The sequence below is a fragment of the Corvus cornix genome, chromosome 27 (assembly GCF_000738735.6).
Source record: "Corvus cornix cornix isolate S_Up_H32 chromosome 27, ASM73873v5, whole genome shotgun sequence".
NCBI classification, from domain to species: Eukaryota; Metazoa; Chordata; class Aves; order Passeriformes; family Corvidae; genus Corvus; species Corvus cornix.
Window position 1 is genome coordinate 3,627,660 of NC_046355.1, and position 70,470 is coordinate 3,698,129.

At 51.7% G+C, this 70,470-nt stretch overlaps 1 protein-coding gene across 1 annotated transcript; it reads left to right on the forward strand.

Moving 5' to 3' along the window:
- Positions 1–12,644: 12,644 nt before the first annotated feature.
- LOC104698492 (corticotropin-releasing factor receptor 1) lies at positions 12,645–43,137 on the forward strand. Its single transcript, XM_010413874.2, has 13 exons — positions 12,645–12,960; positions 21,089–21,173; positions 30,142–30,261; positions 31,420–31,505; positions 32,488–32,594; positions 32,940–33,060; positions 33,535–33,688; positions 33,926–33,986; positions 35,352–35,424; positions 36,491–36,576; positions 38,345–38,480; positions 38,673–38,714; positions 39,368–43,137. The coding sequence occupies exons 1-13, from the start codon at positions 12,919–12,921 to the stop codon at positions 39,506–39,508; spliced, it is 1,254 nt and encodes a 417-aa protein (XP_010412176.1). The 5' UTR covers positions 12,645–12,918; the 3' UTR covers positions 39,509–43,137.
- Positions 43,138–70,470: the final 27,333 nt, after the last annotated feature.

The window sequence follows — 70,470 nt, forward strand, 5'->3', positions numbered from 1 at the left end:
TTGGAGGAATCAGAAGGCAGAACATTCCTTTATTTGACTGGTTTCAGCTTGGAAACATGCATAAAATTGTGCTGATTCTACTGAGGCTGTAGAATCGTTGCCAAGTCTCTGTCTAGAACACATAAAATAGGTATTTACCCACTCTACGAGAGGCATCTGCAAGGCTTTGGATGTCCAACGTCATCTGGGAGAGTCAAGGAAAGAAAGAAGTGTTGGCATCTGCCCACACCCATGGCAGATGACCAGGGAGCTGAGAGCAGGAGGAGGGTACAGCATGAGCAAGGGCAGGTAGAGGGGAGAACTGAGGGGGACAACAATTTGTTTATCTCTGTCTCCCAAACGACCCTCGCATCCTTTCAGAGGGACAGCATTGGAAAGGAAGCATGTGGGAGCTGCCTGGACACGCAGGTTTGGGCATCAGGAGTTGCTTGGCTGAAAATTGCTGTCAGCGGGCAGGGCAAGAGCGATGGCACTTGTGAGCCTCCTCCTGGGACCGCCTCCTGCCCTCCGGCAGCGAGTGCTCTTGGCCACTCAGTTAGGGCCAGAAATGCCCTTTCTAATGCAGCAAAGGTCCCGCAGGCAGCTCCCGTGGAGCAGAGCGGTTGTCACAGCTGGTCCCAGCTTCAGGGCTCTGCTCTGTGGTGGACCTGGCGCTCCGCTCTGCCTGTTCCTCCAGCACCGCTCAGATTCTCATCTGATCCTTTGGATTCGCTCTTTGCCTCTGGCAATTCCCTCTACAGTGGGGCTGTGCCGGCAGCCCGGCTGAGGCAAACGGGTCTCCACTCTCTCTGCCAGGGAGAAGTCCCTCCATCCCAGCCCACCCTGGGGAACAGCCCTGTGAGTGGGAGCTCAGCCCCATCACCATCAGGGCAGTGTTTGGCATCCAGTGGTGTGGCTGGTTTGCAGTGAGACACCCAAAGCTGCTGTGTGCAGTCCCTGGAAAAGTCAGCTGTGGATTTTGGTGGAGCATTAGGCACCTGTCCCATCCTCACCTGCTCTGCAATGCAGGGGTGCAGGAGGGGACACACTCAGCTGTGTCCAGCTCTGCTTTGAGGAGGTGGCTCAGACTCTGCATTTCAGATACTCCCTGTCCTGAGCAGAACTGCCTTGAGCCACTGAACTAAAGTCATTGACCCTGAACTTGAGGAAGAACTTTGCTGTGCGGGTGACCAGAGGCTGGAACAAGTCACCCAGGGAGGGTGTGGAGTCTCCCTCACCAGAGACATTCTAGAACCCTCTGTGCCAATCCTGTACCACATGCTCTGGGATGAATTTGCTTGAGCTGGACCAGATGACGCACTGTGGTCTCTTCCAACCTGATCCATTCTGGGATTCTGTTATTCCTTGGGCCCCCTGGTGCGTTGCCCATGTCTTCATTTCATCCAAATCCAGCCAGTATGGGTGGGTGAAGGATGCCCCCTCCTTGGTCTGTTGGTCCAAATGACCTGCTGGTTGCATCTTCCCTGTGAACACCCTTTGGTTGTGCAGACCCCCACAATCAGAAAACCTCCACAAATCACCGTGGAACAAAAGCTGCTGGTTCCCAGTTCACATGGGAGAGCCTCTTTTCTCCTGCTGGTACCTACTCCAGAATCCCCCAGGGAAAAGTTGATATTGACACAGCAGAAATGGGGAAATAAGTTCCTACACACTGAGATGCACAGAGAGAGAATTACTTCTTTAGGACCACCTTTTTTGCTGGTAGGATCTGACTGAGATTTATTGGCCTCCAGGTAATACTGGAGAGTCCAGTGATGTGCTGTAGCTCCTCAGCATCCCCCACACCAGGGTTTGATCCCTGACTGGTTTTCTTCATCTCCAATGCTCATGAAGCATCAAAGCTGGAAACCCAACACTTCCACCCACCCCCAAATTCAGAGCCAATGATAATCCAAAGTATTTGTTGACACAGCCAGGCTATCTCCTGCTACGGACCAGTGCCAGTGCCACTGGCTGGCTTTTTGCCCCCTCTCTGAGGTGTCCTGGTTCACAGCTGAGCACAGGAACCTCCCTCCAGCTTTCACTCATTCACGCTCTCTCTGTGCCGCTGCTTTTAAGTGGGGACTTAACACATTGCAGCAGGAACCTTGTCACAACATATTAGCAGAGTATCTCTGGATAATTCTCTTCCATCAGCTCGACTAGATCTCGTTTTCCAGGAAGGTTTTAGGAAATTTTTATATGTGTTATCCAGCAAATAACTCTGACTTTCACTGCAGAGTTTTTTCACAGCCCAGCCAGTCCTTCACTCTCTGGTTTTGGTCCATTCCTTGAGCTGATTTTTTTCCCTGTATCTGATAACTTTCTTCCCTCCTCTATCTTCAGCTCACTGAGGGTTTGATTTATCTGATCTAACACACATGTCTTGTTTGGGGTGGGAAGAAGAAGCTTAAGGTGACCAGTCCTAGTGACGAGACCTCCATAGTGAAAAATTACAACCTTTTCCCACCAAGCAATATAAAAGTTAAAACAAAATCAACTGAAAGGAAAAGGTGAAATACGTAGTTTCACTTTACAAAATATATCAGTGCCTTTAGAAACCTCTCCCACGCTCAGTATCAAGATGCCTTTAGGCCTTTTCCACCGTGAACCCATTCCATTTCCCACCAAATGGTGTTTTCCAGCCTCCAAATCATTTTGTGTTAAATATTCCCAGTTCCAGGCTGGTTAAACAGCAGCAGATATCCATAAATCAGTCTGTCTCACCCCTACAGCCTGGTGATTACATGGAAGATGGATGGGCTGGGTAATACCCACAGAGCAGCCATTAGGCTGGCTGGGGCTGCTCCAGGTCCTTTGGCTGGAATAACGAGGTTAATCACACAAACTCCTTTCCCCACGATTACTTTGGTGGCTTAGGCTCCCCCCTCACCTTCATCACAGCAACACAAGCACAGCAGAGACTCCCCTGGGCCAGAGATCTCCCCTGGGGGAGAGCCAGGCTCTGGACTTGTCCTGCTGTTGGGAAACGGGATGATTTCAGCTTTCAGATGTGGATTTAGGGATGGAAACTGGTTGAGCCACTGCTCAGAATCCCACAAGCAAACCCTGGTCTGCATCAGAAGAGTTTCCCTTCCCGATCCCTGATGGGAGCTGCAGCCCTAGAAAGCTCATGGCAGAGTAAAACTAAGGCACGGTCGAGTGCTTAAGGAGATTGCCATGAAATAAAAGCAACTTGAAGGGACCAGAGCAGCACCCAGATCTGATGGGACCACAGGGAAGAAGGGCTGATCATAACCAAGGTGCTCAGGACCCCTTCTCCCACCACTGAAGCCAAGTGCTCCTGGTCCCTGGCTAACAGAGTGTCACGGTTTAACCTCTGAGCATGGGGGCTGGACAAGACGACCTTTGAAGGTCTCTTCCAACCCAAAACCATTCTGTGATTGTGTGATTAGATTGCAGAGCCCTGGAAATAACTCTGGAATTTGTCCTCTCCCCCATGCGAGGAGGGATGGAGGTGCTTCAGAGAAGCAGCTCCCTGACCTACATCCCTTCACTGGAGAGCAGCATGTTCTCTGGACCTGCAGCGCCTGGAGCACACAGGGGGCTTGGCTGGGGAGGCAGTTCAGTGCCCTGCGAAGGGCAGGAGGCAGCAGGACCCAGCGCTGGCTCAGCATGTTGGTGGCATGACATAAATCATCGCTTCTCCTGCCGTACTGCTCCACGTGCAGGGAGTGCGGGACACACATTCCCTGAGCTTGTAACACCGGATAATAAATGTCCGGTCCGTACCTGGAGGCAGTGACAGATTGGAGACTCATTTTGTCCTGACCTCCTTGCACGTGGAGGAGCTGAGGATTCAGCCCTGGTGGAAGCCATTCTGACATAATTCATCCAAGGACAAGGACACAGCCCTCCTCTTTCAAGAAATTTTACTTTGCTAAGGCATATTTCAGATCCTTTACCCGGCACCTAAGGACACCAGGACCTTAGAGCATTGCTCTAAAGCTGGACCAAGCTCCCATTTAAACCCCAGCTGCCCAGAGTGGCTTTTATGCTCATCCTTGCATCCTCCGGGTCCGGAGGAGCAAAATGCACTTGTGGAGGACACCCTGACCTGACCTTGTCCATGGGAGGAAAAGAGACCTCTGGGCAAAGCCACAATTCACTCAAATCTGAACCTGCACAAGGTAATGAGCAGGTGGTGCTATCAGAGCTGGCACTATCTGGGCTTGGATTAGCTGCCAGAAAGATAAACCAGCACTAGTAACCCCAGGAACAGAGGAGAAACATAGAAGGTGTTCCTGGAGACCACAGCGAGTGTCCCGAGAGCCGCTGCACTCCCAGTCTGAGCTGCCTCCCCAGCCACTCCCCTGCCTGGGCCACACAGCTAATTTTAGGTTAAAGGCCTGTTATCGGCTGACAAGCCTCTGGAATGCTCCAGGCACTCTGTAAGAACTGAGTTGCTCCCAGTGGTTTCCTGGAGGGAAATATTTGGGAGGTTTTGAGAACGGCAGAAGTGACAGCTTCCCGCGAAGCAGCCACAGCTCCTGCAGTCTGCCCTGGGAAATGCCAAGGAAAATATCTCCTGGACCAGAACTTCTCAAAGGGCATTTCTGTGCCTCACTCAACCTGTTTTGGCACCTTCAGCTTCAGGGGAGCCTCTCGCCTGATGCTGAATGAGTCACCCCCACTGGCTAGAAGGCCCCAGTTTTTAAAAAGCCTAAATTTCCATGTGGTTTATTAAAAAATAATAATAATTTTTAAAAATCCACTTTGGGGTCTTTACACTCCTAAATTGGGTGTCTTTGGGTCACTTTGGGCTTTTATTTCCTGCCTTTCCTGTGAGAATGGACAGTGGCCATTCCTGCAGGGTCAGGAGCTGGAGTGTGAACACAGACCAGTCTTTTGGGAGTCAGGGTAAACCCGAGCAGCACAAACACCTCCATGCCTAGAAAGCAAATAAAGCCAGTTCCTTCCCATGTGAGGGGAATTCACGGACACAGTGACACCTCTCGTAGCAGCAGCAAAGCTTCCAAAGGCAGCAGCTCACTCAGCCTTAGATGGACAAATTCTGCTCGGTGCCTTTGCTGAGCACACCCTCCAGCCAGAGGCAGCTCTGGGCAGACCAGAGCACTAATGTGCCAAGCTGGAGCCAAACCTTGTCAAATTAGTTAATTTAGATGCTTATTCTCGAGTTAATGGGAATGTGGAGATTTTAGCTGTGTTGAGTCATCCTGTGCAGCAACGAAATCCAAGTAGGAAAAGACCCATGAGGCCATGGAGTCTTGTAGATGTGGATGTAGTTGTGTCTGTAAAGCTCCTGAGCTGGGCTGACAGACTGAGCCTGGAAGAGCTGAGTGTGGCTTTCATCTGCTCTCAGGTAAAAGTGCTGCCAATGCCCCTTCCTCTGGCACAGGAACAGAGGTGACTCCAGCTGCTTCCCATTCCCTTCCTGTACAGAAGATGTACCCCTGCCATTGTCCATGTGGCTGCTCTCGGAGCTGTTTCTCTGCATAACTGGCAAAACACAAGCAGCAAGATTGCTTGTGGGACTGAATTAGATGCTGAGGCTGAAGCTGCATATCCCAGCCCTGCACCAGGGGTCCAAAACCCTGGAGCCTGTCAGCTGTGCAGCAGGCAGGAAAAATCAGGGAAGAAGGATGGGAGGGAAGAATGAGCTGCAGCAGACATCTGTCAGTGCAGCCGTGAGGGCTCTGCTGTCACATGGAATTGCAGTGCTGGGAGGTTCAGGGATGGTGCTCCATCTCCAGCTCAGCACAGCAGATGCCAAGTGGGATATGGTGAGGACTGTCCTTGCCCAGTGCATATCCCAAGCATGGCAGGGACTGGTGACCTCACACAGTCTGGAGCTGGCCCTGGATAACTGAGAAATCAGACCTTCCTGCAGCCCTGCATCAGCATGCATGGAGTCTGACCAGGCTGCATTTTCCCTGGTGAAAATCATTCCTGCCAGCAGGAATTCCCTGGTAGCCTGAGGTCAAACAGAAGCCTGGATTAGGAAGATGCCTCTGGCTTCCCATCCCAGAGAACTTGGGACCTGCACAGGGGAATTGGAGGAGTCAGGCAGCAAGGAGGAGAGATTGGCAAGAGGGAGGTGCTGCTGTTCAGGGAGATGGGAAAGGAAGAAAAGCAGGATTTTTTCTCCTCTCCTCTCCTCTCCTCTCCTCTCCTCTCCTCTCCTCTCCTCTCCTCTCCTCTCCTCTCCTCTCCTCTCCTCTCCTCTCCTCTCCTCTCCTCTCCTCTCCTCTCCTCTCCTCTCCTCTCCTCTCCTCTCCTCCCCTCCCCTCCCCTCCCCTCTCCCTTCTTCCTCTTATTTTCTCATTTTTTCTTCTTCATCCCAAAAGGCACCTGCCCTGCTCTGAGGGCAGCTGTGCCCTGTTCTTGGCTGCTCCACAGCAGCCACCTGTGCAGTGCCACAGCAATGCTCCCTGTGCCTGCAGGGACCACGGGCTGCCACACACAACTTTCCCATTCACACATGGTGGTACCACAACACATCCAAGGACACATGAGGAAAGGGAAAATAGACCCCTGTGCAAACCGGATCCCTTTTGGCAGAGCAGCTTTGTAATTTCCTCTTTCTCCTGTAATAAACTGCATCCCTTTGGCTGACCCTTACTCAGGGGTTAATTATTCCTAAAGAAGGAAGAATCCTGACTGAGCAATGATGGAGTAAAATATGCATGAGGAATACAGTTAGCACACTGCCAAGACATTAAACTCTCCGGGATGAAGCATTATATATATATAAATAATCTCTGGGTTTCTGATAGACTGAGGGACTTTATAGAACAAGAGGGCAAACCCAAAGACATCCCAAATAAATGACTGGCCTTTGTCCCCAGCTGAAGCACTGAGGACCTACAGGATCGTAGTAAACATGTGCCTGGAGAAAAATATTGGAAAGAGGATTTTTACCTATGTGGTCAAATTATTTTATGACTGCAACTAGTAAACAAGATACTCACACCACTTCCCACGTCACCTGCACACTGGTAACAGCCAGAGAAACAGATGCTGGAAAGTTTTTGGCCTCATCAAATATCAGGAGATTATCTGTGAGATTATTGTACAGAAACACTGTGACCCAAACACATGAAGAAAATGGGCTGAGAGGTCACAAACTGAACAAGACTTTGCCAGACTCTTTTTGGCTGCGTGTGCAAACCCTTTTGTACCAGCACCATCCAGAGCAGCAGTCAGTGTTTTCCAAGGGCCATCTCAGGAAGGCAGAGCAGTATCTCTCCTCAGACAGTGGCTGAGTGCAGTTTGAGGCTGCATCACCCTGAAAGCAGACAGAGGCAGGGCCTTGCAGGAGCTCTGCGGGGAGACTTCCCCTCTGGACTTCTGTCCCCACCAGGCTGCCAGTCTCCGTCATGCCGAGCTCCCGGTGCCAGCCGCCACCACCTCCAACACACCCACCGTCTGCCCTCCCTCCATTCCCAGCACAACGGCTCAAGCTGGCTGCTTCCTTGGCACCAGCCCACCCTCTAATTAAGGCAAGGAAGAAGAAGAGAAGGAAGGGGAAACCTTCAAAGAAACCCCACCAACAGCTCTCACAGAAAAGCTTCAGACCCACCCGAGCAACTGCCTGATCCAAGTCCTCTTCATCCCCTTCCCTGCATGGTCCTGCTTGGCCTCCCAAACCCTGAGGACACCAGGTCACTTCGTCTCTTCCCTTTGTGCCAGCACAGAGATGTCTTTTATAGAATTCTATATTACCTTTGGAATTTTATTTCAATTTTATTTTTCTGCTTTTTGTTGTCTATGTCGAGGCCCTGTGCGTCATCTCTTGTCAGTTTTATTTGATTGCCTTTTGGAGATGAGGAGATTAATATTTCATCAAATGTACAGGGAATAAATAACCAGGTTTGAAAGGCATCCAGAACCTTTCCTGCCTTGATGGGCATTTGCAGACTTGAAGAGTGGGGAGGTATTTTTACCACAAGCCATTTCTGATGACATCACAATCCCTGCCACAATCTTTGTAGGACATTTCCACCGCCCATGACATTTCCATGTCCATGATGCTGTGTGGTCATACCCAAAGGTGTGAATGCAACACTCTGGATATGCCCATTCCTCTGGCAGATCCCCAGGGACAGAAGGAGGGCCCAGCCTGGAGCAAAGGAGGCTCAGGGGGGGACCTTGTGGCTCTGCACAAGTCCCTGACAGGAGGGGGCAGCCGGGGGGGTCGGGCTCTGCTCCCAGGGAACAGGGACAGGAGGAGAGGGAACGGCCTCAGGCTGGGCCAGGGGAGGCTCAGGGTGGGCATCAGGAGGAATTTCTTCATGGAAAGAGCTATTAAGCACTGCAAGGGGCTGCCCAGGGAGGTTTGGAGTCCCCATCCCTGGAGGTGCCCAAGGAACACCAGGACATGCCACTCAGTGCTCTGGGCTTGGTGACAAGGTGGGGATTGGGCACAGGCGGGACTCGATGGTCTGGGAAGTCTTTTCCAATCTCATGATTCCATGATCCATGCAAGAGCCTCTGTACATCCACGTACATCCATGGAACTCATGCACATCCATGCAACAACACCACATCCAATGCAGCAGAGTCGTGATGGGTCCCTGTGCTGCCAAACAGCCACAGAGAGGCTCAAAGCTGACAGGGTTGTGCATCTCCCTGTCACAGAGTGTGTGAAGACAGAGCCACTTTCGGCTGATGGATTGATGGGCTCAGTTTCCAGAATAAAACCGTGGAGTTTTTCCCAGCCACAAACCACTGTGATCTTGATGGGAAATGCCAACTGCTGATTGGGAAATTTCAGTCGACTTAGCTTTGAATGAGAAAAATAATAATTATGACTTTTATTATGATCAGTTTAGCATTCTGCCTTGAGGTTTAATTAGCTGTAAAACAAAAGCTTTTGTGTTTCTGTTCTATTCAAAATTGACACATCCTCCCAAAAGCAATTTGAAAAACATGGCAAGCACTTTTGAGAAACTTGGGAAGCAAATGAGAAATTCAGTTAGATCCCAGATCTTTGTGGGTTTCCTTGAGTTTGCTTGTTTTAGTTTGCAGTTGCCATGTTTTTGTTAATGTGGGATCTCCTATCCATGCACACAGTGATTATTCATGTAAAAGAAGGAATCAATCACTTGCTGCATGGAGCAATGAGTCAGGGTAAACCCAGCCCCATGTGTGAGTTTTCCTTCTCTCTGGTTTGTCCTTCTTGCTGGTTTGTCTTCCTGCATGGACAATTTCTGCATCTCCAGCAGAGTTTGATGGGATGAACAGGGGTCTGAAGTGTCCAGAGGCCACCCAAGCATTTCTCAAGGCCTTCAAGACCAAGAAAATCTTCTGCCAGCCCAGTTCTAAGGTAATACTCACTAAAGGAGGTTGGTAACAATCTTTGTTTTCCTTCCCCGCAATGTTTCCAGCAGGGCTGTGGCTTTAGCTTTCCTGCTCTTCCTCTCAGAGCAGCTGTGAGACTTGCAGAGGTGAAGCAGGTGGTACAAAGTGGTCAAATACAACAGGGATACCCACATTTGAGGCATGGTTATATTGTGTGGTGACCGGGAACGAGGGAAACCTGGTGCCAGCAGCCCCTTTCTTCAGGCAGAGTTTGAGAGCGTGTTCCCTTCACTGCAGGTCTAGGAGGAGGGAAAAGGACACAGGACAGAAAACCTGGGAACTAATTTTAAAAGCAGGGCAAAAAACAAGTCTCCTGGGAGAAACTTAATGTGTTGGGTTGGATTTTTTTTCAGTCTGCAGTTGCTAACACAGCCCCAGGTGCTGACAGCCTGTCCTCCCCTGAGCAGTGCCCCGAGCATTCCCAGCTCCACTTGACCTCCTGGGAAAGAAACAGTCCCAACACACAGGTGGGGAAACCGAGGCACACTGCTGATCTCAGCTGGGATTTCAGCTGAGAAGCCAAACTCCACCCTTCCACCAACCTGACCTATATGTCCAGGACACCAAGGATTATTTTTTCCTACAGATGACCCAGCTGGAAGCAGAGCCCTGCTACTGGTGTGCCATGTGGGAAGCAGGGACACATTCCCCTGCACCCTTTCAGTGCACAGACCAGTCCCAGTCTCATCCCTACAGTGCAGGAGGGACACATGGAGTTTTCCCAGACCAGGGGAGGGTTGGCTGCAGGGACAGGGGAGGAGCAGGGCAGTGGTGTAGGTCCCACAAACAGCCCCATAGTGCAGCTGTCGTGGAGCTGCTCAGACACAGGAGTGTCAAACCACGTGCAGTTACATAAAATAATTATAATATACCAAAGGCAGATAAGTCAGACTAAACCTCTCCTCTCCCTCCTTCCTGGAGATCCGATATTTCTCTTCATTCTCCCCATCCCTAATACCCATCTCCCACATTTGTGTCTGCGCCGCACCGAGGAGTTTGAGATTAACCATGACGAATGGACTGATTTCCCTGTCTCAGGGACTGTTTTATTTTTCCTTTGCCACATCTGACAAGTTGCATTTTACTATAAATCCCCTCAATTAGGTCTTTCAAACAGCACTGCAGCCTTTTCCCTGATATATGGGGAAGAAATTATCTTCATGTCCCTGGCAACCAATTCCTTAACTAAAAATAGTGTTCGCTTCTGCCTTCCCTGCATCACCTCACACTTTGGGCACCTGAGCAGAGCATGGCCATCCCACATGCCCCACTTGGTGGCCATGAGCAGGCTGTGATGGTGAAAGACAATCCTTGGTCTTGGTGTGGGAATGGGATCTCCAGCACTTCCCGTTGCAAGGTCCCTTCTGTCCCCAGGGTGCACAAAGCCCTGAGCAGCCCCCAAAACCGGAGTGTGTTTTGTGACCAGGAGCTATGCCCTAGACCTGCAATGGTGGAAGGTGTCCCTGCCCATGGCAGGGGGTTGGAACTACACGATCTTCCAGCTCAAACCATTCCATGATCCTACGATGCACTCAGCTGAATCCAGGCTGCTCAAAGTGATTGGGAGCTTCCTCAAGCCATTCTTAAAAAATTTTGCATTTTCCATGGGCTTATTGAAGTGCAAGGTAACACAGGGGTGGCTCAGGAGTCTGTCTCATCCCATCCTTGTCAAGGGTGGAATGTTAGGAGACCTAAGAAACAAAAGGTTTCCTGAATTTACCAGAGCTTTATATATTTTCAGACTTCTTTGTCAAAGCAATGACACAATTGATTAAACCCAGGTAATTCCACAAGATTTATGTCTGTGTTTATTCCCCTTAATTACTGGGCCAGCAGCATTTACCCTTTGGGGGCTGGGATGGGTCACTGGGTACCCCCACATGCTCTGGCCAGTCCTTGTGCCTTGGTCCCACAGATCAGGGAGGACCTTGATTCCCTCCTGCCCTGTCCGGTACTCCAGAGACAAAGAGCAGCTCAGTGAAGATGGATGGAGGCTGTGGCCGGGAATTCATCAAGGGACACTGCCCTCCTATTGATCTGTCTGCAACTCACTGTGGTCTGAGCCATTCCCAGAGGCAGAGGCTGCAGTAGGGAGCGTGATCCAGCGCCCCGTGAGACACACAGACACACCAGCATCAGACAAGGGAAATATCACACCCCTGGGTAGTGGCCCCATGGCAATGTTTTCCAGCATCCCCCTCCCAGCAGCACACCTCATTGATCCTTATCTCCTCGAGGAAAGGAGGAAGCACAGCGTGCTGCCCGGCTGTCTGCTCCAGCTCACCTCGGGCTGATGGAGCCTGGCTCACTCCCAGGATAGGCGCAGCACCCACAGCTCAGTGGGTACAGAAGGCACGCCCTGAAACTGCCCTGGCTTGGGGGAGCAGGTTTAACCCAGCCAGAAATTCATCCAGCTCAGGGATGGACCCAGTCCTGACCATGGCATCCCCAAGAGGCAGGGGTGTGGGGATCCCTCCCCAGGAGACCAGGGGACGGCAGGAGCTGAGACACAGAGGTATGACAGGAGACCCTTTACAGCCTGAGGATTATGCTGGGGGAGAAGGGAAATGTCGTTATCCAAGACCTCAGGAGCATCGTCCCGGCTCTTCCACACCACTGTCCCCCACCCTCTCCAGGACACTTGTCCTCCCCCTTCTCTATCAGCTCAAGCACCCCCCTGCTCCTGCCCCATCACCTCTGCCCCTCCCACCACCCATCAAGCACGGTCCCAGCAGCTCCTCCACCTCCTCCGGGACCGCCCTTTTGATCCAAGCCGCGCTGCACAGCCCCGCTGCGTGAGAGACCTGCATCCACCTGCCCCACATCCCCCTCCTTCTCTCAGGAGCATCTCCCTCACAAGGCAGGGCTGAAACGCCTTCCCCCCATCCCTGTGGACGAGAAAAGGGGCTCTGCCCTCCCTTCGTGTTCACTATCCATTTTGCACAGTGGCTGCAAAGGCTGGTGGGGGAAGCCTCGCCTTGTCCCAGTTCCTCTGCCAGAGCCCTGAAGTGAAATGCCCAAATGCGTAACACCCACTCACCCCCTCATCCCCGGCAAACTGCAGCCCCAAACCCTCTGCAGACACAAGGCAAACCCCCAGGCCCCGCGGGAGAGACCCCGCAGCGGCTGCACCATGGGAGTGCGAGGGGTGGAGAGGAGAAACCCCACTCCAAGGAGAGCCGGGAGGGCGGTCCCTGGGCCGGTGGGAAGTTTCTGCTGGTGATGCTGAGGGAGGGAAGGAGAAAGGGGAAAAAAAATCAGATAGAGTTGGAAGGCTCCAGGGAGGTGGAGGAAGGAAAAGGGGAGGAGGAAGAGGAGGAGGGAGAGAAGGGGGAGTGGGAGGCTGGTGAGGAAGGATGTAGCCCGTCGCCAGGCCAGCTGGAAGGTGGGCAGCCGGAGGACCGGCTCCAGGGAGGTTATAAAAGGCAGGACCGGGACGCAGAAGGACGCGCATTCTCCGCGCAGCCCCGCGGGGACCCGCCACGCTCCTCCGCTGGAAGCCGAGGAATTTCTCCCCGACGGCAGAAGCAGCCCAGCAGGAGCGGGGACGCTGCCAGCCATGCCCCGGGGAGCTGGGCGCAGGGGCAGCTGAGGATGGTGCCCAGCCTACGTCCTGCCCTCCTCCTCCTCCTGCAGGTAAGATGCTTTAAGTCCTCTTCTCCCACAAGGGCCCTTCTGCCTCCTCCCCATCACCCCTGAGCCCTGCGCCGCCCGCCTTCTCCGCAGTGACTTTTCAATTTCTTTGAAGGGAAAAGTAAAAAGAGAAACCGCAATACAAAGGGCCCTCGGGAGAATTCCTCCAGTCAAGGCACTGGGCTTGGCAAGAGCTCGTCATGCTCAAAAACTGTTGGGGAGGGGGGCTGAAGTGAGTGAAAGGATCATTAAAGTGGGAGAGAATTGCAGCCAGGTCCTCCTGAGCTCAGCCCAGGATTCCCAGCCTTGTACCTCCCAGTGAAACCAGCTGCCACCAGTTTCCCAGGCTGCTGGGAGAGGGTGGCCACTCCGGGGGTGTGATGGATGTGGACAACACGAATGCAGAGCCCAACTGTACCCCCATAATTAATTTTCTAAGGGATCTTCTCCTTTTCCCCTCTGCACCTGCAAAGCACAAGACTTTTCCTCTCTAATTTGCTCGCTGTGGAACTGTAGCCACTGCTAATTTTGCAGCTCTGCAAAACATGCAAATGCTTTGTCAGAAGCAATATTCCTCCTCCTTGAGGGCTCATCAAGGAGGGAACAGTTCACAGCCCAAAGCGCGTTTAAATCCCAAACCCTGGACAAACGAGACGAAGAGGTTTCCAGTGAAATCTTGAATTTTATTTGAACAAGTCTATAATGGCAGCTAAACAAAATGATCAGGTTTTTGATAAAACCTCTGTGTCAGGAGTGGTAGAAGAGCAAATCTGCCTGGCTGGCTGCAGAATGGTGTCTCAGTGGCCCAGCTGGGACAGCAGAGTTATAACAGCCCTCCCCACTGGCACCACTGTGGCTCGTACCCCGCGGGCTGTGCTCCCCACTGTTCACCCCACTGTGCACCTCACTGTGCCCATCAGCTGCACCTCTGTGCCAGGAAAGTTCTCACCTAAGTGATGAGAAGAGCTGATGTGCAGCAGGAGATCTCCCTGCCAAGTTGATGTTGCCTCTAAAAGCTCCTCTTTTGAGCAGCTGCTCTCTCCTATGGCTGCAGCCCACGAAGCCTGATTGATAGGATTTATAGGAGCTCTTTTGTTGTTATATTCCCTGGTTCAGATTTTGTTTGGCTCTGATATAAGAAACAAAGGTGAGACAGGGCAGGATCTTTTCCCCCAGCCCAGGTCCTTCTTGGCCAGTGTGTGGGGACAGCACAGACCCAGTGCAGTAAGGTCAGGTTCTGGTGGGGACAGCCATGTGAGTGTGACAGCTCCTGAGCACTGTGAGCAAAAAGTGGTCCAAAAGAAGCTGACTGAGACACAGCTCCCATCCTCTGTCAAAGCTCCTTAGGCTCAGGGTTTCCCTCGCCATCCCCAGATGCTCCCCAAGGATGTTCTCCTCGTGAAGCTGGAGCAACAAGTCCTCAAAAATCTTCCAGAGTTTGAGACAAAACCACCCCTGTGCTGGGGCTGGGACTGGGAGGGGCTCACAAAAACCAGTCCAGGCAAAGAGAAGCCTCTCCCAGATGGCTCCAAAAGGAAACAGCCAATCTACAACACTCCCCCCCTTTGCAGTCAAGCTGTCTATTTTTCCATATAAATACATATATTCAAAACTCAGACCCTTTTCCAGAACAATCCCAACCCTCTCCTGGGGACAGCATGGGCTAAAGGGCCATGAAACCCAGCTGTAAGTAAGTGCATCCCTGCATCCAGGTGGACCTGCAGCAGCATCCAGCCTGTGAGTGCAGAGACCTGCAGCAGCCCAGCTCTAGCACAGAGCTCAGCAGGGACAAACCTCCCCTGCAGATACTGGGCTGGCACAGTTTAGGTGTTCCCCATGCACCTGGCCAGCATCTCCACTTTAGCATCGGTTTGCCCGTGTTGCTTTACTGGATAGACATCCCTCAGGGGGTCAGATAGACAGACTAGGAGACAGGCAGCCAAACTTGCTGCCAAGTGCTCCCTGGCATGCTGCAAGTCATTTAAACAAACTAAAAAACTGATTAAAATAAACCAGCTTACCTGCAGCTATGTCAGGAACCAGTGATATTTCTGGGGCTGATAAAACTGCAAAAGCGTTTTATGAAAAATCAGAGATTGATGCCAGGTGTGGGATAATTTCCCCTCTCACTTGACCACCTCCAGCAGCAATAAGCCCAAAACCCAGCCCTTGCCCCTTCCATGCTCCAATCCTTGCATAAGATGCAGAGCTGCAGTCGCAGGACATGCTGACCCTGGGGATCTCTTCCAGTCCTCACTTTCCTTAAAAGCTGGAGTTGATTCAGTGGGTGTGAAATCATCCCCGGGTTTTGCATCTTCAGCGAAGAAGTGAATGGAAAAGGCACAGCCTGTTCCCAGAATAGCTGCTCCATCACCATAGGATGAATATGTAGGAATACAATGAGAGTATCCTGCACTACCCTGCCCTGAAATCCATCTCTGCTCACCCAAAATCCTGCACAAGGCTGGCCCAGAAGTTCGTTGCAAGTGACAAGCTCAAGCTGCGATTGAGTCTGCAGTTTGGAGAGGCATCCATGGCTTTGTCTGTGAGAACAATTTTTGAACCCAAAGAAAGCACAAATCAACCCCCAAATCATGGGGTTCCCTCACCAAGCAGAGCCCAGGAGCCACTGTCCGACACCCCAGAGCTGTCACTCAGGAGAGGGTGGCTCTTTCTGAAGATGGAATAACGCACCCGGGGCCAATCTGTTGTTTTTCCTTTTTTCCCTAACTGTGTTCGGAGCTGGTCAAAAAGACCCTCCTTCTCTGCAGGGTGTCCTGCTTTATCCACAGCCACCCACCCAGGAGCAGTCGCCTCCATTCCGATGGCCAAGGGCAAAGGGGGTTGGCATTTTGCATGTCACAGTCCCTCTTCCACCCTGAAATCTGCACTATCCACCCTGGAAAGGCGGTGGCAGATGCGGCTTTGGTGTGGCCAAGCTTTCCTGAGTTGTGAATGCAAATAAACTGGAAAAAAATGATGGGGGAGTTAAACTGTGCATGTTCATCCCAGGGCGCAACCCTAAAAAGGTGATGGGTGAAGGAGGGGGTTTGGAGCAGTCAAGATGTGGGTTTTGGGACAGAGCTGGAGGGAAAAATGTCCAATCCCAAAATGAAAATATCTGTCAATGCACAGGAGTTCCACATGTACAATCTGCAGGAGAGTTTAATACAATTGCCTTAGAAAAACAGCCCTCCCCCAGGCTTGCATCCATCACTCCAATCTTCCTCAGCAGCCTTTGCCTGTCACAGATCCCATAGGAGCTGCCTGTATTGTGTCCCCTTCCCCAGCTTGTTTGTGCCTTTAGCTTCCAATACCCAAATGCCACTAGTAATTCACTAGCCCCCAAAAATCCATGTCTCTCTTCACAGATAAATGAAGTCAGAATTATTTATGGCAAGGGAGGGAGACCAGAGCTTAATCCAGGAAAACCTTTAACTTCTCATAAATCAGGTTTTACAGGGCATTCATTTAGCCCTGATTGATATTCTTTTGTTAGGATCTGCATCCAGCACACTCAGAGAGATACTCCAAACAGAATAAACACTCTCACCAAAGCTCCTGTCTACACACCACAGGGACTGGCCCTCTAATATGGATAAATTAATAAACTTGCAGATTTTAATGCCAGATGGAGATGTTCTCACTGCCTGCTCTCCCCCTGAGTAACATCAGCCACAGAAAATGCCCCCGTGGCTCTTGCTTTGAGCCTTGTTCCGTTGCCTGAGCTTTGCCTTGATGCCTTGATGCTGACAGGGCTTGGGATGGGGCTTCGGAAAAGCAATGAAGGAGCAACGGGGGCTTGGTAGGGCAGCAGAGGGGCTTGGAGGAACCCTGAGATCATGGGCAGCAAAGCAGGTTCCTGCCACGTCTGAGACAGGGGCATAAAGAGGGTCCTTCATGGACCAGATACTGCCTGGAGATTTCATTTGTGGGTTGAACTGAGGATGAAACTGTTCCAAGTGAAAGCCCTCAAGGTGAAGCAGGTAAGAAGCTGCCCAGCTGCAGAAAACTGCCTGGAAGTCAGAGGAGACAAAGGCAAAGAGATGCCCTGCAGGGAAGGCAGGGGACACGGTGGGTTGGAGGCACCTCCGAGCACATTTGAGGGGCAGCCCTTTCAGTCAGGCTGTTGCAGGCCGCCTCCAGCCACCAGCTGCGGTCCTGGCAGGACGTGCTGCTCCCTTCCCGCTCCACTGTTGCTGCTCTGCCATCCGAGGTTGGCATCCAGCTCTTTTAACACTCATTGTATTTAACACCCAAAGTCTGGCACCTTTTGCTGCAGGCTCAGAGCCAAGAACAGGCTCCATCCCAGCCTAATGCCCCGGGGAACCTCAGCAAAGGTCCAGGGCAGCAGCTGCTCAGCCCTTCCCTGCCCGTGTGTTCCAGGAGGTCTTTCCTCTTCCACGCCAAGTGTTGTAGTGGGCAGCAAGCCCAGCCAAGCCAGGGAGCAGCACTGGTGGGTCAGAGAGGTCCCTACAGCAAGGACAACTCCAGGGCGGCCGGTGTTGTCCCCCCTCCCAGGAAGGTCACCATGGCCATCACTGTCCACTGCTCCCACTGCCCTCCCCAGCTCTGTGCAAAGCCCCTGTCTCCCACGGCTTCGTCCCAGGCTTCAATCCCACTAATCACTCCGCTCTCCAATTACAGCCCCTTGGCACTGGACCTCCGAGATTGCTAATTAGGCTATGAGCCATCTATCTCATGCTCAGAGCTGTCAGCCCTTCCTGCCGTGCAGATCCCCTCTTGTTTGAGGCAATACGATAGCAGGGCGGGGGGGACAGGCCTGTCTCTGGGTAGCACAGTGCAGGGGGTGATGTTGCAGCTGGATGTGAATGTATTAATTAGTATCCATGGATCACTTTGTAGAGCGAAAGCACCGCAAGGGGACATTAATTCCTAATTGTTATTAATTGAATTTTTCTGCCAGGTCAGTGGCGGGTCACAAAGACTGATGCCATGTGTGTGTGACTGCGCTGCTCACCCCCACAGCAGCAGCCAGACCCCAGTGCTGATGAGCTGGCGCTGGCGCAGTCACTGTGCTGCATCTCCTGGCTGAGAGCACCTACCACCCTGTCCCCTCACAGGCACAGGTACAGCTCCAAAAAACCTCTGTGTTTTTCTTGGAGCCCTGGTGGCACCAGGATGTGGTTGGTGTGTCCAGATCACAGAGATCTGCCCCACACGGTGCCCCACAACCTGAGTGACCTGAGGCAGGTGGTCCTCAATGCCTCAGTTTCCCTTCTGGGACAGCCCTGGCATGGTGGGTGGTGGGACACTGACCACAGCAGATGTTTGCTGTGTGTGGGATGCAGGAAACATGGGAGCAGTGTCAGGTTTTGGTGTCTGAGCTGTGCAGTGAGGACTGGGGCTGGGGTGGGGGGCTGGTCCTGCTACAGAAAATGTGGGGATGAAAGAAAGGAGCCAGTGCTCTGTGAGGTCCAAGGTTAAACCAGAACCATCCCTGTGTATAAAACAGGGCCTGGAAGGGAGCTGGGCAGATGCTGAGGCAGCAGCAGGGGAGACACTGGTGGCTCCTGATGGAGAAGAAGCTGCTGCGAGTGCAGGCCCTCATGAGGCCTGTGCAGCTCCCAGCAGAACCATCCTCCGTCCCTGTGGGAGCAGCTCCCCGGGCTGACTGGGAGCACTGTGTGAAGTGGCTGCTTCCAGAGGAGCAGATTGCCTTCCTTCCCGGGCAGCTGCGTGCTCAGCTGAGGCTCCCCAGGATTTTGGCAGGCTGAGGGAGGTCACAGAGGTATTCTTGCCTGCAGAGCAGGATCTGCCATGGCCTGTGTGAAGGCAGGGCCGGGAGGGCAGAGGGACACGGCCCCTCTCTGGCCCGAGCACGACCCACTGCCGTGTCAGGGCTCTTGAGGTGAGCTTGGCTCCAGCCAGGCCAGGCCAGGCCCTGCTGGGCACCATGTGGCATCTTACGGCAGCGATGCTCTGGCACACAAAGCTCTTCAAGGACAGAGCTTTGACCTGTTCTCTCTGCAAAGCATGGGGAGGGGTTGCAGTAACCCACAAAGAGCAAAGCAGATGAGACAGTGACCAGCAAGTGCCAGATCAGAATGTTTTTGACTGGGACAAATCCCCCTGCAGCTGCCCCCTCCCCCTGTTTATTCCCCTTAAAAGGCTGACAGGAGCGGGACAAAACCTCTGCCTCTGTCAAGAGCTTTGGCCACATTGCAGTGTGAGACAAGACTCAGAGCCTGGTAAAGAAGCTCTTAGTATTAGTTCTGTTCTGGGGATCCTTTTTTTCCTTTCTTTCTTCCTCCTGTAGCTGTTTCAGCTCATTTACAAAGCCTGCAAAGAGCCAGTGACTGCTCCATCCACACCCCTCTCTGGCCGTGGCTTGGTCCATGTGCTGCTCAGCGCCAAGACCTCTCCCTGTGTCTGGAAGGAGAATGGGCACTGCCAGGCTGGAGCAGGCTGGGATTAGGAGAAACACATCCAATTAACACTTGAAAGCCTGTTCAGGTGGATGAACCATCCCAGCCCCTTTTGGGCAGAACCCTTCTGTCCCAGCTGCCCATGCCAAGAGCCACCAGGTCCGGTGGGCACCAGCTGCAGGCATAAACACGGAGGGGAGCAGACCCCCTACACCTTGATTCCTCCCTGTCTGGAGGCTGGGGGATCTCAGCTTTCTGAAAGGAGACTCAGGAGGTGCTGGGCTCCTGCAGGACCAGCACCCAGGAGCTCCGAGCAGCACCCGCGCCGGGGCAGGGTTGAGCTGCCGGATCCCCTGTGCCATCTGGAGCAGTCACAACAAGGGAGCTATTCTCAGCTCCATTTATATGTCTGCCTGACATCTCTCTTGCTGTCAAAACCAGCTTCTCAAGGCAGTAAACAGTTGTTTGGAAAAGAGCAAGTGGGTGCTGAGCTTGTCTCTGTGTGTGAATAAATTCTGCTCATGCCTTGGTAAGGCATGGGGATGGCTGGGTGTGCCAGAAAAAGCAGACAGTGTTTCTACGGCTCAAGGGCAAGAGGAGGAACATCTTCTGCCTGCTCAGAGCAGTTTGGGAGGTAAATGGCACTCAGGAGGGGGGTTCAGGCACTAGGAATCAGCCTGGCTGATGGGGAAGGCAGAGTTTGTTTCCCCAAGGAGCTGGGAGCTTGCCTGCAAGCAGGGGAGGTGCAGCCATTCCTGCCTTCAGGCTCAGGGCCTCTTCCCAAGGGGTCTGTATGTGATGTATTTTGGGGCACAGCTCTGCCATTTAATCAGTGACTTGTCTCCAGGGAGTTTGCTCAGTCGTTGAAGGTGAAAGAAGTGGAGTTGAGCCTTATACACCATTAGTGCTGGTGCCTGGAGCAGAGGGGATAAGCCTGTGTCACCCTTCTCTGAGCTGGAGGAGAGAGTGGGCAGCTGCTTGTGCAGAAATCTGTGTTCTGCAAAATATCAGGTCCCCTCCTTCCCTCACCTGGCACCCTGGTGTGCCCTGGGACCAACAGCACTATCCCTCTGCCATCCTTGCAATGCCTTCATCCTGGCAATTGCCTTTCTCACTTTTAGTTTCCCCAAACTCCTGCAAAGGCACAATAATTCAATAATCATTTTTCCAAAATAGCTCCTCGTGCAGAGTTTTAGCAGAGCTGGGTAGATCCTGATCAGTGCTTTCTGACTCAGTGGGAATGTTGCTGTTTGCTGACAATTCTCCTGAAAAAATGGCTTGAGCCAGATCTGGTTGTCTGTGGATCAGATCTCCTTAAGGACGTGTATGAACATCTTCCCACTGACAGCTTACAAGGCTGTGATTTCAATAAGGGATTGAAAATCAGAGCATGGTGTCAGGCTCATCATTTCCCCTGTCTGCTCTCAGGATTCAAAGATGCAAAACCCAAAAGTGTTGATTAAAATGCTAAATAGCAGAGGTTCCACAATTCAGCAAGGGCTCCAGGAGGGTTTGCTGAGGGGGGTGTTTGAGGCAGGAGAGGATCAGTGGGTGAGCAGTTCCTCAGCACAGTTTCCCTGGGAAACCATCCTGAAAATGGGTACGTGTCCATTGTGCAGCTTTGGGGGTAGTACCCACCAAGACATGGACAAGCTCAGCTCTGACCCAAGGAGGCATCTGGGGAGGGGGAAGCAGCATATTGCACATATAACCCTGCCCCTGCCTGCTCTCTCCCCATCCAGGCGTTTCTCCTCTGGGATAGCCCGGTGGCAGCCTCCATCCAGGAGCAGTACTGCGAGAGCCTGCCGCCCGTCACCAACCACACTGGTGAGTGTCCCCCATCCCCAGCCCACTCGAGCCACCCCCTGGGGTGGAAGAGGGTGTCAGGGGTGTCTCTGGGCTCATCTGCTGCTGCATGGATCATTTTTGGGGAGGTGGGATGTGCAGAGGCTGCATCACAGGCCTCTGCTGGTGCTGCTGCAGCCTCTTTGCAGGGTGACAGTGGAGGCAGGTAGAAAGTGCAGATCTCAGAAGAGATGAAAACAAAGAAAATAAATGTCTGTTGGGTAGAAGGGAGATGGACAAAGAGACATCAGGGCTGGCTGCCTATTCTCTGCCATGCCCAGGGACACCAGGACCTTGGCCCCTATGTCCACCCCTCTACCATCCCCCTGCCCAGGGATGATGACTGGGGGTTTTGACTTTTTGTGGAGACCACATCACCAGTGCAGTGTGGCCACCATGGCTCAGGGCTCAGCCAGCCTCTGTCCCCCAGCACTCCTACACAGGTGCCATTGAGCACTTTGGGAGGCCACCAGTCACAAAGAGCTTCTGGGGACATGGCTGTGGCCAGGGCTGGCTCAGCCCTGCTGGGTGGGAGCAGCAGGGTCACGGACAGCCCATGCCTACTCAGCATTGTACATGGGTTCGATCCAATCAGGTCAGGGCTTGTGCCAAAAATGGCTTTTAGCCTATATTCAGAATGTGACTTGGATGTCACCTCAGCAGTGACAGGTCTGGTTCAGTGACAAGTTTTGGGGGAGGAGAAGTGTGAGAGGGAGTGGAGCTCACAGGGACAAGGAGAAAAGTCCTCCCCAGCTCTGGGATGCTGCAGTGTTGATTTTCCATGACTGAATGAGAATCAGAGAGGGCACCAAGGAACTCTCTGTCAGGGTGATGGATGGCCATGGGACTGGGCACTGAGGAATGGCCGCGGGACCGGGCACTAAGGGATGGCCATGAGCACCCAGAGCTGAGGGATGGCTGCCCACCACCCATTAACAGCAGCATTAACAGCTCTTTCTTAACAAATCCCGTCTTGGAACCAGCTGATCCAGTGTCTGGCCAAACCCAGGCTACCATTGCCCTGCAAGAAGCATCCCAAGCCCAAGAGGTGAAGGCAGAAAGCCGGGGGACAGCAAAGCTGCCTGTGGAATGGCAATGCCTCGATGTCTGGTCGGACAAGAAACTTGGTCCTCACTCATGTGCTTTGCTCGCTGAAGGTTTCATCACTCTGCTCAGTGAGGGCCTGTCCTTGGCCGTGTTAAGCTGTGATAAATCCTGACCCAGGGCAGCATGCAGGTCCCAGACAATCCTCCTGCCCAGCTCATGGCCTTTTCCACCCACTGCTGGAACCTCCCAAGCCCCCGGGAGAGGTCAGAAAGGGGGGAGAATTTGTGCTGTGGTTTGCTGATGGATTGCCCTGGAATCACCACCATCCTCAAGCACCGAGCACTGCTTTCTGCAAGGATTGGGCTCTGCTCGGTGGGGATTTATCAGCCTGAATCCAAGCAGGATTTAGTGCACCTCACTGTCGATCTCCCCGGCAGAGGGGAGAACATGAGGCTTCAGATTTGCAAATTGTCCATTGTCTCTAGACATCCAACCTGCAATTCCTGAGCAACTCATTAATTTGGGTGGGGCTGGCACACGTGAGAGCCACTTCCAGCTGGAGGAGGGGGCTTAGAACAAAAGGTAGAGGTGAAACTAATTGTCTTATGTCTGCTTGGGAAACAGAACTCAGCGCCAGCCCTGGTCCTTGGAGTCCATTTAGGCCCTGCCTGATGGAGTCAGTGATTCCTGCGGAGGGATATTTACTAAACTGGAAACTTTGATTTGAGGCTATTTAACATGAAGAGCTGTTAGGATGATGCTAATTAGAATTGCAGCAGGGCCCTGAGACTTAATTTGTTAATGCCTTCTCAACCCTTGGGAAATGACACATGCTGATAACACATGCTGATAACACGAGCCCAGCAGTCCCCCAGCGCGTGGCTCGGCAGGGGATCTGCTGGATGCATGGACAGGCACTGCCTTGTGCCTGTGTGCAGCCTCCCTCCTCCGAAGCACAGCCCAGCATGGGCTCTCCTGCTCTCCCTGGTCAGCAGTCCCTTAATCTCTCCGTTTTAAGGAGGATGTGTGGCTGGACAGTGATGTCACCAGCGTGCCAGCGCTCTCTGGGCATGTGCACTGAGCTGGAAAGGTCTCTGCCGTGGCAGTGGGGTGGAGGCACACTGGGGTGATGCTTTCCAGGCTCAGGGGTGCAGGTGGTGCAAACTCTCATCCCAGGACATGGAGCAGCTGAGCCTCACAGAGCTCTCCTGTCTTGCCCTCTTATCACCGTGGATTTACCCATCTTCCTTCAAGTCCGCAGTGCAGGGTGATATCCCCAGGAATTCAGGCTCTTTGCACAGGTGTGATGCTCCAACTTAATAGTTTAGGTATCCATCAAAACTTCCTCTCAGTGAGCCCCTGATTTTGGGCGGGACTGGGACACAGGGGCACAGCTGGATGCTCCATCAGAAAGCTCCTCCCACAGTAGCAGTGAAGAGGGAATATCAGGCTGGACTTGAGGTCAACATGGTGCCTTCAGGAAGCCGGGTCAGCTGCACCCCCAAGCATCTGCAACCAAGCAAGTCTCAGATCAGGCTTGAAATTGAATGCAATGAGGATCAGCATCCCTTGTCTGGGGTGGATAGGTGCTGTCCCAAGGGCTCCCAGCCCATGGATTGACTCAGACCATGGATTTCTCTGGCTGATGATTTCAAGTCCCCAGGATCTGTGTGCAGCTGCTTCTCGCCCTGCCACAAAGTCCATCAGGGAGGGACAAGGTCGTTTCATCCACCAGGGCAAAGCATTCCCTGCAGCTGCAGGACTACTTCCCCGGGGAAGGAAGGGGAAATCTGAGCAGATGGGAAAGGCTCTTCCTAATTAATAACGAGGCTTTTCCAAAGCAGCTCAGCAGAAAGCACTCTAACGGAGCAAGCTTGGAGCACTCTCAAGGGGTTGTTCTGCCATTTGTAGCTCTCAAGCCTGGATCAGCCCAAGGAGTTGCCAACCAATTGCTCACATCCCCCTCTGGTCTTGGCTGCACGATCCACTCCTTTAAGCTTGTTATCACAATGAATTCTTATTCTCAATCTCATGTGCGTGCTCAGGAGAGAGGAGAGCACAGAAAATTCCTTGTCAGGAAAGAAATGTTTCATGCCAATGCCAGTTCACCTAAAGCAAAGAAAAGTGGCACCAAAGCAAAGCAGAAAAAAAGAAATGTCTGGGGGTTTTTAACTGAAGGTTTTTTCAAGGGGGAAAGGGGGCTTAGCTTTGCATCAAATAAGGCAAATCTAATTGTTCCAGGTACAGCAAAATCCTGGGGCTGAGGAGCAGTGAGTGATGAGAACATATCCTTCACAGGCACTATCAGACAAGTTTGGTAACACCTTTCACAGCGGGTGACAATTTGACCAAGAGCCTTTCCACCCACTCCAGCTCAGCTCCCAAAGCGCTGACGCTGCTCCAGCAGCCCCCGTGCCACTGCTCTTTCATTCACTCACTGACTCCCCTGGGGTGAGCCTGGAATTTAAATTCATAAAGGTCAAATTAACATCAGCCACTCTTTTCAGTCTCATTGGCATCTCTCCCACCGAGGCAGAAATATTAATAAAGGAGCTGAGCAGGGGTTAGAGATGCAGCAATGAGTCTTGGCAGGGACTTGAGGGAGATACACGGTGTTGGGAAGGTTTGGGAAACAAAACTCTCATCTATATGGAAAATCCTAATGGTTAAAATATATACTGGTGTCGATAAAGCCATTCTGCTCCATCATCTGGGAAACAGGGATGTCAGTAGCACCTCACTGATATTCATAGATTTTATTGTAGTGGAGGAGGGAAGATGATGAGGGTTTCCAGTAGGAAACTACGTCCTGGCACATCCCAGTGTGAGCAGCAGCTACAGCAGTTAAACTGTACTTTGGACTGGAAGCAGTGAAGTCGCTGCCAGAGGCTCTGTTCAACTGTAGCCAAACTAGAAGGCTCTGCTGGGAAAACTCTGCCAGGGAGGGGTTGTGATGCTTCACTCACCCACCACCAAATCCCAGCCAACCCCAGGGAATAAACCACTTCCTGCCACCCTTGGTTATAACACAACTCCAAACACTCCGTGGTTCATGTCAGGAGAACAAGGTAAGTCCCAAACACAACCCTCTACATTATATATACATATACATATATACATATATATACATATATACATATACATATATACATATATACATATAAGCTGTAAAGCTGCACCTGGACCATCTTAAGTGACAACATTGAGCAGATGCATCAGATACGAACAGCACAAGCCAGGTTTGGTGCCTTTTATTTACAGCAACAAGCCAAAAATTCATTACAAAGACTCATAGCTATCATAATGCTTAATTAGCCTGGCTAATTATTTTACACCAAGGATCGTGGAGCTTGAATGCTTGGGAAGATTTCTAGGGATTTTTTAAGGACTGGAGTCTTACGAAGGTAAATAGAAGCCCCCCATGCCGCCAAAAGCAGTGCTGGAGGTAGGGTGTGAGCAAGGATCTACTTTGAGGTAGCCGCATCTGCTCCCAGCCATCCTGAGCACCCACCCCTGCCCAGAGGGAAGGCAAACAGCTCCACCACCCCAATTTCTACCCCACTTTAATATAAATTGTCCCCCAGTGCCATTTCCCTCAATGCTTCAAGGTGCTACTCAAGCATTTAACATCCGAGTGACTCCACAGCTGGACCCAGCCACCCCTCCCTGGCACATCAGCACCTGGAAGTACAAGCATCCCCCAAAGGCCCTTGTTTTGGGGCAGTAAGGTGTGAAATGGCTGCTTGTGCTTCACCACTGTGGTGGAGCTGCCTGGGAGGGACAAAGAGCTTTTTGTGCTTTGGCTGCAGTTGATGCATCAGGCATCACAGTGAGTTGTATTTTGATTAGATGTGGAGATGAAGCTCTGATTGCCAAATGCAAATGTTGCAGCAGAGACACAGGGGACGCTCTCAGGGAGCCAGAGGCTCGAGGCAGCAGCAGTAATGCGGTCACAGAGGACATCAGGGCTGGATAGAGATAACTGTGGTTGAATGAGAGCTCAGGACAGGTAGTTATGTTACGAGTTAATGAGTTAGATATGAGTTAACAACTTTCTGCTGTTAGCCTCTTGAGACACCTTAGATAAATAACCCCATCACTCCCAGCCACAGGAATGAGCCTGTAATTCAGATTTCCATCATCTTTCCTGGCCCCTTTGCATTGCAGAAGGGGAGACAGGCTTCACCCTTCCCCCGGTCAGAGTTGTGTCTGTGCACAGCAGCAAACTGGGACATTGTGCTGGTGCACAGTTCTGCTCAGTGTACTGCAGGATGTGCTTACCAGCACAGTTAATCAGCACAGCCTTTGCTTTACTCCTCTTCAGAGCATCCCAGCAATGGCTTGATGGTATGATAATACTTCAGACCTCCTGGCACCAGCTCAAGAGCACTGTGGCCACGCATCTGGTACTGCTGGACCAGAAGAAACATGCTCCATCCTCTTTAAATTTGCTCAAAATCTTTTGGCAGATTAGCTGGGAGTGGAGAGCTCTACCCTGCTGGGTTTCGCACAGTTCTGTGGCTTTAGCACAGAGCCATCTGGGAGGCCTCTGCGAGTGGTGAAAGCAGGCTGGAGAAGGATGTTTTATAGAAGCAGATGGGAGATTGCTACAGTTACCCTGAGACAGTTATTGTGATAGAGTTGTCTCAGTGTAAGTCCCTGGACAGACAGTTTTTTCTTCAGAGGAAAGTAAATGCTTTATATTGCTTCAGAGCAGCACAACCCAAAGGCAATAGGGTGAGAAGGGATTGGACTGACTTCCCCTGTGCCACATTCGCTGTCTCAAAGTAGGGCCTGCTCCTTCCTCCTCCAAACACCATGTTTCTGTGTGGGAAGAAGCCACACTAGGGGGATTGAGTGCAGGTAGGAAGTTCATTGACCTTTCTTGCTATAAGTCTGTAAAGACCAAACCTGTGCAGCAGTGGAGCTGAGAAGCTGGAGCACACGTGTGCAGAACCTGGAGAATAATCCCCCTGCAAACACGGATGGGCCGCCGAGCAGGGAAGCATTTAATACTGATACATATCATTTCCATGCCAAACACTGCTCTAAATGCCAGCTGCCACTGGGGAGGAGCTGCAGCAGAGGGTTGTGCTGGGCAAAGGGGATGTTGCAGCCCTCATGACACTCTTTGTCTTTACTGCTTTACTTATCCCTTCCCCATCAGGAGGGGTTTTTTTCTGTTTTCTGTGTGCTGGAGAGAGTAGAAAGAGCAGCATCTGCTTTCTGCAGCTTTTCTTCATCAAGCCTTTCTCAGTGTGAGCCTAGGAAAAATATTACAGCCCCCCACTAGATTAAAACCTGGTGGGACAGAGCTCCAAATGCTGCCAGTGGCGGCACAGGGGTGAAGCACAGGCAGAGGTCCAGGAGCATCCGACAGCCTGGCTGAGCCTTTCCTCATCTGACTGCAGCCCCAGACCCAAATGTCACTCCACAGCACCACCCTGACCCATGGGATGAGGAGGGCTGAGCTCCTGCTGATGCTGCTGCACCTTCCCTGTGGTGGGACTGGTGGGACCTACTGGGTTTGGTGTCTGGTGGGATCCTGTCGTACTCTGTTGGGAGTGCCAAGCAGCATCACACCAAGTGCCTTGGAGAAAGGTGGAGATATTAAATCCAGCCTTGAACAGACGTATCACAGAATGATGCACCTCTGTCTGGCCACGTTATTTCCACAAGTCTCTTTTGGGTTTGGTTATTAATGGCATTGCTGTGGGTTTGCTTTACTGGTGGAGAGTCATCATCCTCACTCTTCATGTTTGTCCTCCCTGAGCAATCTCTGTCTGTCCCCCAGAACAGCCCCTGGAATGCAGCAGGGAAACTGAAGCACAAGAGGATGTGGAGAAAATGGAGTTTGTGCTCAGCCCCACGGGTGCCCAGGAGGGGTGGCAGGAGCTGCCGTGGGCATTAGCACTGTGCAAGCCCATTTTCCTGTGCTGCATTGTGCCAAGTGAAGCCTTTCCTGTTCCAGACATTCACGCAGCTTCTCACCTGGCTGGCTAACAGAGAGAGCACTTGCAATTTAACTTTGTCCTTAGTTCAAGTAATTACTGGTTGTTTTTTCTTTACATGGATGAACGTTATCATAAAATTTTTAACTGTGACCCTCTATTTCTCTGTCAAACTTGGGTCAAAACAACGAAGGAGCTCTATAAATTCAAATGGATGCAGAAAGACACAGACACACGTGATTAAAGGCACCTCGTTTCCTACAAAGTACAGGCTTAAAACGGTTAACTTAAAGGGAAGGTTGCCACAGCAACCCTACACATTAGCAAAGCTAAAAGCAAAGGTCACTGTTAAAATTAATTTCTCCCTACAAGCTATGGGAGGCAGAAGGTAACACTCACCATGCTCTGATGCTTTCCCAGCTCACATGCTTGGAAGTTGTTTTCCCTTGCTAAGATATTTGAAGAAGACACAGAAAGCCCTGAAAATTTTCTCTGAGAACATTGCAAAATAACAAGGAGCCAAATTTTCAGATAATCAGTGAAAAAATATTCCTCCATAAGAACATTCATCATCATCATCAATAGTATTTTGCTTTTTTTCTTTGGCCACTCTTTAGTCAGCTCCATCCACAGGAATTTTTGGGAAAGGCATTCAAATATCAACCACGAATCCAGGGGCAGGGGAAACGCTGTGTTCTCACACCCAGGAGCTGTGAATTGGGGTGTTTTGTCTTAGGAAATGGCAATTTCTGTCTCTGTGCCAGCAGCACAAACATCTCTGGTACCCAGGAGTGGTTTGGACTGAGCTCTGCCCCTTCCAGCATCTCCTGCTCACCCATCTGCTGCTTGTCTTGGATTGTAGGATATGGATGTTGCAGCCATTGTGCTTCCGACCTCACTGTGAGATGGAGCAGGGACATATTTAGCTACAGTACATGTTGTTCTAAATATACACAAATTATACATAAAAAAGCCTGCAATCTGGCCTACCTAATGCCTACATTAGCACACTTGTATAGCTGGGAAAAGCACACAAATCCTTGAAATCTGAAATAGAAGCAGCAGCTTTGGAGTTTTCTACCCGGGAAAGACTGGAAGAGACCAACGGGAATGGCTGGGAAGGAGATTTTGCAGCCAGGAGGTGTGAGATGTTTGGAGAGGCTTAGAACCAGACTGGACACACCACTGAGGAAGAGCAAGTCTGGCTTATTGCCTGCTCTTGGGCTGGATGCCAAGGTGATGGCTGAAGGAAGGAGCAGGGCTGGGAGACCAGATCCAGGGAACCCCAAGTGGGCTTGGAAGCCAGGTCTAAAACCAGGTTTGTGCCAGAACTGGGCTTAGCCCTGTAGTTTAGACAGGACCAGCAGGATGGCTCAACCAGCCCTTGCGAGTCTTGCACAGCCCCCATGTGGTGTCTGCCATGAGGGTTTTCTGGGGGCTGAGCTTGTGGTGACCCCTCAGCTCATCCAGCAGCCCCAGCTCTCCAGGCAAATCCTGACCTTTCAACAGCCTGGAAGTGGCCCATGGTGGCCCACAGACCTCTATTACCGCAGGCCTAGGCCCTAGGGTATTTCACCGTGTCCTGCAGCCGTAGGGAGGAGGAGGAGGAGAGAAGATCCAGCAGGCAGGAACTGTGCAGAAAGATTGATTTATTTAATTATTTTACAAACTCTTTTATAGACTTTTTTCTTCATAGTCTAATTGGACAAGGATCAGCCCCCCCTTGGGGTGACTGGCTAAAATCCTAAAACATTCATTGTCAAAATATTTTTCTACTATACCATAAACAAGACTTCTCAAGGCTGCAGGTGTTTGGTTGTTTACATACTCTGCTACCTCTTCTGTGAGAGAGAAAAGTCTCTCACAGACTTAGAAAATAGCAAGAAAATCCTCACTAGCAGCATTTTTGTATCTACAGACCTCTGCTAACCCTGTCCCCTTCACCCCTGCAGGTCCCCAGTGCAATGCCTCAGTGGACCTGATCGGCACGTGCTGGCCCCGGAGCGCGGTGGGACAGCTGGTGGCTCGGCCCTGCCCCGAGTACTTCTATGGTGTCCGGTACAACACCACCAGTAAGAGGGGCAGCACTGCTGGGGACACGGCGGGCGAGGGTTCTGGGACACAAGTGACAATACACCTCTGGGAACAAAGCTCATCAACCGAAGAGAAAACAGCGCCTCAGACTCCAGATTTCAGGGAGGATTGGTTCAGAGAAGCAGCTTTATAAGCAGGTCCTCCTGGGAGGAGGAGGGGGCTGATGTCCCCATCTTGGGGACAAAGGCAAAGGAGTGATCTTGCCCTGCCCTTGGAGGTGGCACAGGGGTCTGAAGCCCCCAGCTGAGCAAGGACTGGGGGGCTTTGAACCTCATCCCCTCCTAGCACAGGTGGCTGCACTGTCACTGCCAGTGACATGCTGGGAGCAGAGGATGAAGCAACAGCATATGAAAAGTGCCCACAGCCATTCATAGCATTAGGTTGAGTTTCTGACCACCCAAGTGCTGGTTTTGATGAAAGAAACACCTTGCTTCCCACAAAAAACATAAATGTTTTCATCCTGCACATTCTTGCAGCCGTGGAGGATGGCACGGACACAGCTCTTGCTTTGTGGTGCCTCCTGTGTGGCTGTAGGAGCCTCTCTGCATTAATTGCGACTTGAGCCTGTCTGTGAGCCCTTCCCACCCCATCACTCTGACGAGGTTCACGGTCTCCTGTTAATGGAAGCCCAGTCTCACCCCAGTGCTGGCATCATCCCGCTGCCAACACCAATCACGGAGTGTCTGGGGTGCCGTGGCCATTCCTTCCCAATTAGCCTTGCCTGTCCTCGCTGGGAGGCAAGAAAGCTCCTAATTCAGGGAGAGAAGTGAAACTTCATGCTGCCATCTCAGCAGAGATCCTGGGATGGCACATGATCACCCAAGCAAACATCGGAGAGAAAGGGAAGAAGAGTCTAACTAGCAGTGCTGCTGCTGCATCCCTGTGCATGGTGAGGAGGTGTTGGGGTCCCCCAGTGCCCAGGGCAGAGCTGGTGCAGACCCAAAGCTCTTGAGCGGGTCTGAAATATTCCAAGGATTTTGGTTCTGCGATTGTGGCCAAGGCAGTAGCTGAGCTGCCTTCAAAGCAGAAAATGCCACTGGCCTGATGCCAGTGCCCTGCATTAGTGACAGTCAGGTCACATGCCTGTGCCCATCCCCATGCTGTGTTAACCCTTGGATGGGCATCCTCTCTTTCAGATAATGGCTACAGAGAATGCCTCGCTAATGGGAGCTGGGCAGCACGTGTCAACTACTCCCAGTGCCAGGAGATCCTCAGTGAAGAGGTAGGAGCTGGGGAGTCCCTGGGCTCTTGGCAGGAGGGTGAGGGACAGATGATGGAGTTTGGAAAGGCAACAGCATCCAGGCCAGGAATGGCCCATGGGAGCTGAGAGCTGAGGATGCAGCAGCATGCCAGTGATAAAGTTGCATGTGTCAATTATGACCCCCTTCTGGATTTGCATTTTTATTCCTCATCAGAAATAAAGCCACGCCTGTTTCCGTTTCCATTAAAAATCCAAGAGGGTTGTCAGTGGGAGCTCCCCAGGGCCTCTGGGTACAGATCAGCCCTGTCACTCTTGTGCAGCTCCCTCCTCACACAGCACTCAGTTAAAACCCCTTCCTTCCCTGCCAGCAATGAAATAATGGAGATATTTAGGAAGCTGAAAGAGATAAAAAAATGGGGATTTTTACAAGAATTACAAGCTCCTGAGTAGGTCAAGCCACCCCTTGAACAGAGGAGAAGACATATGAGTTGTTCATTTGCAGTTAATATCAACTCTGGTATTTAAGATGCTGATATATCTTGCCAGGAATGGTTTTCTCGCTCGCCTAATTGCTAATTCACAGGTTGGACGGGTGCCTAACAGCAGGAGTGATCAATTAATTCAATTATCACTCACACCTTCCCTCCACCCAAATTCATCCCAGCCTCTCAGCCGACCCCTGGGCAATGGGGGATGAACTGAGATGTAAGACTCCAGTGAGCTCAGCTGAACTGTAGCAGGGTTTCCCCAGAGGATGGGTTGGGATGTCCCAGCACTGAGCTGCCCTGGTATGAGTGGGATGTGAAACCAGGCCAGTGCTTCTCCTTCCCACGTTAGTCCCATCTCCTTCCATTCCCACTGGCCTGTCCCCGGGCAGGCTCCAATTTCCTGAAAAAGGGCCCAAAATTTGAGGTGCAGCTGCCGGAGGTGAAGTGGTAGAAGAGGTGGGTTTGTGCTGGTACTGGGGCCGCTGCTGATCCTCTGCCTATGTCCCCCCTGCCAGAGGAGGAGCAAGCTGCACTACCACATCGCCATCATCATCAACTACCTGGGCCACTGTGTTTCGCTGGGGGCCCTCCTCGTGGCCTTTGTCCTCTTCATGCGCCTGCGGTGAGTGACAAACCTGCTGCCCTGTTCCTTTGAGGTCACCTCAGGCGGGGTGGACCCAGCCCCTGTGCTTTGCCATCTCCTCCCCTACAGCCACTGCTCTCCAGGCTGGAGGGATCCTGCCTATCTCAGGGTTGTTTTTCTTCTGCTGCTTTTTAAAGCACCTGGTTATGGAGGCAGAAGGCCCTCCTTGGTGCCTTCCACCTCCTGGTCTTCTTCCTGTCCACCTCACCCAAGGCATAGTCCCAGCAGGTCACCCTTGGGGTCCCAACAGAGACACTCAGCTCCACAAACAGCACTGTCCCCAGTCCCCCTGCTCTGATGGTGCCTTGTTCCACCCCTCTCCAGGAGCATCCGGTGCCTGAGAAACATCATCCACTGGAACCTGATCACAGCCTTCATCCTACGCAATGCCACGTGGTTCGTGGTGCAGCTCACCATGAACCCAGAGGTGCACGAGAGCAACGTGGTAGGTGCAGCTCTGCCAGGCTGAGTCCACACCTGAGCAGGTGGGCGTGTGAGTACCCTGGAGATCACAGAACCACAAAGTGGTTTGGGTCTGAAAGGACCTTAAGGATTATTTAGTTCCAACCCCCCTGCCATGGGCAGGGACACTTTCACTATCCCAGGTGGCTCCCAGCCCCATCCAGCCTGGCCTTGGACACTGCCAGGGATCCAGGGGCAGCCACAGCTTCTCTGGGCACCCTGTGCCAGGGCCTCCCCACCCTCACAGGGGAAAATTTCTTCCCTAAACCTACTCTCTTTCAGTTTGAAGTCACTAAGATGTGGCTACAAAAGCAACTTCAGGGGGCAAATAAGGCTGGCTGGTGGGCAACCCAGGTGTATGAGAAACACGGGTTTGGTCGCTCTGCCAGGGTCTGTGCTGCTCTGTGCCTCACTGCTCTGCGATACAAAGCTTGACAGGCTCCACGTCTCCTGGCAGGTTTGGTGCCGCTTGGTTACTGCTGCCTACAATTACTTCCACGTCACCAACTTTTTCTGGATGTTTGGCGAGGGCTGCTACCTGCACACGGCCATCGTGCTCACCTACTCCACAGACAAGCTCCGCAAGTGGATGTTCATCTGCATCGGCTGGTGTGAGTGCCAGGCTTCCCCTCACCCTGCAGTACCCAGGGTTTAGTGATGCCCCCTCCATCCCCTGCTCCAGTTCTTCTTGCACACAAAGAGCTGCAAAAAGGGTGCCAGGAGCAGGAGGATGGGATATGCATGGACACATCATCTCACTGGGGGGGTTATGTGTGAGAAAACCCCGTTGTGGTGTGGTTTTGTGGCAACCTTGCACCTCTGAGACTCACCTGTGTGTTCCCCTGCAGGTATCCCCTTTCCCATCATCATTGCCTGGGCCATCGGGAAGCTCTACTATGACAACGAGAAGTGAGCCTGATTGCTCTTATCCCCCATTCCTTTTTCTATCCCAAATCCTCAGGGATCAGCTGTGTCAGGGACTCTGTCAGGGAGGAAGAAAAGCATAATATTCTTCCATTCTCTCTTTTATCCCACCTTTCAGCTCTCTGCAGCATGAGCCCTGCCTACAGCCCTGCCCCTGCTTGCTTCTTCTCAAAAGGCAAATGCGATTTTTAAGGGGAAAAAGAGATTAAACCAGATCTCCTACAATATGTTTGCTAAAGGGAGCTGGGATTTAACCAGCAGAGGTCTAAATTACCCCCACCTGAGCTATTTTCACAGACATCTGCTAATGAAGGTCTTAACACGTACCTGAGAGTTCATCCCAGAGTGGGAAGCTGAAAGGAGCCCATTGAGATGAAGGGCAGCTCGTTCTGTTTGCCAGAGATAGTTTTCCCTGCTGACTTCAGAAGCACTGATGGAACAGCCCTGACACGGTGCTCCCAGGACAGGGATGTACCTGAGTGAGCTCCTGCAGGGTTTGCCGGGGACAGAGCTGACCTGGGCTGGCGTGTGTGAGATTGGAGGATTCCAGAACATCCTGAGCTCGAAGGAACCCACAAGGATCATCGAGTCTGACTCCTGGCCCTGCACAGACACCCCAACAACCCCACCCTGGGCATCCCTGGCAGCGCTGTCCCAGCGCTCCTGCAGCTCTGGCAGCCTCGGGGCCGGCACCATTCCCTGGGGAGCCTGGGCAGTGCCCAGCACCCTCTGGGGGAAGAGCCTTTTCCTGATAGCCAATCTAAACCTCCTTGGCACAACTTCAGGCCATTCCCTTGGGTCCTGTCCCTGTCCCAGGGAGCAGAGATCGGAGCTGCCCCTGGGGAGGAGCTGCAGACCCTGGTGAGGTCTGACCTCAGTGTCCTCTGCTCCAGCTGAACAAGCCAAATGACCTCAGCTGCTCCTTGTATGGCCCCTCCAGACCCTTCCCCATCTTCATGTCCCTCCTTTGGATAGTCTCTAATGGCTTTAGATCTTTCTTATATTCTTGTGCCCAGAACTGCCCCCAGGATGTGAGGTGAGGCTGCCCCCATGCAGAGCAGAGCAGGACAGTCACCTCCTTTGCAAGGAGGGTGTCCCTGCTTGTCCTGCAATAACTGCTTCCCACATCCATATGGGGCCCAAAACCACTCCCACGTGCACCCCCTTTTCCTGAGTTCCCAGGGAAGATATTCCACAATGGCTGCAGCAGTTTGAGTTTTAGTGCTTTCACCTCACGGACAGGGACTTTACAGAGACTGTGCAAGGACAGGAATCAATCCAGGTCACTCCCATGGCAGGCTTGTCCCTGACCCCCCCTTGTCCCTGACCTCCCTTGTCCTTGCCTTGCAGGTGCTGGTTTGGGAAGCGAGCAGGAGTTTACACTGACTACATTTACCAAGGCCCCATGATCCTGGTGCTTCTGGTAAGAGCAAAGTGACCTTGTGTGCTGAGTACAGAGTCCTTCTGTGTGCAGGTGGGACACAGCTGCTCCTGTACAGGGTCTTGCCCCCTCCTTTACCTTCACTCTGCTGGGGCTGGTTCTGCTGCCCCACAGCAACACTGCCCCTCACCCAGACTGCCCCTTGAGCAATTTTGGGCTTGGGATGGGCTGCAGAAGGAGCCCGGAGACCTCACTCTGATAGGGATGTCCCATCAGCAGACTCCCACATGCATCAGTAGGTCACTCCATCCCTGCCCTGGCACTGTTTGGGTGTGGGTGGATGCTTTGCCAAGCATTTGCAGAAGCCTGGGATCCTTGACTCCATTCCCCGATCCCGATTCCACCTCTCTGTTCCTGGCCCCCAGCTGAGCAGCAATGCTTGAACCAAGGGTCACATGGAGCACAGTTTGATGGGGCTTTGTCCTTTGGGGAGGGACAAAGAAGACCAGAGGTGGCGGGTCACAAGCTGGGGCTCCAGCCCCTGTTTGCAAGTGAAAGCCATGCACAAAGCCCCAGAACTGTTCCTTCCTCCTCCCTCCCTCCTGAGAAAACTCAAGGGAGTAAAAATCACCAGCATGACGGAATAATTGATCCTGCTTCCCATTTCCCAGCCCGTCAGGCAGCCTGGCCACTGATAATTCCTCTCAATTGTGCTCAGCTCCAGGGATGCCTTTCCATTCCCTCACTAGCAATTAGGCAGCCGGGAGAGCAGCCAGGCAGATCCTGGCTGTGATGACAGCCACTCTGCACCTTACATTCTTCCTCTCCCTCCAACTTTTTCACCTTCAGCCCTTTCTCTAGTGCTTGTCCTTCCTTGGCAATCTCCTGGCGTGCCCTGCTGCCCTGATCCCTTGACTAAACTCCTAAACCTTATTGTTCAAGTGTTCTAAAAACAACCAAGGCAGATGTGCTCTCACAGTGCATGGAGGGCAGTAAAACAGGTTCAAGAAGAAACATTCCCATTTCTCCATTTCCTCCCCCCGTTGCTGAGGAAATGGGAGGAAATGCTGGGGGAGCAGACACTAACCAGGGACCCTGTTCCTCCCAGATCAACTTCATTTTTCTATTCAACATTGTCCGAATCCTCATGACAAAGCTTCGAGCTTCAACCACGTCAGAGACAATCCAGTACAGGTAAGAGCATGAGCGACCCTGCAGGAAGCCAGCCTAGGAACTGGGTTCCCCCATGATTAGTGGGGATGGGAACAGCCCCATTAGCCAGGCAGCAAGGGGATGGGAGCATGGAGAGACCTAAGAGCACCTCAAATGCTCTTTGGAGGCACACGGTCGTTAAATCTGGGATTGTTCTCCTGGCCAGGGAGAGCCTTGTGATGTAGAGTGTGGATGGCTGTTTCTGCCTTTGAAGTGAACCCTTGGGATTTGAGTCTCTTTGCAAAAGCCTGTTGTGGTGGGACCTGATGAGCTCTCTGGGCTGAGAGCTGCAAATCCTGGCATGGAGGTGAGAATTAAATCACTGCTTGACAGAAAAGCAAAGGCTGAGGAAGGAGTGATGAATCGATGCCAACTCAACAGCTCCTTGTAAAGAGGAAGACAGTACTCCCACAGCACAGGGCAGGAAGATTTAACCCTTCCTTGCCTGCTGGGGAATATTTTGCAGACAACGTAGAGGTGCACGGTCAGAGCAGCTCCCTGAAGTACCTGGAACAGAAGACACTTTGGGCTTCATCATCATTGCCTCTGTCTGGATCATTTTGTGGGCAGGAACTGGGGAATCTCTCTGTGTGCTGGGTGAAGTGAAGCTGTTTTGAGGTGGAGGGTGGCTTTTTCAGCTGAAAATGGAAAAATTCTGGTTCTATGATTGGGAAATGCCAGCTTTCCTCATCACAGAGTATTGAACGGGGATGAGGGGTTCAGCTTGAGGTAAGCAAAGATAAAGGTTCTGGGAAAAGGCTGGTTGGCCCCAGTCAGCAATTTTGAGAGACCTTTGGTTCCAGCATTTGCCTCATTTTGGGGGGGGTTTATCCCCTTTGGCCAGGAGAACATTTCCATTTCCCAGAAGTATTCTGTGGGACAGGAAGACATGAAGAACTTGGTACTTACAGACTGTGCATTCCTGCTTAAACCAGGCATGAGAGAGCCCTGGAGGGCTCCTGCTCACCTTAGATGGTAAAAGGCTGATGTGTCCCCTGCTGCCATGACTCTCCCCTGCAGAAGCCACACCAGGGAATGTGCTGTACTGTAGCTTTCCAGCTCCTGTCCTCAGTTCCCTCCAGCTCCTTCATGTCATCAGCCCATTTGTGTCAGGGACTGTTCTCTCCTCCAGGTCAGAGATGCAAAACAGGTTCCAGACCCCCTCCCTGCCCAGCTCAGACCCTCCAGGGATGACCTTCCCTGTGTTCATCTACTGTTGGAATCTGTCTATTAACAGGATCTTTAAGCAAAAAACGATGACTTGGCATTGTTCTTGTCCCCTGATCCAAAGGAATGAGGTGCCAGGCCCCAATCCTTCCCACACTCTCTTTTTCAGCACTATGATTTTTCCCAAACTGCACTTGTAATCTCATCAAGATATCAAATTAATTACCTGAGAAAAGGTTTTCATAATCCCATGTTGAAGGGTGTGAATTATTATACCCTCTTTAATTCCTTTTTAATTGAGCTGTAGATCAGCCAAGCAATCATTCCATGCCCGCTCAAGGTCAGGCCTCTGCTCATCACTGCCCTTTTCTGGGTGGAGAAGCAGAGCAGGGGCCCAGTGCTCAAACCAGCCCAGTCCCTGGGGGAATTGCACTGGAAAACAGCCCAACTTGGCTCTGTCCTCCCCCAGTCACTGGCTTTCAAGTCCCAGCAGACCAGTCCAAGCCATGCTGGTGCTGGGATGGGCAGAGTCCTTGTGCCCAGGGCTGCACTGTAGCAGCTCAGGTCCCTGTTTTCTCCCTAGGAAAGCAGTCAAGGCCACACTGGTGCTGCTGCCCTTGCTGGGAATCACCTACATGCTGTTCTTTGTCAATCCAGGGGAGGATGAGATCTCCAGGATAGTCTTCATCTACTTCAACTCCTTTCTGGAGTCCTTCCAGGTAATGGTCCTCCACACTGGCTTCTATCCCAGTCCTCTCTCACCAAGGCATGTGGAGGAGCCCATCCTGGCTGATGCCTCATCCCCTTCTGTGTCCTCCCAAAACCAGACATCCCCAAACCCCAGGGCTGTTCCAAAGCTCCTGGCCTGGGGGTACCTGTTGGCCATGACTCTGCTGCTTGTCTCCTTCCAGGGCTTCTTTGTCTCTGTCTTCTACTGCTTCCTGAACAGCGAGGTGAGCACAGGGGCTGGGGTTTTTTGTGGGGGTCTACACCTTTCCTTGCAAGCAGACAAGTTCAGCCTGAGGCTCTAGTGCTGCACAGGGCTTGGAGGTGCTTGTCCCTAATTCCCCATCTGAAGGTCTTTGATGATCAGAGTTGCTGCTTCACCTCCAGCCCCGGGTACATCTGCAGCCCCAGATTTTGCCCAGACAGGAATGGCTGCTGTCCATCCCCTCCTCTGGAGGGGGAAGATCCACCCCGGAGAACAGATGCTCTCAAGGTGCGCCTGTGTGATTTGGTGCAGCAGAGACCAGGGTCCTCCCCATCCTGGGGAAATCCTTCCCCAGGGTGAGCCCCATGCACATGTGGATTGCACATGGTTGAGAACATCTCCCAGGCTCTTACCCATAACACAAACAACAGAAAGTAAAGGAGCTGAGAGTAGAAGCGAATCCTGGGGCCAAATATTTGGGCAGCTTTTTCCTCTGCCTCCTCCAAATGCTCCCACACCTTTGCTGGCTTAGGAAAGTTTACCCCACATTAACCTGTTTTGTTACCAAATGACATTATTAGTGCTTTTTTGGCTGGAGGACCGAGGAGAAGGATGGCTGGTGCCTCTGAACAGCCTGTGCGTGATGACTCAGGGTCCCTCATTCATCCCGCGCAGGTGCGATCGGCCGTACGGAAGCGGTGGCACCGCTGGCAGGACAAGCACTCCATCCGCGCCCGCGTGGCGAGGGCCATGTCCATCCCCACCTCCCCGACCCGCGTCAGCTTCCACAGCATCAAGCAATCCACAGCTGTCTGAGCCGGGAGCGAGCGGCCGCACCGGGAGCCGACATCCCCGCTGTGGGGAACCCCTGGGAAGGGGGCACGGCACAGAGCCAGGTCCTGCCTGTGGCCCCCGCCCGCAAGGAGAGCACAAACTCACTCGGTCATGGGACACCTGCACAGCTCCTGCCGCACGTGCTGGGCAGGCCTGGAGGACAGGACAGCTGCGACGCTGCTTTGTCATCTCCCTGGCAGCTGTATGACCTTCTGGCGTGGCAGAAGGAGCCAGAGGAGCCTGGAGAGGTTGCAGCAGCCTTCTGCCGGCTCCATCCTGGGCATGATGTCCCATGTCACTGCTGTTTTCAAGTTTGTCTGCTTTGAGGTGACAGGACATTGCTGGGGCAGCTTATGGGGCTAATTCCCTGGGAAGCTGGGTCAGCCTTCCAGTGAGCACATGCTGGAATGCTGCTGGCAGGGGGAACCCTCTAGAGAAGCCAAAGACCTCTGTGTTGGAATAGGATGGATGGAGAGCCCTGGGGTGATTGTAGACGTTGCTTCATGTGACTGTGTTTTTGTACCACTGGGGCTGAGTCCTTCCTGTGTCTCTTGCTGGGTCTTCAGATGTCCTGTAACTGCTGCTTGGTCTGACCAGGTCATTTCTCATCTTGACACCAAGGATGGGGTAAAGCAATGGGGTGGGAGAGGGGAGGGAACCCCCCTCCCATGGGGATGGGTCCTAGGGGCTCTGAGCAGCCACAGAGAATGGGCTTGATCTGGAGGGAAGCACAGGAATTAGTCCAATCCTCTGGTCCAGCCCAGATGGATCCACAGGTCTCTGCAAAGCCCTGGACGTCAGGCTGACTCCATGTCCCTGCTCAGAGGCTGGAAAGGTGAGGGAGCCCTGCAGTGGAGCGGTGGCTGAGGTCCCCAAAGGCAGCTACCATAGGGACAGGCCCTGGCTCTGCCCCCTCCTCCCTGCCCTGCTTTTACCTGGGCAGGTGGGCCCAGCCCAAAGCTGCTCCTTACTCTTGTGCAGGGGATGGGACCAAACCATCCCCACACTGGGGTTAAGTGCCTTGGAGGAGCAGCAGCCTCCTTCCCTCCCTTCCCTCCCTTCCCATCTCTGTCCCCAAGCTGGGGACACCAGATTGTCCCCAGTTCTCCCTCTCCCACTGCCCTCTTCCATGGGGCCACTGAAAGCAGCTGAGCAGAGAGGTCCATGCAAGCAGAGGGGTTTGCCTTGACCTCTTTGGAGCCACCTTTACCTTGCCGCATTCAAGGTCTGGGGATGCCCAGGCAGGGATTGGATCACAGCAGGTTTATGGGCTGTCTGCCCTCTGCATCCCAGGGATTTTGCCACTGGGGCCGTACAGGGTCTAGTGTGAGCCCCCTCACACTTCTGTGCCTCAGTTTCCCCACCATAAAGAATAGGCATAAGTGTTTCCTGCCCTGGGGAGATTTAAGCATCTTTGACATTGCAGTACTCTGTGATTTCTTCAGATATACCACAGAAAGAATAAAATCTTGCATTTTTTTTAATTTAAAAGGAGGCATAGGGAAAAACCTCTCAGTTCTTTCTTCAAACATTTGTGAAATTCAGTAGTTTGGAGCAAATTCCCCCCACTTCCTTCCCATTTTGGTTTTCTACCTGCATGGCTACAGTGCAGCCAAATTGAAAATATCCCATTGACTCCAATAAACTGCTGGGAATAGCAACAGCTCCCGGTATGATGCAGTGACCACAACACAGACCATACCCTGCACTGACTGTTTCAGTCTTTGTTCAAGTTCAGCCACTGCCAGCAGTCCCAGAAACTGCCCCTTCTCCAAAATACGGGAGTGAAAAAGAGCCCTGGAGTTATGCAATGGGAAAAGTGGCAGCTCCCAGCTCTATGGATACCTTCTGCTGCTGCCCTACAAGGAGTAGACTTGTGTCTTCTCCTGTGTCTTGGTTTCTCTGTTGGGTACTTTGGCAGGAGTTAATAAAGATCTGTTGGCAATGGAGAAGGGGAAATGCCCCAAAGAGCTTTTTTTGTCATCCCTGCTCGTGACATTGCCAAAAAATTATTTGCTATGTGTTCAATTTGGATTTTTCTAAAGCAGGGTCTTTTGGTGGAAAGAAGCTGGAAATTGAAAACCAAAGAAAGAAACCCAAACAAGCATCTCTGTTCACATCACTGTTTTTCTCTTCTCCTCTTGGTGGTCTGCCCCACCTGGCGTGACTCTGTGTTCCGTAGCTGGAGAAGTGTGTGTATTCTCCGTCCTGTTTGATTAAAATTACTTCAATCCTTCTCACAAGGACTTGCAGGGCCTGTTTATCTTTTGGAAAAGACAACACTGGCATGGCCCCTCCCCAGTTTCCATGGGCGCATCCTCACACTGCACTGGGCTCAGCATCCCACTGGTCCAACGGCTTTTTGCTCTCCTTTCTACCTCAAATCCACGTGCCCAGAGCATGGAGGTGGCTCTCCATGAAGGTATCTACACCATTTCATCCAAGAGAATCCCACATGGGTTTTCCAGACAAGCCATCAGAGCTGGAGAAAGTCCTCCACGTTTTCCCCCTTGCCAGCTGAGCTAACACAGAATAAAACTGTAATGTGTTTCATAGCAGGAGGGAGGGCCAATTAAACTTGAATTTCATTTCATACATCAATGTTTACAAGTGAAATTCAGACACAAACAGAGTTCTGGTCAAGCTCTTTTGATACAGAATTAATTTGTTCATCACACAGAGCCTTGGAGAGCACTGCAATTTAGTAAGCACCATGCACATAAATAATAATTACAGGTTCCTGCTGATTACATGATTGTATTTAAAGTTATCAGGTAATTCTGAGATTAATGTCCTGCCAATCCAGTCCTCTTGACAAGGCTGAAGCCTCTTGAGATCATCCTGTGTAAACCCTTTATCTTATCCTGGTACCTTCTGGGGTTGGGAAAAGCAAAGCGGGACCCCAAGGATGGGATCTTGTGGTGCTGTGGGACATCCCAGTGCAATGAGGCACAGGAGCTTCTCCACCACACAGAGATGGATTTTGATTTAGCTTCTTTATTTGGTTGACACACTAAACCCACCATGGAGGTTGTCTCCAGCCCCAGAGTCACTCCCCACCCTCAGCCCCACCACCTAGGATCAAAGTATGGGTGCCCTGAGATACATCCCCAGCAAACCAAGGGCCAGCAATGGAGAAAACCTGCCAGCCAGAGCCTGAATGGAGGCAGAGGGGAGCTCGTGATCCTGATTCCCTGTGGAGCATCTGTGCCTTCATTCCACCTTCCAACGAGGCTGCCATGTGCAAGCATCCCCAGTGCCAGAGCCAGGACCTCCCAGTTCCATGGCACATCAATCGGAGGGTTTATGGCTGGTATTTAAAGCAAAGCGGGACTGTCATTCCCCTTCCTCAGAAAACAAATATCTGTCTGGTGGTCCACAGCTTTGGGCCATTCCTGGATGTTGAGCCCTGCTGTACCTTCCCAGGCAGGGAAGGACTCTGGAAAGAGTGGGAGGTGGGGAGGGAGAGGAAATCTTGTGGCAGTTTTACAGCCCAATGGATTCAGTTGTGGCTTTCAGCACTGTCCACCCCAAGAGTCCTCTCGTTTGTGATGTGTTGTCCTTCCAGCACTGTCAAACTCCCAAATAAATATTTCATCCTTTAATTCCAATGCCCCTTCCTTCACTGCTCTCTCCAGCGCAAGGCTTGCACTGACATTTGTCACCATAGTCACAGTTAAATGGCTCTCAGACACACGTGGGGGTGGGAGACAGGCAGCTCTGCCACTCTCACTAAAATTTCAAAGGGACATATTTTTCCAGTTTGGAGGAAAACTAAAGATCAGAGACAAAGTGACTCCATGGGAGAGCTTGTGTGCTCAGCCATGGAGAAAAGGATCCTCAAGGAGCCCCCGGGCTGGGCTGAAGGCAGCAGAGGTGTGTGATCACACAGCCTGCTGGAATTGGCACTTGTACAGAGCAGGGATGGGTTAATCCCACAACCAGGAATTCATGTGCTCACCCACAACCGAGTCCACCCTCCCAGCTGGCGCCCTCATCCATGGGGATGTGCACCAAGGACTGTCCAGGTTTTCCAGGTTTGTTTAGAAACAGCTGCAGTCTCCAACCACCTGCTCCCATCACAACACCAGGAGAGCCCCTGCAAGCACCATGGCTGAGCTCCCTGGCCCTGCCCTCCTCCCTGTCAGGCAAAATTTTCCATGGGAAACTTGCTTTTAGGCTGCTGAAATCTGTTGCTGAGCCTCCTGCTGGTGTGGAAACTGAGGCAGAGATTTGCTATGGATTTTGGGAAATATTGGGCTCTGCCGGCTGAGCACCATCCTGACAGACACCTCTGCTGCAGAGCATCCTTCAGCCCCAGAGCATCCTCCATCCAGGTCTGAGACCTGTTTCAGGAGACATCAGTGTGAAGGGGGCTTGGGACCCTCCTCAACAGCCCAGAGCCTCCTTCTGCCCCAAAGAAATGTCCCCCACACCCCAGCCTGACCCAGCCAACCCCACCAAACATGACTGCTGTCTGTTCTGAGCAGCTTCCACTTCCAGCCAGCTGGCTGATGTGTCCAGCTGCCCTGCCAGACCCTAATTTTGGGTGCAGCAGGAGAAGGGTCACAACTTCCCTCACTCAGCACTGTGCCCACAGGGCCAGTTCCCAGTGGGTCCAATGCAGATGCTTGAGGTCCAGAAGCCCATGTCCTCTGCTGGTCCTTGGCTGCTTCATTTTCTGCCTCCCCATTTTTCATGGAGGCAAACCACCAAGGACCTGTCCCCGCCTGCCCTTCCCAGCACATGGTGATGGTGACACAGCTGTCAGAGCCCAGCCAGCACAAAGTCTTCGGGGTTTGTGTGTTGAGTGTGGCTGACCTCCAAACACGAGGTGTCAGAGCCTCTGGCTCGGTCCCAAAGGATCTTCTCTGACTGCCAGGGACTATTAACATCTCCCTGCTTCCAGAAGGAAGCTTTGTTTGGGATGAAGCCAGCCTTTGGAAGAGCAGATGATCCAGTGATGTTGCAACCAGTAGGGTCTCCTGACCTGTGCTTGCAGCTCTGGGGCTGCCAGGTGAGGTCCTGGAGGCTGGATGAGGCTCCTCCTGCAGTGGTGGAGAGTCCCAAGGAGCTGGTGGCTCTGAAGAAGGCTGTGGGGATGTGAAATACGGGGCAAAAGGGGAAGCCCTGAGTTAAGCACTCCCAGCAATCCAAATAGCAGAGGAACAATTGTTGGCACAGCAGGAGCCAGAGACCTGGAGAAACACAAACAGGGGAAACTGCAGCCTGAAAATGAAACACGCAAGCACGGAAGCAGGATCTTAGCACAAGTCAGGAAAAAGCAGTGTGGTTGTGCCAGCTAGCTCAAAAGGACAATAGGATGAGATATTCAGGAAAAGCCTTGGATTATAGGCAAGAATGATTGCATCCTGACTGGAGTTTGACTGACACTCCATCACTAACCAAAGCCAGAGTAATAGAAATGCTCATGTTTCTGATGAAAATTATTTGGGTGACTAAAGGGAGCTGTATTTTAATGCATTAATGTGGGTAAGGTGTGTTTAGAGGCTGCACATTGAATAAGCACATAAAGTAAACTTTTTTTTTTCTCTGGGGAATGTCCTGTCCCACAGAGCTTTCCATGCAAGAAGTGCTGTGTCCAGCTCTGGAGACCCCAAAAAAGAAAGGACATGGACCTTCTCCAGTGATTTCAGAGGAAGCCTGGAGGTGTTCAGCCTGGAGAAGCCTCCAGGGAGACCTTAGAGCCCCTTCAGGTGCCTAAAGGGGGTCCAAGAGAGCTGGAGAGGGACTTTGGACAAGGGCCTGGAGCACCAGGAAAAGAGGGAATGGCTTCCCACTGCCAGAATTGGGGTTTGACACATAAATCACAAACTGGATCTAAGTGCATCTTACCCCTTCTGGAGCAGCCCCACTGCTTCCAGCCAGGATCAGGTGCTCCAGAAACAGCTGAGTCCACCTGGATGCTGGTCCCCACCTCCTTATCAAACTTTTCATCAGCTTCCCTATTTCTGTGGTCAGGAGAGTTTTAGCTCCTTTTCTCCTTGTTGTTAGCCCTTGAATATAAACCCAACCCTAAAATGGATAAACCCCACATATTTTAATTCAGATCAGCTTACAAAGGCTTCATCCATCTCTTTTGACCCCCAGAGTAAAAGTTTTGTCTTAAACAATTAATTCTGTTGGTAGAGTTTATTTTTTCCACAGAAGGTAAGTTTCCTGCCACTAAATCTCCTACCTGTGTGTAATTCCCAAGCTTTTCCATTTCTTTTCCCAAAAGCAATGCCCCCATAATTCTGTCTCTGCCCGGCTCCGTGGGTCCCGCGGGCGGGCTCAGTGTCACACTCGGTAGCAAAGAGGCGAGAGGGGCATTTGCGTGCGTTCCCGCAGGGGCATTTATTGCTCCCACACTGCCGAAGCGTGCAGAGGCAAATTCGAACACGATCCTGAGGTTCACAGTTTTGTCCGGGGGCGGGGAAAAGGCGGGACCAGGGAATGGGGACCAGTGGGGAGCTCTGGGGGAGGGACGAGGGGTAGAGGCCAACAGCAACCGGGGAAGCCAAACTGGGACAGGTTAACCGAACAGAACGAGCATCTCGGGAGAAGCCCCCTTGGCCACCCCAATACAAAGCGGCTCCTGTGGCACTAGGGACCCGTCCTACTGAGAGCTCTCTCCCCCTTGTAATGTATGTTCACCGGCCACCACACCCCCACACAGAATGTGATAGCAAGGAGCAAAGCCCAGCCCAGACCCTGGAGATTTTTTCGTCTAAAAGTTGCAACTCAGGCATGTTACACCTAAACTGCATGGGGAGCTTTGAAGGCCCTGGTATAGCCCAAACCATCACAAATCCCAACGTGGCAAAACAAGGTGCAAGTCAAGCACCGCTGGAGAGGGGGAAGTGTGGAGCCAGTGCCATGGCAAACGAGGGAAATCTGTGCAAAATGGGAAGCAATTAAACGAGAATTAACCGGGCTGCAGGAGGAGAAAATTGCTTCTTTCAAACCATCTTTATTATAGGGGCGCAACGGCCCAGAGCTCCCATGGCTTATCACCAGGGTGAATAGATGAAGAGGCTGTTGTTAATCAAGATTGTCAGAAGCTCTCCCAAAGTCAGACATCCTCACTGGAGCGAGGGCTGGCAGGGAACTTTGCTGTTCCACAGCTTCCTCTGCTCAACCCTTACCTGTCCCTGGTGGGACGCTTTCTCTGGGAAGGTCGCACCACACCGGGTCGTCCACCACCGGACTCTAAAGACAATACTTACCCACGAATGCGCTGGTCAGAGGAGGCCAGCGGCTTCTTGGTCTTTCCAGAAAACGGCTAGGGATTTCACACTGGTGGTTGAGAAGGTGACATCTCTGGTGGAGCTGGATGGAAATGGACCCTCCGCAGTCTGTCCCCATCCCACACAGCCCTTCTCCTTCCCTGACATCCTGAAAGGCCAGCAGTGTTGGTGCTGTGGGGAGGAAGGAGACAAATAGAGTTTGTCAGACTCCAAAAGCCAAGCTGTGACATGGGCTGATATCCTGCCAAGGTGGGATGGGGCCAGGGTATGGCTGGGGGTGGGCAGACGTGTGATTCCTCCCCCTGTCCACCCTCACCCCCCTGGCAGTGACCACATGGACCATCACAAGGAGAATAAAAGTCTTAGAAAAGGACCTGTGTCCAGCCAAGGTCAGATTTGGTCCTCTGACATCCTAGAAGCTCCATTCCCCAGCTCCCTATCCTGCAGCTCTGGGAAGCAGCTGGGACACAGCTGAAACAGCTCCCTGAAACAGCTCTGGGAGTTTGAAGCAAGGACGGAGGGTGGGAAATTGCTTTTTATTGCAGCTGAAGAAAGCAGGAAGCGAGTGGGGGTGCACAGCCAGGGCTGCCCATAGAAACCAGTCTGTCCAGTGCCTGGGGAGGGGACCACCAGCCACCCCCTTTCACCGAGCTCAGATAAACCCCAACACCCTCAGATTGGCGCCGTGTGGTGCTCAACAGCTGAGCTGCAGCTGCCTCGGTGCCAATTGCATACTTTCGCTAATGCCACCGCGCTAATTGCATTAATGGGACACTAATCACACACCTAACGGATAAAAATGGGAGCTAATTGCTCTACAGTGACACCGTGCTCCGTGCAGAGCTGTCCATCCCTGCGAAGAGCAGCTGTTCCTGGGAGCATCCAGCTGCTCCCGGGAGCGTCCCCTTGGCAGCCCCGGGGCTCTCCGGGCGCCTGAGCCGCAGCCCCGCGTGAGCGGTGCCGGACAGAGTGGCACTGGGCCATGTCTGCTCCTAACCCTCAGCAGGAATAGCCCCTTCAAGATTCATCTGACTCTTTCCGAGGCAAATTAAACCTCTGGTATGGCGGGGAGGTGTGTTCAGGTGGCAGGGGCGGTCTGACTGTGTATCCCGATCGTCCATTGGGAAGGGGTCTGCCAGTGTCCGTCAGGGAGGTCTTGCCCTTCTCCTGAGCCACCCTGGGTATGACCAGAGGCTGTGGGTCCACCCTAGGGACACCCAGTATGCCTGGCAAGAAATGGGTTATTCCTGCCTGGAAGGAGCAAGCAGGAGCTGGGGAAGGCACTGACCCTGCTCAGGGGCTGTTTTTGCACCGCGTTCCTATTTCTGATGGCCGGCCCCACGCTCCCTGCGCTTCACAACCACTCGCTAACACCCCTCCCTCAGGCTCCCCCAGCTCGCTGCCTCTGGCACATGGAAACTGAGCCTCAACACCCCCTCAGCCGCAGCTCCTCTTCCCAAGGAGTATCACAGCTCGGTGCTAAGCAGGGAGGACATGCAGGCGCCTTCCCCGCAGGCTCTGTGGCCTTCTGCCCCTTGCTGGAAGGTAATTAATGCCTCTTGACTTGCTCGTGTGACAAACTACAGCGGCAGTGGCACAGCGAGGGCAGCGGAGCAGGAGCCGGATGCAGCCAGGTGTCCCGGCTTCAAAATCCAGCCTCAGGCGGCTGAGTCACCCTCGCAGGGTTTGGAATGAGTTTAAACCCGTTTCCCCAGCCACGGCACTGCACTAACGAGGGACAGGTAACTCAGGGCTGTCTGTCTCTTGTTACAGCCCATCAAAGCAGAGCAGTTCTCGAAATACCCTTAACGCTGACCCTGACGCAGTTCAGGACCAAAGTGTTTGAGAAAGTAAAATGTGTCCGGGAAGGAGGGAAAAACTGGATTTAGAGGTAACATTTTTCAGATAATTGGAGAGCTGTTTAGCAGGTAGGCTAAAATCTTCTGGACGCAAAGGTGCATTGACGGAGGGACTGGACAAAACTCTCCCCAGGGCATGTGGCACAATAAAGGTTGGGATGTATCATAACAAACCGTGAGCAAGAGGTGGATAATCCTCTGTGCCGTTGGAAATGAGACACACATTGTTCTTTGCAGCCTTCCCCCAGCAGAGCCTGAGCCAGCAGCTCTGCACCACTGCGGGCAGAGCTGCAGAGCAGCGGCGGAGGAAAGCCCGGCTGGGCTCTCCCGCGCTCGGAGAGAGCGATGGCTCGGCGTGAGAGGAATCTTAATGGCACAGGAGGCAGCTCAGCAGTCCCTCGCAGGCAGCACAGGGCTGGCACTGCAGGAGGGGGCGCGGGCAGCGCTCTCGGGGCACGGAGGGTGCAGAGTCAGCGGCTCTTTCCTCATTGTGATGCTCGGTGTCATGGGCTCCCAAAAACGAGAGAGACGACACCGCTTTCCCAGTTTTTGCTGCAAGAGGATGGTGCAGTGTCACGTTGATCTGGCAAATTTGGCCACAGAAGCCACAGTCTAGAGTCGCCCAGCCACACAAGTCAAAAACATACCTGGGATTCAGATGGTGGCAGAGGAAGTCATAGAATACCAGAATGGTACCGGGTTGGAAGGGACATCAAAGACCACCCAGTTCCATACCCCTGCCATGGGAAGGGACACCTTGCATAAGGCCAAATTTCTCAGTCAAGTAAAAGTGTTTCTTCATCCCCTTCCCCACCACTGACTCTGTTCTTGGATTAGGAATTCCTCAGTGGATGAGAGTAGATGAGAGTCCAAAAAAGCCCTAAACAAACATAACCTAAAAAAAGGCTTTGAAAGTAAATTTCCACCCAAATCAGTCTTCTGGGAGGGATCCACATCATGCAATTTTGAAATATCACAGCAAAATATTTCAAGCTTGAAAGACAAAAAAAAAGTCATTCTGGATTTTAAGGAAGACTGAGAAATTCCAGCAGAAACCCTACACACTTCAGTGTGTGCCAGCACTGCTCTTAACACAAAATGCTTTTGTCTGAATTCATCTTTCCAGGCTGGGACAGATACTTTCCAGCAGGTACAACCTGGGCAGATCAGCTGCAGTTTCCCTCAGAGAAGCATTATTTTCCCACCCCATTCAACCTTTGTGGCTACACCACACTGTGACCTCTCTCTAAGGAAGGGGCTGCATTTCATTAGCCAGGAGAAAGCACTCAGCTTGCGAAGGAAAATCAATACCTGTCATCTGTATTTATGTATGAGCTTTTATTAATGTGGACTTTGGAGTTGAGCTGATGTTCTCTGTGTCTGTCCGTAATACCCCCTGCTCCGCGGGATCTCCCTGCTCCACTCAATAGCCAATCCTGTTTCCACAGAGGTGCACTTTGAAAGTACCTCCACTGCTTCCTTTACCCAAGGGAGTGGCTTTTTTCAGCAGTTCAATAATATTCATGTACAATATAACAGTATACAATCATATCCTTTGATGCCATGGCCAACTTGATGGTGCTTCTCTTTTCTCCATCATCTTTTTCCTACAATAAAGGGAAAAAATTAGTCAGGGCTCATCAAAAACTCCCAGTCAAATATATATTTCTTTGCGTTTTGCGACTGGCTACTGTTTTCTACCTTAATAAAGTAAGTATTTCTTTCTTGTTTTTTTTTCCCACTGGAAGATCAAAAGCCCAAGCAATATTTTATTGGCAAAGCATTCAGCTTTCAGTTGTTGAAAATCTAAGATGTTTTGGCCTGGAACCAAAATCATGAAAGTATTTCCAAGGAGCATTTTAAAACCTCAAAACTCTTCTTAGTATTTTAGGTTTTCAGTTAAGATTTATTTTTTAGAAGCCCTGGAGCAGATGTAGTCTGGGAGGGAGCTGTGCATTCATCACCTCTGTCTACAGGTCATGTGTTCTCATGGCTGTGGCAGGGTGAGAGCTGAGGATCCCTGGCATGTTCCTCCACGTCCCAGTTCCTCCTGCACAGTGACTTAGGGGCTAATTTGGAGCTCTGAGCTGCTTTCACATTCCCTAAGCCCAAGCAGGGATCCCAAGATGGGACATATTGGCAAAGCATCTGTTTTGGGTAGTAGCAATGTACAAGTGGCGGCAGCTTCCTAACTTGGCATCTCTCCACAGCAGCAGTGAAAAATAATAAAAAAAAAAAAAAAAATTGAATGGGGAGAGAGAAATCCAGAGACTCGAGTGCCTTCTGCCTGCAGCAGAGCTGGACCCCCCATGGCTCCTGAGGATGTTTTGAAGTCCTGGATGCTCCTGGCCACATCTGGATCCTCTTTCTCTCTTTCTTCGCTTTTCACTGCCCAAGAGTGGATTTAACCTGTGGAGTTGCTGATTTCTCTGTGAAGAATTACTTGATTTAAGCACCCTCATCTCTTGCTCCTCCCCATCCCTCCAATCCTTCTCCTGCAAAAAGAAAGCAAAGGATAGAAACCACTGTTGGCACCAAGCTTGGCATGCACAGCACGGACAGCATGGCATGGAAGAATGGGCCACGGCAGCTCCAGGAACCTTGACTGCCTTCAAACAGAAAATTAATGACTGAACCTCAGTGTTTTGGAGCTGGAGAGATTTTCTCCTCATTTACTCAAAGCTAAAAAGGAGAGGCAAGGTGAGCTTTGCTCACATGGATCCTTGAGGAAACGGGTGTGCAAGGGGCTTCTCACTGTGTTGCTTTCCATGAAAGGAATTTCTCAGCAAATATTGAATGCTGGGAAAGTCATGGAGGAGTGACCCCACTCCCTTTTTCTCTATTAAATTGCTTTCACTTCCCACTAAAATTCTTACAAAATTAGGGGGTTTAATTCATGTGGCAAACTACCTTCTGCTCCTCTCACTTGAAGGAAAATTGCTGGCAAAGCCTCTTATCCATGGAGGAAAAGCTGGAGGGAGACCCAAGGCATGCCATGCTCTTCTCTGGGGCATTTTCATGCCACACCAGTGCACCTCTTGTTGAAAAGAGGGCTTCCCGAGAGACTGGCAGCTCTGCTGTGTCCTGTGTCACTCTGCAGCAGCTCCACTCTGCAGTGGCAGGAGCCTGGAGCTTCTGGATGATTCTGAAGCATCACTAGAAGTCACAGAATCGTGAAATATCCTGAGTTGGAAGGAACCCACAAGGATCACCCAATCCCACCCCTGGCCCTGCACAGACACCCCAACAACCCCACCCTGGGCATCCCTGGCAACGCTGTCCCAGTGCTCCTGCAGCTCCGGCAGCCTCGGGGCCGGGACCATTCCCTGAGGAGCCTGGGCAGTGCCCAGCACCCTCGGGGGGAGGAACTTTTCCTGATCTCCAGCCTGACCCTGCCCTGGCCCAGGTCCAAGACAAAGCTCCCACTGAAAGAGCAGCAGCCAGGAAAACACAGGGATGATGTGCACCAGTAAAGGCAACTGCTAGAGGATAAAGGAATAAATAGGAGAAAACACCTTCCCAGTCCAAAGCTGCTCATCCTGGGTGGAAGTGCCTGTGTTGCCAGGCTCTCCTGGCTGTGACAGCTTCAGGGAGATGGATACACAGCAAAACCACAGCACTGTGACACCTTTATCCCCAGGGCTGCCTCTGAGAGACACAAAACTGGTGTCTGGCTCAAAATGAGAAACAAGAGGCCAGGCTGGCTGCTGACCCGCAGCAGCCAAACACCAACAGCTGGGCTCCTGCCAGAGGAGCCAGGGACCTGCTCGTTTTTCAAAGCACTTCATACATTGACAGGTCTCGGTGAGCTTAGGCAGCTCAGACGGCTCCTCTCACGGTTTTGGGCAGAGAAGGGCACAGATAAAGGAGAATACCAGTCCTGGAGACTTTCCCTGCACTGTAATTCCATCATGCAGGCAGGATGAGCATGCACTGATGGAAGTGAATGTCTGGGGTATTTATTGCTGTCTGGGCCAGCTGTGCTCTGTGCGGAGCATCCTTCCTCATAATGCCATGTTTGGGAATGCCTGGGTGACTCATGGAGCAAAGGAGAGAGGCCAGGCATGGGATGGAAACTTAGGAGGGGCAGCAGCAAAGCCAGTGGGACCTTGGAGATGACAGAAATTTCATAGGGGCTGAAAAGGAGTCAGAAAGGAGGAGAGCTGGAGTGGGATCAGATGGGAATTCCCCCTAGGATTACGACCAGCTGCACTTTCACGCAGCTCCTGCTGCATCTTGGGTAACCCATTAACTCTGTGTGGAATAATCAGGTTTTCTATCTTCATTAAGATGCAAAGACAATCTCCATGAAGTCACCTGCTTGGCAGGAAGCTCCTGGGAGAGCCCTGCCTGCACACCTGTGAAATTAAAGGCATCACATTAATTCAGCATCCTGGCTGCTGGGGAGGGGATCAGATGCTCACACCCACGTCCAGCCCTGCTCAGTGCAAGAGCTCCACATCACTTCAGGCCGCTTGGTTTGCTCTCACTGGTGGCTCCCTGAAGGTGGTGGCCCTGAGGAAGCCCAGCCTGCTCCCTTGAGCTGGGCTGGGGAGTGCAGCTGGAGCATTACCACACCAGCCACATGGCATGGTGTCAGCTGGAAAAGCCAAGGTTATTTGAGAGCATCTCCACCTACAGAAAAAGCAGGGCTTGGAGAGGTGGTTTGGTACTTCCAGGTTTGGTACTTCCAGGCTGAAGCTGTCTCAACAACCCTGCAAGCTGTGGGAAGAGCCCTGTGATGCCCCCATCTCAGAGCAGCCACAGGTGCTGTGTTCAACCCTCTGTCCAAACCAGGCTGTTGGTGAACATGGCTGTGCCAAACACGGAGCCTTCCTTATCCCCCAGCCTGCATTCCCAGGATGCTGGGGATGCCTTGGGCTGCAGGCTGTCAGCAGGGAGAGGTAGAGAGACATTACCTTGTTGCTCTGCCAGAAGAGCTTCAACAAGGCAACCACAGAATAGAATCACAGAATATCCTGGGCTGGAAGGGACCCCCGGGATCAGCCAGTCCCAGCCTGGCCCTGCACAGACACCCCAACAACCCCACCCTGGGCATCCCTGGCAGCGCTGTCCCAGCGCTCCTGCAGCTCTGGCAGCCTCGGGGCCGGGACCATTCCCTGGGGAGCCTGGGCAGTGCCCAGCACCCTCTGGGGGAAGAACCTTCCCCTGATCTCCATCCCAAACCCCCTGGAACAGCTCCAGCCACTCCCTTGTCCTGTCCCTGTCCCAGGGAGCAGAGATCAGAGCTGCCCCTGGGGAGGAGCTGCAGCCCCCGCTGAGCTCTGCCCTCAGCCTCCTCTGCTCCAGCTGGACAGGCCGAGTGCCCTCAGCTGCTCCTCGTGTGGCCCCTGCAGACCCTTCACCCCTTCATGTCCCTCTTTTGGATATTCTGTAATAACTTTTTATCTCTTATATTGTGGTGCCATAAACTGCCTCCAGATTTGAGGTAAGGCTGCTCCAACCCAGGGCAAAGCAGGACAACCCCCTCCCTCAAATGAGACAAATTTGCTGACAGCTGAGAGGAATTGCTGCTGCAGCCAGAGGCTTTGTCTGCACAGGGACAGCACATTGTTTACTGTCAGTGTGGTTTGTGTTGGCTTTTCCCTTCCTTGGGGCAGGAGAAGGCCAGTGATGCTGCAGGGTCTTTAACAGCAGGTTAAACACAAGAAATTGCAGGAATCTGCAAATCAAGCCATGCCATTGCTCGAAAGCAGAACCTGTTAAAGCCATTTGGGAATTTATGTTTTACGGGTGGAAGATTTCTTGGCCTGCAGAGAGATATGGGTGAATGTGACAGAGCATTTAAACACCTCTTAGTCGGGTGATAAATAGGAACTGGAGCAGAAAGCCAGACTCAGCATGCATAGCATGATCCTAAGGACATTTTACTGCTACCTTTAGCTTCCTCTAGTAATTACTGAATTTATTAACTTCCTACCCCTGCTCATTTCCAATTCCCCATTCTCCATTCCTTACAGATGAAGTTTATCTCTAAAACATGCTGAACCAGACTGTTCAGGCAGATGTTAATGCAGGAAGGAGAAGAAGCAGGAGCACTGGGCCATCCCAGCATGACCAGGGTAATGCTCTTCCCAAGGCTGCTGCCCCTGTCCTGCCTGGGATGGAAATGATTTACCATTATCGATTCACAGAATGCTTTAGGTTGGGAGGGACCTTAAAGCCCCTCCAGTGCCACCCCTGCCATGGGCAGGGACACCTTCCACTATCCCAGGTTGCTCCAAGCCCCGTCCAACCTGGCCTTGGACACTTCCAGGGATGGGATTTACACCCAAGCATGAAAATTTTTTGACTCACATGCTCCCATGAGAGTTTTTTATCCTTTGATTCTTTGTTCACAGTTATAAACCCAGAAAAAATCTACAACCACCAAATGTGTTTAATGCAGTGCCTTTTTCAACAGGTGAGCAGTAGCAGCAGGTTGCAGAGATTTAATTTACCTTTATCCTCTTCTCTGTCAGGAGAGTGCTTCCCTGGCTGTACTTTATGTGTTTAATTACAATAACTTCTCCTACCTAATTTTTTGCCCTATTACCTATTTTTCACTAAGAGTCCACCAGCTGCTCACAAACTGGATTAAACGGGAATTGATTCCACAAGTGTAATCACAGAATCTTAGAATTATTTAGGTTGGAAAAGAACCGTAAGATCGTCAAATCCAACAACTTCTCCCTGTCTTCCTCCTCTTTTGTTCCTGTTCCATTTTTTTACTCCCCTTTTTCCCTTTTCCTCAAGGAATTCCTCTGTCATGGAATCCTGCAGCAGTAAATGCCCAGTAGTTCACAGCACGTGGGTACACATCCATGCTGATGCTCCGTAAGAGGTGTAATGCTTCCAAGATTAAGTTGTCCAGGGCTGTCCCACTTTAATCACCATTTTTCCATGTTGAGTTTCCAGAGGAAGCTGCTGCTTGAAGACAGAGCTCCAATCATGCTACCTGTGCCCTTAAGTGGGACCAGTGTAACTTCAGAAGAAATTAATTTGAAATCCATACAGAAGCAGTGGTGGAAAGGACACAGGGATGCCTTTGCCACAGGGCAGCGTTTGTACCCTTGGGTGCTGGCACAGAGCCTTCCCCTGGTCCATGGGATGAGGCATCGGCCCCCAACACCTGAACAGAGGGCTGAGCTTGCAGGGGCTGCTTTTAAATAATTGCACCAAAATATCTTACTGCAGAAGAGTCACATGTGCAGGTGTTTGACTCCAAACAGCTTCCTTGGCTCATTTCCCAATATTCTGTGAATTTCAGTGGGAATTATTTCAAAGCTTTGGGACTTGCCTCTGAGAAGGGATCCAGTTCCCGGAGCTCAACTCCAAAATCAACCAAATGCTTCCGAAAACCTGCCTTTCCCTCTGCAGTAAGAACGTGCTGTTTGGAGGTTGGATCACCTCCCAGCCCTGTGCCCCCGGGTCTTTCCAGTCCCCTGTTCCCCTGCATGGGAACTCGGAGTCACCCTGCTTAAGGCCTGATCCGTGGGTCGGCTCTCCTCTTCCCAAAGCAGCATTAGCAGCAGGAAGCAGCACTGAAGGGAGAGGTACCTTTGCTCAAAAGCCTCTCAAAGTTCCAGGCAGGGCCAAAAAACAGTGTGGGGCTCAGCCGGCCGCTCTCCCACTCCACGTTGGGCTGGCTGCCTCTGGCCATCACAGCCACAGGGAATCTGCTGCAGGGCTGAATTAAAGACTTTGTTAACACAGCTAATCTTGGCTAAATCCTTACCTAACCCAGATCCTGCCTGCTGTTATTGCCTTACAGCTAATTGACCTGAGCCTGCTGCTGTCTGTTCAGCAAAGCGATCCGGATTGGCTGCTGCCAAGGGGCAGGAGCAGAGAGGCCAGGAGGGACCAGGGTTTTGCTCGTTGCCTCTGATGGAAAATCCAAGTATTCCCAAATAGGAAACTGGTGCCCCTGGGGCCAAAGCCAAGGCTCACACAGAAGTTAAGCTCAGCCTTATCTAATAAAATCTGTGTCGTGCAGTCTGTTGGTGTGGGGGAGGTCAGGAAGGTGCTTGGTGTCCCCAGGAGGTTGTTCAAGGAGACCCAGCTGCATCTGCAGGAGTATGAGGGGGACCAGATAACCACGTGGGAGGGAAATTCAGAGTCCCTGCACAGAGAAACCACCTCAGCCTCACCAATTCCCACAAATAGCTGGAGGCGAGGAATACATCTCAGGGTGCTTCTGCTCTTACCCCAGCACTTGTTTTCCAGCCACTGATGATGTGCTGTGTGAGAGGAAGCTCCACTGTAACCCATGAAGATGCTCCTATGCTGGGCAGGACCACGACTGCAACATGGGGACCTGAGCTTGTGGCTCAGCTCCATCCCAGGGCCAAGCTGGAGCTGTGTTGCTGCAGGAGTCCCCAGCCTGTGTTTGCTGGAGGGAGGTGGTGCAGGAGCATCTCTGACAGCGATGTAGAGACGCAGGGATGAGGGCAGCATCCTTGTCCTGGTGTAAATAGGCCTTCAGTCATCAAGGTAATAACTCAGACAGACAGGATCAATCTTTCGTCTCTTGCTGGAAATGGTGAGAAGCAGAACAGAAAGATCCTGAGCCTGCCTTTGACATCAATCAAATATGCATGGAAATATTTTGGTGGTGGTGACAAAGCAGCAGGGAGGAGGAGAGCAGGAGGGGTTCGTGAATCACAGACCAAACATGAGAGGGGGCAGCTGATGCAAGGCTGAGAGCGGCAGCTGAGACCTGGTCCCTGCTCAGCCATGGAGCCAGGAATGGGACTGGGATGTTGCCTATGGATTTCCAGCTGTTATGGAGCAAGTCTGAGCACAGAGTACCCAATATATGGGGAACACCTTGGTACCCCCAGATCATACCCCCAGATCACCCCCACTAGCTGTCACCCCATGCTGTCCAAGGCCAAATGCTGCAGTGGTTCTTTGTGTGCTGGCCAGGAACTCATTTAAAAGGGCACTGAGCTCCAACAAACCCATTTTGAGCAAGTTAGAAGGCACTGGCCGGTGGCAATAACTTCCTGTCGCTGTTGGCCTAGATGGGGCTGAATCTGGTCTCACACCCTCTTCCTCATGGCTTAGCTTGGACTGAGAGACAGAAACTGCCCCCAGTAAAGCAGCCAAAGACCACGTGTCCCTATTGGAGGTGGCTCAGAAGCTGGCAATGAGCTGGTGCTGATTTCAGCCATCCATCCTTTGTCATTGCCTGGGTCCTTGTCTTTCACCCACCCCCAAAAGGGATTTTAAGGCAGACTCTGCTCCTGTTGTAGTGTTACAAAATTTGTGTTCTGGATTTGGTGCCTTTTGCAACAGAGTGGTGTGAATGCACCTCTCCCCTTCACACCACTGTCAGGGTCACCTGGATGTATCCAGATGTTCAGCAGCACAAGGAGGTTGCCTGAGGATAACCTTTCCTTACCTCTCAAACTGAAGAGGATTCAATTCTTTACTGAAAAAGGTTACAAAAATGTACTGAAAATGACCTGAGATTAGGTGAGGCTTTCTTCAATAACAGGACTCTCTTTCTCTGCCTTTATTGATTCCGCAGGAAAAACATAAGTACAAACTTTACTGAAAGCTTTCAGCTGTTTTTTCCCTCAAGCTTCTAAAAACTTCAGCTCCTGGCTGGATGTGAGCCACAGCTTGAGAAGCAGAGGGCTGATGGCTGTGAGTGTGGGGCTGGCAAAGCTGAGTAATGATGTCCCACGGAGCCACACAGCATCTCTTTGTCTTTCCAGGAGCTTCTCAAGCACAGCCAGGGAGGCAGGAGGTGTTACTCTGAGGATCCTTGGCAAGCAACAACTGCTCTGCTGGGCTAAACCAGGACAGTGACTTGGAGCAGCCTTTATGGAGGGGGTGGAGTTGCTCCTCCACCTCACCCCACCAACAACAGACATGAGAAGCAGGATATTAGAGGTGTTCTTTTCCTCACTGACTACTGGCATTGGAGACCAGTTGGTTATTGGAGCCCAGCAGAGAGCTCAGGTGTCCTGCTGCTCCACCACCAGCAACTGCAGCTTGGGGATGATTTTCAGTGCAAACTCTGAGCTGAATGCTATTTAAACTTTTTTTTAGCAAGCAAATCCTCCAAGGAGGGGATTTTTTTTTTTTTTTCTGCCACTGTTCTCCACAGAGAAAACATCCCTGAGGGAGTTTGCCTCTCCATCCCACTGGAAGCATCTCAGCTGCCAGTTTTGCTATTCTTTGGGTGTGTACAAGCTAAAAATACCCTGTGTACAATTAACCCCCTGGCGATGGGGTTGACAGGTGCTCACGAGCTGCAGTGGTTGAAATAAAGGCTCCACAAACAAAACTGAGGGAGATTTCTGGTGTCTCGCTGTGCTGTGCTGTGGAACTGCTGCACAGTGGCAGGAAAGGGCTTTAAAGCACCTGTGAAGGTGATGCCAAGTGAAAAATTGTCACCCAGAGTGTGTGTGGTGCTGGGCTCTAAAACACATCATGTGGTGGGTGAGCAATGGGCTCACAGGTCAGGCCCAAAGGGGGCTGGGGCCACATCAGACTGGCACCAGTCACTAGGGGGGCCCAGCAGGGCTCCATCTTCAGCCCTGTGCTCTTCAACGTCTTCATAAATGACTGGGATGCAGGACTGGAAGGGATACTAAACAAGTCCACAGATGAAACAGCATTGGGAGGAGCTGTCAACTCTGTCGAGGCCAGAGAGGGCCTGCAGAGAGACCTTGACAAACCAGAGAAATGGGCAATCACCAATCAGGTGAAGTTCAATAAGGGAAAGTGCCCATTCTGCACCTGGCACGGGGCAACCCTGCATGTGTGGATGGACATCTGGTAAGCTCATCTTGTCCCACTGCCCTGCCACAAGCAGGGACACTTCCACTTCCCGGGAAGGTGTGTCTGGGTTTGTTTTTCTTCTCTTTTCGGCTTTGACTCACTGAACAATAGCATCTGGCTTTTCCAAACAGCAGCTTTGCTCACCACACCCTTTATGCCTTCTGGGGGTCTGTAATAAGCATATCTTTGGTCAACAATGAAAGAGCAAGGAAAATTAGCAGCACTTCTGCCAGGAGCTCAGAGCCAGTACATCCCAGAGAAATGCCATGGCACCTACACAGGGTTCAGAACCTACTGGGATGGATCCCCATGTCTCCCTTCTCCATCTTCTTTTTACCTGGAGTATTCTTCTTCCTGAGATGCTGAAGGATGTCTCTGGTGTAATCTCAGAGCTGCAGCAAAATCCTTCCCAAGTGGCCTGGCAGCAGCAGTTTGTGGCCCCAGCCCTTCCTGCCAGGAGGGATGTGAACCATGTCAGCCACTGCCTCCAGTGTCTGTTCTTTTCTGTTCTTCCCAAGAGTGATGTTTCTCCCTATAAACTGAAGCTTTCCGCAGCAGCTGATGGCTCCTCCATGTATTCCTCACCTCAAGGAAAGGTTTGGCAAAGCTTTAAAATCATCCTAGATTTTGATTTTGGCTACTTTGAGGTGAAAAGCCAGTTTTCTGGTTCAAACATACTTTGGGTCTAATTACTTATGTTGGTAAAATAAATATTTAGATGCAAATGGTCCAAGGCAAATGCGACATCATCAATCCCTGAACAGTTTGGCCTGATTGTTTTGTTTTTCCCATTTGAGAAATTTTTCCCTTCCCATTTGAAGCATTAAAACATTTTAAACATCCAAACTGGCTGACTATTTTCCATCCAGCCTTGGAATGATCCCATTGCTGTAGTGCACAATAGTTTCCACTACGCCTACAGTGTCTTACTCAATTGTTACGTGGAGGAGGAATGACTGTAGGTGATGAAATTCCTGCATCCTAAGGGCGATGGATGGACAACCAGCAGTGCTGCTGCAGGACTGCGAGAGTTTAAGTGTCAGGTACTGACACGGTGGATGGAGCTTAAAAATGAGAGGAGGGAAAATCTCTGTGCTGGAGCCACGTCGAGGCACAGGGAGTAGATCCAGCTGGAGTTGTGATGACTCAGCTTCAGGGAGATAATTTCAATCTCCAAGCATCAAGGGATGCTGCTGCCAAGGAAGGAATGGAAATATTTTCTGGTGGAAGAGAGTTCAAAGGGAGTATGGCTGAGCTGCCTGTGTGAAAGCAGAGGTAGGATGATCCAGGCTGAACAGTCAGAAGAAGTGTCAGCCTGTAAAAGTGGAAGAGTTAGAAACTCCATCATTCGGGATGCTCAGAATTACACCAAAGAACATCTGGGTGAGTTCCCCTCAGGGAGCAATCATGCACCAGCGGATCCAGAGCTCTCCAGCCTCCCCCACTCTGCTTTTCACGGCATTTTCTCACATAAATGCAGGTGTCAGTAAGGAAATTATTAGATCCCTGTCCCCAGCAGTCCCCCAATGTCTCCCCTCAATCAGAACTGCAATTTCTACACCCCCCTGCCAAGAGGCCCTGACAGGCAGGCGGGCGCTGATTCCCAGGGGATGTGTGACCTCTGCACAGAGAGGAACTGGAGGCACAGCCTCTGCTTCTCTCCTCTCGTGTTCCTGGGGCACAGCCCTCCCAGCACTGCCACTGCCGCAGCCAGCTCCAACACTGACTGCCTGAGGACAGGAGAAGCTGTCTGTCACCACCCTTGCCCTGGCACCACTGGGTTATTGGGGAATGGATAAAAAAGAGCCAGAAAGGAAAGGGAGAGCCAGAGGTTCCCAGAGGAGCTTGCGAGATGCCTGTCAGGAGGCAGAAAATAATCCCAAAGGTTTTTCCTGAGTAGCTCAAGGACTGAAACATATTCTGGGGTGGGCAGCAGAGAGGCTGGCGAAGGTTGGACATTGCCAGATGTGGAAAATCTTTGTAGAGGAAAGGTCTCCAAAGAGACGGAAAGGAGAGCCTTAGCTCCTGACTGATGGGTCTGAAGTGAGCAGCAGAGGAGAAGGTGCCCTTTGCTGGGCTCCCAGATTCTCTCCTGAAAAAGCAACAGAGAGAAGAAAGCTTCACTGCCACTGCTGAGTTTGGCAGAGGTCAGACTGCTCCCAGATCCACTCTCCTGTGAAAAGCAGAGGCTGTTGGCCCTTTCTGTGCTGTATCATCCTGCTGCCTCCTTGGTGTGACTCCCTCCTACCTCTAACTTGATGGTCCTGGGCTGCACCCTGTTCTCTGCACCTTCCAGCTGTTCTCTTGTATCTGGGACAGCTGTGTCACCTCGCTGCTGTAGCTGGAGACAGGATTTTGGGAACTGCTTTCTGGGTACAGTGTGGGAAGATCCTGAGTTGGAAGAATCAATCCAAAGAATCTCCCAATCCCAGCCTGGCCCTGCACAGACACCCCAACAACCCCACCCTGGGCATCCCTGACAGCGCTGTCCCAGCGCTCCTGCAGCTCTGGCAGCCTCGGGGCCGGGACCATTCCCTGGGGAGCCTGGGCAGTGCCCAGCACCCTCTGGGGGAGGAACCTTTCCCTGATCTCCATCCCAAACCCCCTGGAACAGCTCCAGCCACTCCCTTGTCCTGTCCCTGTCCCAGGGAGCAGAGATCGGAGCTGCCCCTGGGGAGGAGCTGCAGCCCCCGCTGAGCTCTGCCCTCAGCCTCCTCTGCTCCAGCTGGACAGGCCGAGTGCCCTCAGCTGCTCCTCGTGTGGCCCCTGCAGAACCCTCCCCATCTTCATGGCCCTCTTTTGGACAGAGGAAGATCAAAGAGCTGATGGCATCGATGCCACAGACACCTGCACCTGTCTGGTCTTCTGGGGCAAAGGCTTTCCTCTCTCCACGCTCCTTAGGGACTGCTGCATGGAGTACCAGCACCGGGGCTAGGATCTGGTACCTGGCTTTGGCAGAAGGCAGAATCTTTTTCTCCCATAGAAGGAGGCAGTGAGATGCAGCAAAGTGACTCGTATGTATTCATCCAGATCATCTCAAGCAGAGCAGACATGGAAATTCCTACTTATCAGCCCTGAGCTAATAACCCATTCCACAGACCCAACATCCCACCCTGTTTGCCAAGCACTGCATTTTTGTTTGCTCTCACTTTCAGAGAGAGGCTAAATTACCCCTAATTACAGCTAAAATTAGAGGAACTATGGCTTCTTCAGCCATCAGCACAGGGGAAACCAGCTGGAAAGGAAGAGGTGCTCTCAGCCATGTCAGGGATTCAGGCTGATTTTTCTTCCCATATTCCAGAGTATTTTGACATCAGAGTGAGACCAAATGAGGAGAAATTTTCATCCCAGAAGAGCAATTGTTTGGTTTAAAAGGTATAAATCTGCTGGAAAGCAGACTTAAATTTGAAGTGACCATTTAGCCCTAACTGCAATTTTGCCAGAGATTTGCTATAACGTGGAATGACTCAGAAATACAAAACTAAGGGGAAAATCTCTTCCTTTGTTCAAAGGGAAAAAGAGATGTATCTGTCTTTAAAGCAGAACTGAAAGCTCTGCAATATTAGGTTGAATTCAGAGCAAAAACTGCAGAGAAAATATTCCTGAGTACCTGGTCTCAGCCCTATCATTGTCTCTAAGTGCTAATACTTGGTCCTGTTGTTCACAACAGAGGGGTGTAAAATGGGGTGTGTTGATCAGTAAACAGTCAGATAAACCAGCTCTGAAATCACCTGCACACTGGTATCTTCCTGCATCAAGTGATGTTTTAAGTTGCCACTTTTCCGTATCCCATGGCCAGGGGATTGTGTTTGGCTGTAGATTTCCATGCCAGGAGGACAGGATGGTAAGACTCAAGCCTAAACAGGGAATATTGACCCTACAAGCCCAAAAATGCATCTCCCATTTGGTCTCTAGTTTGTGATTTCTCTCCTGTTCTATGTGCCTGACGTGCCAGGCTCTGTGAATTTAAGCAGAGTCTTGTATACATGTAAGAGACTTCCTCCCAATTGCTCCTGTCCCATACGTAACCCACTTACTGAACTGAAGACTCATCACAGAAATGAGCAGTGGGGATCACTTGAAGTGCCACCTATCAGCAGAGAAGATGCTGCTCTTGTGTCTCTGCAAGAGCTTCTCTGGCAGATGGCATGATCCTGAAAACTGATTTTATCAAACTTAATATGCCTCAATGAAAAAGCACCATTCCTTCATGCTTTGCAGAGGCACCTACAGTCATAAAAATAACTCAGTGAGGATTGAAAAGATTTTTAGTGAAGAGCAGGGACCAGCCTTAACTCTGCCCGGGACTGACCACTGCAACTGTTCCCTGCCAGGGCTCTGCGCCCTTCTCCACCACCTAAAAATCCTAGTCCCCCCCAGCCAGAGGCAGGGAATGGCCTGGCACACACGGGCCTGCTCAGCCAGCTCTCTCACGAAGATGAATGATCCTATTTGATGTGATGACCTGAGCCAGTAGCTGAGGACATCTCCCAGCTGCTTTAGGGTCAAAGACAAGCACTGGGCCTGACATGGATAATCTACATCTGCAGGGAGAGAGAGAAGGAGGCTGCCTAATGATCAACCCTGGGCTGCTAATGACACTTAGAGCATTTTTAACCATCCCCCTGCTCCATCCCCTGCATTATAAAGAGAACATGCAGCACGCAAAGAGCAGCAGGAAACTTGGACATGCCAGGGGTGAAACCTCAGCAGGACCAGCTGGGCTGCTGTGCAGGCCCAGGGTTATGAGAGGGATTTAGGCCCACGGATGGCTTCAGGTCCTAAGATACGAGTGCAAAGCCTTACTGGGCTCTCAGTTTGTACCTGGGCATGTCTGTAAGGAAACCTGCTCCCCCTCTGAACAAGTGGGAGCAGGGTGGCCTGTGGAGGGGACCCAGGGGTGAGAATCTCCATGTTTGCAATCCACAGGCACAACACCCCAGCACAGGCAGACAAAGTCCAGACCCTAAAAGTTAGGAAGAAGCTGCCCAAATAGCAACCAGCGTTGCTGCTGTTCCTGGGAAATGAAATCCCCACACAGAGAAGTTTCTTTTCATTTGGTCAAAATCTTCTCCTCTGATTCTAATCAAAGCCTCACATTCTGCCTCGCCTTCTCCCTGGCGGTAGTGGGGTCACTGGGGATATCTTGGCAGGGAATTTCTAAAGTAAATGTCTTTCAGAACAAGCCTTTGTGGTGAGACCATATCTGTCTCATCAAAACGCCTTGTTCCCCCTTTTATCTTTTAACAAAACCTGCCCAGATGTGCACTGTGCATCTGCACCAGGCTGCACACGCTGCCAAGCCTGTGGCTCACAAGAGCCCAGGAGAGGAATCCAGGCATTTGCTGCCCTCTGCTGTCCTTTTCCCGCTATCTCACCTCCCTCTGGCAGAGGCCACCGCGATTTTCCTTCCTCCTTTAAGTCCCTGTGTCACCTGTCACACAGGCATCATCATCCTGCAAATCCTGCCCTGAGCCTCTCCAGGTGCCTTCAGGCTGAACCTGCTGCCCCCTCAACCCTCTGCTCCCCCAGACCACCCAGACCCATCTCCCAGATATGATAATATCCAAAATACAGAGGAGCTGTGCTTCTCTCCACCCCCAACCTGCTCTTTCACACTGTTCTTTCTGCTCCCCAGCTGATGCCCCTGTTCCTGCCCCTGTTTGTATGCTGCTTCTCCCTCTGCATTGCTCACAGATATGGAACAGCCCATGGGAGAGCTGGACTCTGCTGAGTGCTGAAAGCCCTTCTCAGGTCTCAGAGAAGGGCCTGGCCCCACCAGGGTTAACCCTAAGTGGTATCAGGGCAGCTCCTGCCTTTATTAAAAACCCTTAGCCGTTCACAAGGTAAAACAATCCCAGGGGTGATGCAGAATGCCCACCAACCCCAGATCCCTCGTTTCCAACCACGGAGGGTGCAGAAACTACACCTGTGTCAATTCTTATTTATAAATGGAGTTAGCATGTAGGGGTAACTCACTTTGCTCCTCTGGGGAAAGGGAGGTTAATTCCTACTCAGGACAACACAGGATGGTTTTTCCATGTACTTACTGAGGCACTGGTTGTGCTCTTTCCAAGACAAGCAGAGGACTAAGAAGCACTCTAAGATGGTAAAGTGAATCTGTGTTCTGGGCATTTTCCTATGGATAAGCCAAGTTCAGCTTCGTGTGAGCCCGAATTCTGCATTTCAAGCAGGAATCTCTTTGCTACGTAGGAAGGGTATCCCTCCTCCTGCCACCACAGCACATGTTCAGTGACTGCTAAACTCATCTGAGAACTCACAAACAAATCCCTTAATGAGCTGATGAGTTAAAATGCAAAACCAGGGAAATTCAGAAATGTTGCACCTGCCTCAGATCGTTTCTATTTTTAGCCTGCTTCCCTCAGGAAATGAGATCCACAGAGTCATTCAGAGTCTGGCCTGGCTGCCTGCCTTCTTTGTAATAACTTGTTAACATGAGTTTCACTCAGATTTGATGAAGTGGAGATCTCAAAGGTACTATCAAGTTCCAGCATGTTCAGTAAAAAAGGTGATCAGGGAGATCCCCATGGTTCAGCCCACACCAGGCAGGAGGGATGCACAGCCCCACACCACAAACCACAAGAAATCTTCATTCCTTCTGCTGCTTGGTTTTATCCCAAGTGATTTCAGACCAGACTTGGTTTATTTATGCTAAAAATGTCAGAAAAAAACTGAGATCTGGGGTGTAGTGTGATTTTTTTTTTTTCTCTTTAAAGAAACATTAAGGATTTGCTCATCCCATTGTTCACCAGGGTGAAGTTTTCTCCATAGGCACAGCCTGGAAACAAACCCAGCCCTGCCCCTTCCTTTGGCTCCAGCCAGGATGAGGGGTGAGGCTGCCCTTGCTGTGTCTGCTCCCCACCCCTCCCAGCCATGGGCCTTGCAAGTGTAAGCTTTTCATGGATTTTCTCATTATTTCATCATTCTGGGAGGCCAGAGAGAGAGAGGGAGGGAAGAAGGGAGGGAGAGCTGCCTTAGCTTGGCAAGATTTTCCCCAAGAATAATTGCTGGTGCCTTCTGCTGTCTCTGAGCTGTTGTACATACTTTGTTGGATCTTAAATGAAGTAGTGGGTGTTTTCATATTTCTCTTCTTTTTTTCTTTACTTTGTGCTGTTTTCTTACAGACACATTTTTTTCACAAGCCAGCAGTATGATCTGAACATATTTACCCTAAAAGCACTTGTCCTTCCCCCTACATTCCACCTCCAGAAACCCTGTACAAGTGAGAAAGAGTTTTTAGCTTTCCTCTTCCCAAGCTTCTCGCTGTCCATATACTCAAACTGCTCACTTGTAGTTCTCAATCATAGGAATGGACAATCATAGGAATCTAAAGTTCATTGCCAGGACAAACAGCAACATTAAGAAAACACACCCTTCTTAAAAGACATTCCACTCCAAACAAGAGATTGACTAAAGTACCCCAGGCTTGAATCCAAACTTCCTGTTGGAAGCTGGTGCTGTGCTTTTCAGGATGACCCAAGCTGGCAGGAAGTCCTCCCTAGCGTGTGGCCACACCTTGATCTTTGCTTAGCAACTTCTGTCTTTTCTTACCCTGAGACTTTTGTGAGTATAATTTCCCATCAAAACCACAATTCCCTATTTTCTTCAACATATTCTTATTTTTTCAGCTGTTCCCAGAGCCAATGCTAGGTACCCTCCACAGGTGGAGACCCTGGAGTTTCCCTCTTGAAGTGCAAAGCAAATTCACCTTCAATCTGCATTGCTGGGTTTCCCCTGCCTCTTGCTCTGCTACGATTGCCACCAAAAAAAAGCCTTGAATAGTACTCTCATACACCTCTATCCCTCTGATCATCTCTCCTAATATCCTCTCCTTCTAGGAGGTCCCCAGCTGTATTTCCTCTTCCCAGATTCCTCCCAGGGCCATGTTTCCCACAAAGGCCAGACCTGGTGAGTACTAGCAAGGTGGGCAGGAAGATGAGGCTGCCCAGCCTGTGAGGCATCACTCCGGTGACAGGGAGAAGCAGCAGATTCCTTGTTGCCATGGTAACAGCATGCTCCACACTGCCCAGCAGGGCAGGATGCCCTGTGCTCTACATGTCTACCCAGCCCCCAGGGGACCCAAGGTGTTAGGGACCCTGGGGATGCTGACTCCGGTGCTTTGGGATTGCTCAGGTAAAAGATCAGTGTGGGGGTGGATATAATCTACTCTGACTCCTTGGAAGACTGACTGGTGCCTTGGAGAAGAACTGGAGTGAGCTGAGCACCCCCTGAGCTGGGCCTGAGCACCCGCCCTCTGCTTTCCCCCTTGGAGATCCACTGTGCTTGCATCGGGACCTCCCAGCCACTGTGCCAGCCAGCACCTTCCCATCCCCAGCTGGGAACACCAAGAGGTGAGACCTGCAGAGCTCTCCTGCTGGATCTCCCTTACCCACAGCTCCTCCTTCCTGGAGCTCTCCACGTACAGCCTGTGTCCAGCTGCTGGTGACACCTCCCCTCTCCGTCCATTCTGCCAGTGAGCTGGGCAGAGGATGTGGCTTCCCAGTCACAGCCTGCAGCGCTGTAGGTGGTTCCCACCACTCTGTCTCCTGAGGAGAACTCAGACAAACAGCTGTGGTGGTCAGCAACCCAAGTTTAGCATGTAACTTCAGTCAGGGTGAGAACCCAAAAATTCCTTTCTTCTGCTGTTTGCATGTTTTTCCCTGATTGGTTAATGTTTTCCCCTCCCTCTTTCATGTATGAAGTTATGTATATTCATATCCCTTCTTTAATATGTATCAGTTCTAGAAAGTTCTTTGTTCCTTGACGCCCCATTGGATCTTTCCCTAAGTCCCTCCTATGTGTTGTCCCCATTGGTTTCCTTGCTATCAACCCCACCTGCTTGCCTTTACCCCATTGGCTGAGATCCCTTTCCCCATCTAGTCCATACTCAGTATAAAATCCCTGGACTCTGTCAAAAATTCGGCTCTGTGTCCCTGTCTCTTCGCTGGAATAAACCTGTGTGGAACACATACGGAGAGTCCCTTCTCTTTCTTCTTTGCCTTCGTGCCTTCATTCCAGCAACAGGAGGAAAGCTCCCTTGGGTGAGGAGCTCTGCCCCTTCCTTTTGTGTGTCTCAGCGGGGATTGCCGCCTTCCAGAGGGGTTGTAGCTTTGACCTCCGGGCTTCCTTTGTCAGCACGCGAGGGGAAAACCCCCTTCAGCTTTCCCTAAGCTGCAAAACCCTTCAACAGCCAACATGAGTGGAGGAGTCCCAGTCTGACTCTGGTCTCCCCAGCTCTGCTCATCACAGCCTCACTTCCTGCCACTTATTTCAACAGCTCCTGGCATTTTCTCTCCTCTAAGTGCATAAACAACCTGAAGTCTCCCTGTAGGATGGTTCCAGCTGGGGCTTTGTCCATCCACATGCCACACAGGTTCCCAGCTTTCCCCAGTGAATTCCCAACCCTCCTCTCCCCTCAGCTCCAGGCCTGCTCTTTGCAATGCCTTGAAATTCCTCAAATGTGTCCTCAGCATTTGTCTCTCTCTCTGGCCTGGGCCATGTCTTCATCCACAGGGAGAGCAGCCCGGACTCACTGCCAAAGCCCTGTTGGGATGGAGGTGGCTGATCCTGCCTGCTGCTGGGCATGGCAGGGCAAGGCAAGGGGGTCCTGGCTCCTCTCAGCTGTGATGGGCTCTGCTCCCGTGAGGGAAGAGAGGGGCAGGAGGGGAAAGAGCCCCCCAAGGAAGGAGCAGGTGAGGGGCACATAAAGACTTGGATCTCATGAGACCCAGCATCCCTCCAGCCACCACTCTCCATTTTGTTTGTGCCCCCAACCACCTCACACCGGCTGAAATATCCAGCAGGGGAAAAGAGGGACACCCTTCTCTCTGAATTATTCTTCCCAAATAGCTCTGACAACAACTTTTTTTGCTAATAAAGATTGGCTTCTAATTGATCTCTGCAACACTGGCTGCTCCAGACACAGTGGGATTTGGGAGTTACAGGGAGACCCATCATACGGGTTAAACCAAGTGAGAGAAAGCAACATTCCCAGTCAGTCTTGCACTCAGTTTCCTTCCCATACGACCTTTTACACACGACTGAAAAAGCAGCCCCAGGGAAGAGCTAAAGCCAGAGCATTTAGTGGGGTCAGGGTTCATAGGACAGGGCAAGAGAAAGCACAACCTAAAATATATTCATTTTCAGAGCCGGGCCTTGCCATGTGAGGACGCAGGGCTTTGGGAAGGATTCCCACTTTCTTGACCTCGAGGATTGGCATCTGTTGCTGGGATTTTGCTGAGCTCGGTGGCTGCCGGAGAGCCCAGAAGAGGGCAGCAATACTGTGCAGGAAGCTAGCACATTCTGGATTTAAAATGCAAGAGGAGGAGGGGCTTGTTCTGCTTTTTAGCATAGAACGAAACTCAGGGCAGGGGCACTGGCCTAGCTCCAGGCTTGTGCTCAGTAGTTTCAGGGCACGAAGCTGTCCCAAGAAATTTCACGGGAAGTCTGGGCTGGCAGCTGTTTGCTGAGATTCAAGAAAGAACCAGTGCTATTCATCCACAGCATCCTGGGCAGGAATGCTAGGAACTGCCTGGGGCTGAGAGGAGGGAGAGGAGCAAAGTGTTTCAAGGCTTGACCAGCCTTCCTGCACTGAGAGGGCGGGCAGGCCCTGCCACAGGCTGCCGAGGGAAGTGGTGAAATCAACATCCCTGGAACTGTTCAAAAAGCCTGCAGATGTGGCACTTGTGGACATGGGTTTTGGTGGGCTTGGCAGTGCTGGGGAACAGTTGGACTCGGTGATCTTGGAGGGCTTTTGAACCTGAACAATTCTGTGGAGTGGAGGTGGAGTAACGCACGAGTGCGTGGTGCGTGAGAGCAGGGACTGTGAGCCTTCAGGTGGGAGCTGCAGGAAGGAGGTTGCAGGAGGGCCAGTGGTTTCCTATGAAGCTCCACAGTTCTGCTGCTCTTCACAGCTCTTCTCCAGTCTGTGGGGCTGCAGCAGGGGATTAAAAACAACTTTGGCATCAGCAAGCTGAAGGTGTAGAGAAAGGGAGTGCCAGCTTCCAGGATCTCTGAA

Excerpts from the sequence above, each read along its gene's own strand:
- LOC104698492 (XM_010413874.2), top strand. The coding sequence starts at position 12,919 with ATGGTGCCCAGCCTACGTCCTGCCCTCCTCCTCCTCCTGCAG. Across the intron at positions 33,061-33,534 it reads AGGTGCACGAGAGCAACGTG|GTTTGGTGCCGCTTGGTTAC; the intron begins GTAGGTGCAGCT and ends GTCTCCTGGCAG. Across the intron at positions 38,715-39,367 it reads ACTGCTTCCTGAACAGCGAG|GTGCGATCGGCCGTACGGAA; the intron begins GTGAGCACAGGG and ends CATCCCGCGCAG.